The sequence below is a fragment of the Eutrema salsugineum genome, unplaced genomic scaffold (genome assembly GCF_000478725.1).
Source record: "Eutrema salsugineum unplaced genomic scaffold, Eutsalg1_0 scaffold_8, whole genome shotgun sequence".
Classification (NCBI taxonomy): Eukaryota; Viridiplantae; Streptophyta; class Magnoliopsida; order Brassicales; family Brassicaceae; genus Eutrema; species Eutrema salsugineum.
Genome location: NW_006256414.1, coordinates 7,155,979 through 7,228,067, shown reverse-complemented (window position 1 = coordinate 7,228,067; position 72,089 = coordinate 7,155,979). Strand labels below are relative to the sequence as shown.

Genomic DNA, 72,089 nt, shown 5'->3' with positions numbered 1-72,089 from the left:
ACGCCCTGGTGTGAGTTCATATAATGCTGGTCTACCAAATAAAGAAGTTGGAGAGGTTTGTATCAAGTATAAGAAGGAAGAAGCGGACTACGAGCAATTCGCATCCTGAGCCGCGGGTCCGACCGTTCCGACCGCGACCAAGGCTCCTTTTCCCGCGGTCGCGAAGCCTCTGACCGCGGGGATTGGTCGTTCAGATTCACCTCTGGGATTTGAAAGGAAAATAATACATCTTCTGTCCCAACTCCAACCTCCAGCACCTAAAAAAGCAACTCAATAAGAAGAAAACCAAGTTTCAGATGAAGAAACGGATTGGCAGGAATCATTACCTTGTATGATGGCAAAGGAATGTGTTGAAAATTCAGCTGGCTCTTCAATCCAAGAAGACCCGATATGCAGCAAGATAAAGATGCCATACATCGATTCAATCATTAAATACGACGCTGCAGCCTTCTTTTGTGAGTCCTATTCTGCGTTTGAAACACCAGCCAACACCTACAGAGAAAGGCAAGTTCGAATTCTCCATAAGGTCAAGACTACAGGTCAGTTTCTCATCTCTTGTTCTATTAGAGGAGAAATGCTTAAAAACATGCTTTGTGATTCTGGAATTTGTCTTAACATGATGTCCAAGGCAATTGCTTTGAGACTTGGTATTAAATACTTATGCAGAACTAGAGCAACGATTAGTCTAGCTGATGATTCCAATACAACACCTCAAGGAATAGCTCATGAAATTCCTTTGAGAATAGGAGATTGCATTGTGCCTGTCAACTTCTACATTGTCGAAACGAGAGACGCAACACATCCAGTGATTCTCGGATGGTCTTTTCTAGCAACTTCCGGAACTATAATGGACTGGCCAAACCGGAGGATTTCGTTTGCTAATATCGACAAAGATGTCTTCACAGAAGCTGTCCCATACAACAGCAAAGCAGGAAAACGTTATGCAACAGAAGAGTTTGAAGAAGAACTTTGGAGTGACGGAGGACCTGCTAGGCAAAGCAAAGAGATGTCGAAAAAGACTTGTCTCAGGACAAGGTCTTCTTCATTGGACTAAGCCACGTCCAAAACCAAAAGTCGAGCTAAACGACTTAAAACAGAATCGCTTAATGAGAGGCAACCCATTTAGGTATTGTTTTCTTTAGGATTTTTCTTTCTTTTTCTTTTGATCATTTTCTTTTTCTTAGTTTCAGGTGTTTCTTATAAAACAAAAAAGCTAAAAAAATAAAAAAACCGAAAAGACCAAAAAGAAAGGATGTTCCCTGACTGCTCGGCCCAGCAGGAACCAAGGGAGAAGCAGGAAACATACCGCGATATAAGCCCCCGCGGTCGCAGGTGTTCTGACAGCGGGAAACACATATTCGACCGCGGCCGCGTCTTTCTAACCGCGGCCGAGCACCGATTTGCCGCGGTCGCGTGACCTCTGACCGCGACAGATGGTCATTAAGACGAAACCCGACCTCAAACCACCCACTTCACCTCATTCCACCTCACCAATCCCCATTCCACCTCATTCATAACTTCCCACCACCTTCATCACAACCTATCACCTTTCTAAACCTCTACGAATGAATCCGGTCCATCATCACCAGCATCCCGAATCCAGGTAAGTTCTCTTTGACCTTACCAATTCGATTATCTATGCATTTTTCTCATCCAATCTCGACTTGTTTCACACTGCGGAGAGTGTGATTTAAGTCTGGGGGAGGATTTCATCCCTTTCTAACCACTTTTCTTTCATGAGTCTGCATTATCTACACTTTTTTTCATTTTCCTTAAAGTTTTTCAAAATTGGTTTTCAAAACAAAATACGTTTTAAAGGGAATGGTGAACATGAATCAATGATAGTTGACTGTGTGCTTTTAGACTGTTCCTAGTGACATGCTCATTCATGATTTAGGACTAGACTAGGCGGTAGTTAAGCACATTTGAAACGAAGTACCCCAAAGGAATTTGAATGATTTCGATTTAGATGAAGGAATACACTAGCTCTGTTTTATTTGGACTTAACTTGGACTTAATTTTCTCATTGAAGCATTAGACCAGGGAAACGAATCATACATTCAGGACTCCTTTACCCTTTTTACCACTCTCTGTTGATCCTAAATGGCTAGTTCATCTTTAGCTAGTTCCCCACCTTAACCAATCCTCTTTCAAACCACATGCACTCTTGTTTTCTATTGTCTTATATGCAGATAAGTGTAAAAACGTTGAAGAGAAAGAGGAACGACGCTGTTTTCAGTCACCAAAGACAGATGATATATTCATAAATTGCATCATTTAATGTACATATTCTAGTCCAAATCATGTCTCATTTGCATGCATTTTAGGTGTTTAAGCATTGTTTTAGGACTTAGGAGATTGCATTAGGTCCAAGAGAGTTTTGCATGTTTTGGAGTGTTAAACAGGTGCTTTTGGAGTTTATTTGGAGTGGAGGATGTGATTCAGATGAAGAAATGGAGTTGAAATGATCAAAAATGGTGAAAAGGAGCAATTTTGGGTTTCTCGGCAAAATGATATACTGATGGCCGAAGATTCTCGGCCAAAATCCTTCCCGCGGGTAGCTTTCTCGGCCAAAAACACGTACCGCGGTCAAGTCTCTCGGCCAAAATCTCCGGGTGCAGACACGTTTCCGAAATCGCCCGTCCGGGGAACCTTCCGGTCAGATTCAGCTATCGGAGTCTTCATAAAGGTTGGAGATAATTGAGTCAAGAGTTCATAACAGTTGGAATCAAGGCATTTGGACCACGGAACTGAAAGATATGGTAATCGGAAGACGAACAGGTCTCGCACTCATTCCGGAGCAATCCGATACCCCTGAATGATCTCCTGTCCGGGGAGCCTTCCGGTCCGATTCAGACGGCGGGTGCTTCATAGAAGTTGGAGAGCATTGCATCACGGTCTCTTAGCAAGTGGAATCGTGGAATTCGGACGCGTGAGCAGAGAGATAAGCTTGTCGGAAGGAACCCCAGTCTCGCAGGTATTCCGGACCGAGCAGATCAGTTCTAAAGGATGCGAAGGACGGTGCACTTCCAGGCCGATTTAGTTTCCGGGTCCTTCATGAGAACCATAGCCATTTGAGTCTTCTTTCCAGAACGTCCAAGAGCATTCAATTCGGATCTATGAGCAGAAAGATACAGTCTCCGGAATGGACACATGTCTAGACGCCTCTCTCTGGTCGTGTACATGCACTGCAAAGATGTGCCCTCCAGGAAGCCTTACACTTCCCAAGCACCGAAGCTTTCTTCACCAAAGTTGGAGATAAATGAGTCCTCTGTCTTCTGCAACCGAAATCATTCAATTCGGACAAGTCTCATAGGAGTTACACTCTCCGGAATGCGAAGTGGTCTAAGCTGCTCTGGATGCTGCGAGATGGTCTTGCGACTTGGTTAACCCGCACGATCACTCGCAAATCACTCCGACTTGAGCCTGCGACCTAGGTGCAATAGAGACCAACCCGCACAGTTTGTACATGCCCCAGAAACCGCCTTAGCCCTGCGAGTTGGAGAGGAAGGAGACCAAGCCGCAGCAACACTCGCAAAACACTCCTACTTAGGCGTGCGGCTTCACAAGACAAGTCTTCATCTACTGCGACTTAGGTGTGCGACCTGGGACATACTGGACTGACCCGCAGGATTTCCACTTGACCCAACTGAGCCGGGTCAGTACCCAGTTTGTCCTGGGCTGACCCGGTCCATTAGCACTTAGTATATATAGTTTTTTGGGAGAAAAACCCTAGGATCATCTTCTCTCTTAGTTTCTCTCTAGTTTTCTTTCCTTTTTAGTGTAAAAAAAACGTTTTTGATTAAGAGATATCTGAAGGGATTTGATCATTCCAAGTCTGTTTCTTATCATCTCATCATCTCATTTCTGCTTCTAATCATGATTAACATCATCTCTTGCAAAAGATTAGATGTGTTCTTCATGATTAGTGAGTAGTCATCTTTTAAACTTCTAGGTGTGTAGATTAGGGTGCTTAGATGTTTGATTGGTGATGTTTAGGGTTTAGATTCTCATTTCATTTCCTTAGTTAGCTGCTCCTAATGCCAGATTTCCTTGGGAAAGTGAAATCTGGGTTCATAGGCATTTCATGCACCAAAAGTGTTTGATGAAATGCCTGAAAGAGCTAACTTAAGGGTTTATGCCTTTTTCATCATGGGAATGATTTGTTAAATGCATGAATGACATATTAGAACTGTTTCTTAATGCTCATTGATTCATATTTCACAAATGATGATTTGGTTTGAAAGTGGATTAGTGTAGAGATTAATGCCTTCATGAGAGGATTAGTCTAGATTAGAGTTCTAAGTTGAAATGTTTGAGATCATGTGATTGCTTGTTATGTCTTTCTGTATAAGATTCAGTCTTCTTGGTTGAGAGATTGTTTGGTCACTTATTAGGCTTGATGCATTATGCTTGCTGATTGCTTGATTATATCTAATGGTTGTTAGACTTGATTAAGTGATTTGCAAAGGGATTATTGTCATGGGAATGAATTAATCTGAATAAGAAGCCTGGACTAAAGAGTAGCAAGTGTTGCATTATGTTCTTAGCATCATGATTCAATATCTAAAGCACCCTAATCAATGATCACATCTAGAGGTTTAGCTTTTATCATTTGCTTAATCACCATCATCTTGTTTTGTTTGCTTGCTTAGTTCATTAATCATAGCTTGTTTGTTTCTTGTTTTAAGCTTTCTTGTTGCTGGTTTCACAAAACTCATCTTTGATTACTTGACTTAAGAACCTATCACATAAACTAGTGCCTAACTACCACACATATGGATTGATACCCCTTATACTACTTTGACAAGGGGATTGATAACCCCCATCTAAGAGCCTCAAAACTCTTAGTTATCAACAGAGACCTGCGATTTGCCGAAAAAGTTCTCGGAAGGACTCAACACAAGAGGAAGCTCAGTTTACCTTAGAAAAAATCTCAAGTTCTGGTACAACTCGTCCTCTAACCTCTCTCTCTTTAAAAGGCATTTCCTTTTCGTTTAAAAAAAAAAATCCGAAAATAAGATAAGAAAGGAAATAAAAGCCTTAGAGAGTCTAGAAGTCGAATTTTAAGGCTCAAGGCAACTGGAGTTCGATTTTATGGAGTTTTGGAGACCATTTTCTGATTTCCGGAAAGAATCTAAGTCTAGGAGAATAACTGTTTACAACAAAGGAGGAATGATTATGCAACAACATTGGGCAAGAAGAAGTGACTGAAAATTGTGGTCCTCAACATGTCCTTATCTCTCTTGCGGTTTTGCATATTATCTTGCATCCTCCAGATTCATCAGGTAACCCGAAACACTTTAACTCCACCACTTAAACAGCCCTTTAATGCCAAACACCGTCTACCCTGGATGATGTCTTTAATGAGAACTCATTATTGAACTTAATGAATGTAGAGAGCTAGTTGACTGGAATCAAAATTTAGATTGTTTAAGTTTTAGATGACGGAAAAAGTGGACTAGTATCTTTTGTGTATTGGTGAGAATTTTCTAGACTAAGTTGTGGATTGATGCACGATCCTTGGTCCTAGTTTAGGAGTTCATGTCTCTGAGGTTTGTGCATTTCCTATTTTCGTTTTCACTTAACCAGTTTAGACTTTTGCTTTGTTTGAGGACAAACAAAAGTTTAAGTCTGGGGGAGTTGATAACACCGTATTTTGATCACTTTTATGGATCGTTTTGAAATACTTTTTCTATTTTTTTAATTGCTTTTAAGTACTTTTATTACGTTTTTCTAGTATTTGTAATTCCAAGACTCTTTTCAGGTAACTTAGGGAAAAGCTTAACAAAATGGATAGAAGACCAGATTTCAGCTTAGAGTCAAACCGTCAGAAGTTTACCCCCGATTGAAGGCCTTCTCACCGTATGATCCAGCTCAAATTTGGAGATCTTAAAGATGGAAGTATCAGCTTTCCAGCACACTTTACAGCTTGGCAATCCAACGGTTCAATCAAAAGATACGCAAAGAGCAAGATGTCCCGTAAACCAGTCGGCAAGTGTTTCCACCTGCGGCCAACAGGCCATTCTCCGCGGTCACAACCATCCCGACCGCGGCCAGCCACCCATTCCCCGCGGCCACGCACTTCCTGACCGCGTCCAGCTAACCTCGACTCTGAAGGCCCATTTCTGAAGCCTATATCATTTTCCCATCCTTGATTCCGGAACCCTAGACCCCAGAGATGTCTTGAGCACTATAAATACGTGTTTTAGGAACCCTAATTCGTATCACCTCATATGCTCTTATTATTTTAGAATACTTTTTAAGTTTTAGGTCTTAAGAAAAGAGAGATCTATCTCTTGAACCTTTGTTTTTTTTTTTCAATTTCGGTTTCTGTACTACCTTTGAATACTATGTTTTTGATTTCGTTTATCATGTCTGAGTAGTTTTATTGTAGGGTCTAAGCGATTTTCGATGGGGATATATATGTTCGGTGAGGATTTCATTGGCCATTGAGCTGAATCTTAGAACTTTTTCTTCTGAATTCGTTTTTACTGCATGAGAGTAGCATCATGAACTACAATATGATCCAGATGCTTGGTGACACGAAAGTATTTTTCATCGAATCTCATTTTTTAAAATTCAAAACTAATCAAAACGACATCGTTTCATTTGATGTTTTTTTTTCTAATCTTAACTAGTATAATAAAACTTAAACGGTGCGATTTTAAAATAATGATTGTATATGTCCCAGCGGTTAAGTGGTTTGAAACTTTAGAAGGGGATAAGGGTCGAATCTTTGCATTTGCAATTTTTTTTATTTTGGATCAATACAAAACATCGTCATATAACAATTTTGTTCCAACGGGACATCTACTGTGGCAGCTGTATCATCTCTGTTAATTAATTGACGGAGTTGACTAACAGAGATACAGTCAATGCACGTTTTGGCCTAAAAAAAAATAGTTTGGGTATGTATATCTAAATTTTAAAGAGTTTAGGTATTTTTGAGCACATCTTGATTGTTCAGGCACTAATTGGTACCATTTCATGCTGTTGAGGTATGAATAGGCCGCTTTTCCTGAGATCAAGGGTGAGTAAGATCCACAAGCCCAAGTTTAGCAAAGATATGATTGGGAAAAAGGTCGATTAGTACCTCAACACCATCATCTGGTACCAATAAATACCCAAACAATTTTGATAGGTTAATCAGTACCTGAACATATTAAAATCGGTAGATACATACCTAAATAATGTTTTTTGGCCAATTAGTACATTGACTTTCTCTCTGTTAGTCAAACCCATTAATTTGCAAACGGAATCCAACTCAGATGCCTCAGTGGATACTGTGTTCGAATGAAACCAATACGACGTCATTTAAAGTTAAAAATCAGGGGAAAAAGGCAAAAACGACATCGTTTTAAATTTATTATACATTAAAAAAATCAAAATTGAAATTTTCGATTTGATTTTCCGAAAGTGTTTGAATCAAAATCAAAACCAAAATTGCAAACCTAAACCTACATGAATCTCCGAAGAAGCGTTAGCATTCGACGATGAAGTCATTCCAATTTGATTTTGAACACCACCCAAATCCTATCTATCGTTGTTTTTCTCCCACGAAAGAAGATATAGATGGTTATTTTTTTTAATGGATAATAGATTTAAAATGACGTCGTTTTTGTTTTTTTTCCAGATTTTTAACCTTAAACGGCATCGTATTGGTTTCATTCGAATAGAGCATCCACGGTGGTATCCAAGTCGGATTCTGTTTGCAAGTTAACAGGTTTGACTAACAGACAGAAAGTCAATGTACTTATTGGCCACAAAAATATTGTTGCGGTATGTATTTACCGATTTTAATAAGTTCAGGTACTGATTAACCTATCAAAATTGTTTGGGTATTTATTGGTACCAGATGATGGTGTTGAGGTACTAATCGGCCTTCCCAGATATGATTACAAAAGACTTGCGGATTTAGTGAAGATTTCTGCAAGCTGATCTTTACTTCTTGTATAGCATGGAAGAATCACTCCTTCAGTCTTTTCTCTGACTTTATGACAGTCAATCTCAATAGATTTGGTCTTCTCGTGAAACACCGAGTTTGTTGCAATGTATATAATTATCACAATACATAGTGATGGGACTCGGTTTCTCAATACCAAAGTGTTTGAGAAGTGCCTTGAGCCAAGTCAGTTCACTAGTAAGCTTCATCATTACTCTATATTCTGCTTCAGCTGTTGAGCATGAGACCACCTTTTGCGTCTTTGTTTTCCAAGTTACTAAATTCCCTTCAATGAAGGTGTAATAACCGGTTGTAGACTTGCGATCAACTCTATCTCCAGTCCAGTCTGAGTCACAGTATCCCAAAATCTCTGTATTATTATTTTTTCCCATCCAAATACCTTGGCCTGGGCTCCCTTTGAGATACCTGAGGATTCACTCCACCGTACTCCAATGATAAACTGTTGGAGCTTGCATATGTTGACTCACTTGATTCACGGCAAAGCAGAGATCTGGTCTTGTAAGAGTGAGATAGATCAATTTACCAACCAGCCCTCTATACCGAAACACATCTTTGAAGGTTTTATCTGTCTTCTCCCCCTTTCAATTGACCTTGTAGCCATCTTCAAGTGGTGTTTTAGCCGGTTTTGCTCCAAGTTTGACAGTTTCCTTGAGAAGATCAACTGTATACTTCCTTTGAGACAAGAAAAAACCCTCTGGAGCTCTACATACTTCTATGCCAAGGAAGTACTTGAGCTCGCCTAGGTCCTTGATGTCAAATACCGAGTTAAGGAAAGCCTTTGTGGACTGAATTCCATCTTTGTTGTCACCTGAAATGATGAGATCATCGACATTGACTAGCACAACAACAAGACCCTGAGAACTTCATAGAGTGAATAAGGTATGGTCTGAGTGTGATTTCTTGAATCCTCGAGCCATAAGAGTAGTGCTTAATTTGTTATACCAGGTCCTTGGTGATTGTTTCAAACCATAGATAGTTTTCCTTAATCTCAACAGTTTCCCTGGTGCAACAATGTTCTCTAGACCTGGTGGAGGAGTCATGTACACCTCTTATTGAAGTTCTCCTTGAATAAATGAAAATTTTCACATCCATTTGCCATAGATCCCAAGAGAGATTTGTTGCCAAGGATAGTAAAACTCTCACAGTGTGAAGCTTGGCCACTGGAACAAAATTATCTTTGTAATCTTCTCCAAAGGTTTGAGTGAAGCCTCTCGCGACCAACCTAGCCTTGAATCTCTCTATTTCACCATCACTCTTGTACTTGATAGTAAAAACCCACTTGGAGCTCACAGCTCTTTTCCCTGGTGGAAGCTCAGCTTCATCCCAAGTATGATTACGCTCCATAGCTCATTTCTCATCACTGATCACTTTAACCCACTCCCTTTTATCTTTAGCTTCTTCATAGCTCTGAGGAATCTCATGCTGCTCAATCTTCCCAAGAAATGCTTGATGATCGGATGGCAAAAAGACAAGAGAACACACGGTCTGAATAGGGTGAGCCACAACCTCATTGTTATAATAGACTCTTGTATAGATACAGTTAGATGGATCTTTTCTTATGCGAGAGCTTCTCATTAGTGGCTGAGAAACCTTTTCTATAACCGGTTCTTCTACTTCTTAAGTAACCAAACCCTCTGCTTCAACATTCAAGTCTTTTTGGTGTTGATCTTGAGATGATTCTTCCTCTAGAGAGGTCACCAAGTCTTGCTCAGGAGCTGCTTCTTCTTGAACCGTTGTAGGAGCTTGAGCCGGTTTTGGAGTTTCTTGGTTCCCGAGGTGATCAAGGAGGAATCTTAAACTGGTGGCAAGATCAGATGGAGAGTTAGACAGATATTTTAAGCTATCCCAGTCCTTCTTGTCATAGTAGCCTTGACCCTCGATGAACTTCACATCTCTTGACACATAGATGCGGCTGTTGATGGGATTATAGCACTTGTATCCCTCCTGAGTTGTTGAATAACCAATAAACATGCACCTAATGCTCTTTGTCTCTAGTTTATTTCTCTGTTCGCCTGGTATAAACACAAAATACACATACCCAAACACACATAAGTGATCAAGTGAAGGTTTGGTTTTGTTGAGTACCTCAAATGGTGATGACTCTTGTAAGACTTTTTTTGGGATCTGATTGATGAGATACCACACAGCAAGCACAGCATCTCCCCAAAATATTTTTGGAACATTTGTATGAAACATCATTGACCTGGCCACCTCCATTAGATGCCGGTTCTTCCTCTCAGCAACTCCATTTTGCTGTGGAGTGTAGGGGCAGCTAGTTTGATGTAGGATCCCATGTTTTGCTAAGTGCTCTTTGAATCTTTGGCTTGTGTATTCCCCACCATTATCTGATCTAAACACTTTGATTTTGGCATTAAATTGGTTAGTGACATAGTTTTGAAAGTTTGTGAAAGCTTCAAATACACAATCTTTTGATGGCATTAAAGTGATCCAAGTGTATTTTGATTTTTCATCAATAGATGTTTCAAAGTACTTGTTACTATCTCTACACATGCAAGGTGAAGTCCAAACATCAGAATGCATAAGATCAAAGCAATGTTCATAAAGAGTAAATGACTTAGGGAAAACAATTCGACAATGTTTACCGAGAATACAAGATTCACAACTAGTGTGATCAAATGAAACATCAGGCAACATTAACTCAAGAGCACGAGAATGAGGGTGTCCTAATCTAGCATGCCAAATAGCATTCAAACTAGCCGAATAACAATACTTAAAAGAGAAAACATCTGATTTTCTTGGTGAAGTATCTTCGAGAACATAAAGCTCATCTTTAGTTCCAACTTTTCCAAGTAACTTTTCATTATCAATATCCTAAAAATGAACATCATTAGGACCGAATATTGCATAGCAGTTAAGATTTTTAGTTGCTCACTTAACCGATACTAGATTGGAAGTAAACTTGGGAACAAAAAATGCATCATTATCCTTGTTAAACAATTTGAATTTTCTGGTTCCTTCTATAGGAATTCCATCACCATTAACAATTACTATATTACCTAGAGCCAGTTCTATGTTGTTTAGAAGCTTACGGTTACTAATCATGTATAATGTGATGAGAAGCACCAGAATCAACAACAAGAGTACTACTAGGTTTATGAGAAAAAAATACCAGACTGCTTTGAGGCAAAAGCTTTGATGAGAGCCTCTAGATCACTCTGACTCACATATTCAACTGATGCATTCAAGGCCACTTCTCCTCCTGATGTAGATATGCCGGCATCTTCATGAGAGAGATTGGCTCTTGGATCCTTAAACTTGTTCGGCTTGAGGTGAGGATGAAGAATCCAGGACTTGTCCTTGATGTGGCCCTTCTTCTTGTAATGGTCACACTCCCAAGGCTTATTCTCATCGGGTTTGAACACTCTTTTGTTGGCTGAGATGAGTTCTTACTTCTTGAAGAGACCAATCGACCTTTGTTCCTTTTGAATCCTTGCACACACCTCCTCAAGACTTGGAAGTTTGTCTTCTCTCAAGATGTGCTTGATGAGGTCATCGAAGATCAGATTCAAGTTGAGAAGGAGGCCAAACACCTTGTCTTGCTCGCCTTTCATTCATCACCTTTGGATCAAGAATACTCGGCCTCACTATTTCAAACTCAGCCCAAAGAGATCTGAACTTCCCAAAATGATTTGTGAACTCCAAATCTTCTTGGCTCAGGTCGTTGATGGCTTTCTTGATCTCAAAGACTCGGCTTAGATTTGAGTCATTTCCGAAGACATTCTTGAGTGTTTCCCATAGAGATTTGGCGGTCTCACAGTATAAATATGCTTCAAGAATACTCGGCTCCAAGGAGTTTTGGATCAGACCAAAAACGGTCTGATCTTCTTGAAACCATTTAGCTTCAGCACCTTTGGTCTCCACATCCTTCTCCTTCTCTTTGGTGTCGTCTTCTGCTGGTGTTTTGTCTTCCAAGCACTACAAGAAAACAAGCGTTTTCCAACGGTCCATTACGACGGTTTAAAAGTTGTCGCAAACTTACAACGATTTTACGACGAATTTACGTCAAAAAAAAACCGTCGTAAACTCGTCGTATAAAAACATCGTCGTAACTTCGACGTATAATTTACGACGAATATACATCGATAACGAGAGATTTGATATTGAATGCAAAATCGTCATGAATTCGATGTACAATTACGACGAATATACGACGACTGTATTTCGATGTAAAAGATACGACAATTTTACATCGACACATAAGTTAGGTGAGGAACATTTAAAACAAGTTTACCTAACTAATGTACAAGAAATATTTTATCACATAGTCGTCGTAAAAGCATCGTAATATTATTGTTGAATGTAAAATCGTCGTAAAACCGTCGTAAAGTCCGAAATTTTCCTATAAATAGATCTTCATTCCTTCTTTCAATCACAACACATCATCATTCAAACATAAGAGCATCATCATCCTGGAGACCCATTGTAGGTCTCTTAAATTTTAGTATAGTGTTGTAAATTCTTATATATTGGGTTGTCCATTGCTGGAAACCCGAATTAGGAGTTATTTATTTTGAAAAAAAGAAGTAATAATATTAAAAGGTTAATTTACTCCATTCACGTGGCTAGACGTGACACAAGAGACCAGCTCTCCTTTATTGTCGAATCAATAAAAAGAGAAAGTATTTTGACTTTATTTCAAGATATGTATATATACGAGCTAAGAAGCTGGATTTATATGTGTAAAAATTCAGAAGGGGCGTTGACAGAAGAGTTTAAGAACGGGTTAGAAATATTTATGTATCAGGCTACAAATATGGAGAGAATGAAAGATAGCGGAAAGATGTTTTGTCCTTGTTTGAAATGCAAGAATACGAGGTATACACTAACCAAAACCGTGTGGACGCATTTATTAAATAGAGGGTTCATGCCGCAATATTTTGTTTGGTATCTACATGGAGAAGGATATGGCAGTAATACTCATGGGAATGCTGGTAGTAGTAGTAATTATCAAAGTCATATTGATTTTGATGAATCGAATTATGGTCATCAGCCTAATCAGTATCAATCTGATCAAAGTGTAGATCATGATAGGATGCATGAGATGGTGACTGATGCATTTCATGAAACGCATACTGGTAATGCTGTTGAGGAACCTAATGTAGATGCCAAACGATTTTATGATTTGTTAGACAATGCTAATCAGCCAATCTACGAAGGATGTAGAGAAGGCCTGTCTAAATTATCGTTGGCAGCTAGGATGATGTCAATTAAAACAGATCATAACCTGGCTGAGGTTTGCATGGATGATTGGGCTGATCTTCTGAAATAGTATCTACTGGAGGATAACTTGGCAGCGGGAACATACTATGAAATACAAAAGTTGATTTTTAGTCTTGGTCTACCTTCTGAGATGATAGATGTATATGTTGACAATTGTATGATTTTTTGGAAAGATGATGAACAGCTGGAGGAATGTCGATTTTTCCAAAAACCAAGATACAGGCCGCAAACTGGTGGGTGTAAAAGGATACCGTACCAACGTATGTGGTATCTCCCTATAACTGATAGGTTAAAACGGCTTTATCAATCTGAAAGGACAGCTGCATCAATGAGATGGCATGCGGAACATACACAAGTAGATGGAGAAGTTGTTCATCCATCAGATGCAAAGGCATGGAAACACTTCAATATGGTATACCCAGATTTTGCTAAGTTCAAACGGAATGTCTATCTTGGTCTGTGCACTGATGGTTTTAGTCCATTTGGTATGTCTGGTAAACAATATTCATTATGGCCAGTAATCCTAACTCCTTATAACCTTCCTCCAGATTTGTGCATGCAAAGAGAATTTATTTTCCTAAGTATTTTGGTTCCAGGTCCAAATCATCCGATGACGAATGTCTTCACCGAGACGCATAAGAAGCGGAACGGCGAATTCACGGATCCTCGGACGGAGGATATCTACAACGCCGCCTGTGCGGCGATCGAGGAGCGGCAGACGCAACTGAATCAGCAGGCGCGTCCAACGTCTCCTGGAGGTAGCTCGGTCCACTCGACCCCGGCGCTGACAGTGGCGGAGATGGACCAGATTTTGAAGAGGTAATTAATTTCAATTAATACATTTAATTAATGTAATTTTAATTTTAAATTCAATTTTTAACCATAATGTATTTAAATACTTTCAGGTTGCCCCTAAGAAAAAAGGGCGGGTATTGGGGATGGGATCCATCTGTGATACCCCGGCAGCTACGGCGACAGCTCATGTCCGGGTCCCGGATCCGGTTATCCGCCAGTAGATCGACCAGGTGCGTACCCACTACGAGACGAAGATTGACCAACTGTACGGTCTCTTCGAGATCATGGGAGCCGACAACCCGGTGCTCATGGCGCAGTTGGACAGGCTGCGGGCTGATGGGGTTGTCAGATCGTCTGCCGGGTCATCTTCTAGGAGGCAACCACCGGTGCAGACGGACGAGGAGATGTTCCGGTCTCTCGAGCTTGATCCTCCTAGAACCGGAGATCAGGCGCCGGAAGCCTCTAACCAAAGATCCGGGGATCAGGCGGCGGAAACCACTACCCGAAGACCCGGCAAAGAACACGTCGAGGACGATGGGGAGCAGGCCGGTGACGGGATCGACGACATTGATGTAGATTTAGATTTAGAGCTCTAGGTTTTTTTGTAAATACTAAAATTAATTTTAGTTTGAAATTTAATTAAATTTTAAATTGTAAATTAATTTTTTAAAATTTAAATTTTAATTTGAATTAATTTTTTTTTTCAATTATATAAAACGTCGTATAATCGTCGTAATATAATTATTATTATTTTATAAAACCGTCGTATATTCGTCGTAAATAGTACGACGAAGTTACGACCAAAATCTACGATCACAAATACGACGATTATACGTCCGTGTTTTACGACGATTTTACGATGGAATGATCAAATAATTTACGATTATACGTCCGTGATGTACGATGATCTTACGTCGATTTTTAACGACGACTTAACGACGGTCCAGGCGAAGACCAGATTGACACAATTCGATGTAAAATCGTCGTAAACTGTACGACGCATCTACGACGATCTTTTTCCTTGGATGTTACGACGAAACAAAACCGTCGTATATTAAACGATGATTTTACGACGATTTTGAAATCGTCGGTAGTCCGTCGTAATAGCCCTATTACGACGAAATAAAGACCATTTTGGCCGTTGTAAAATGGTGTTTTTCTTGTAGTGAAGACATGATTCCAAAGTCCCCGATCACACAAAACAGTTCTTGTGGTCCTTGACCACATCAAATAGTTTCCTCCTTTGACGATAACCGGACTGACAACATCCTTTGTTGAACTCTCAGTCATGATATCGCTAGAGCTCATTTTGCTTAGAAACAAGAAAAGAAATCAAGAAGTGATGTAGAAGATAAATGCAATATGAACAAGAGAGATATGGAAGAGAATTTGAAGATTTAGAGAATATAAATTGTTGTGGAATAGAGAATAGAGAATCAAAACTCAGGAAATCAAAACCTAAAGCTCTGATACCATGTTAGAATTTCTAAGTATATTTGCGAAATTTAGAGAAGAGAGTTTGAGAAAAAATATTCTCCAAAAGAGTGTATATTATTAATCTCGGTAAAATACTATATAGAGAGACAAATAAGAGACCAGGGTTACAAATATCAAGAGTAAGACAAAGGGTGTTGGGGTCAGTTTCATCCCAACCGGTTTAAACCGCTTCAAGAATAAACTAACCATCGTGAAAGCCGGTTTGGCAAGGGCCGAACCCCCACACAGCACAAGTGGGCCGAGCTGCACCCAACGTTGCAGATGGGCCGAGCCGTGAGGAAGCAAGGAGAAAACCAAGCCGTGAAGAATGACCTCAGATGGGCAGAGCCGCGCACGAGAGAGAATGGGCCGAGCCGTACGCAAGCGGAGATGGGCCGAGCTGTGCAAAAAGATGAATGAACCGAGCTGCTACCTTTCGCAATTGGGCTGAGCCGACACTTCCCAGGTGGGCCGAACTGAAGTCTCGAAGGACGTAAGCCCATAAAAATCCTAGGCGAGGCATTATGGCGGTGGCCGCATGAAGCGATAAGAAAATATTCCGAAAATCTCGCCCGAGATTCTCGGCTAGGCGGTTTAAGGAGTTAGTATAAATAGGAGATCAACGCAATTCATTATGTAAATTTGGCAACCCTAAGCAATAAAGACTAAACACTTTCACAGCAATAAAAACCTTCTTTCGATCTTACTGTTCTTGCGATTACCCTAGAAATTTCGGATCCCTTAAGTTTTCTTTACAAATTTTTGGTTGTGCGAGTTTTGGCTCACACAATTTGACGCCGACTATGGGGACTCGAAACTTTCTTACTCTGCATCGACAAGACTTTAAGATCCGAAGAACATGGCGAGCAACACCCTCGACGATAACAACAACAACAACAACAACAACGACAACGGCGCGGATAAGGACGCTCCAGCAACGGGCACAACGACGGTGACAGCTGAAACTCAAGAGGAGATGCGAAACATGATGGCCGCGTTGATGAAGAAGATCGACGAGCAGGACAAAAGAAACAAGGCAGTTATGGAAAGGCTCAACGCAATGACGGCCGAGCGACGACACCTGACTTGGAGAGCCGGAATCTCCGACCCGATGGATGGAATCCTGAGACGCTTCGATTTCTCAACGCCTGCAGAAGCAACGGGAAGCGGCGCAAGAAACACCTTGGCTCCACCAATGTTTCACCCCCTCGGCGAACAGACTCCCGCGGCGACCCGAGTCAACATGACCGAGCCGCCTCCACTCCGTCGAAACTCAAGGCGACAAGCCGACGAAGAGGAGAATGACGCGATCGACGTGGACGCCCAACAAAACAACGAAACCATAAACTCGCAACAAAACGGCTCGGCTCGGCGAGTAAGCTAAGAAGAGCTCACCTCGGCACTGAATGGCATCCGGACTGATGAAGTCACGAGGGTCGGGGTGACGACCCAATTGAAGAAGAGGAAAACCTCCAATGGATCGAGCAGGCAGAGCGCGAAGACGAGCCGAGGAGAGAAGAGCGGGAGCGACTTCGCCAATCAAAGGGAATGACTCACGCACAAACGCTCGAAATCAAAGAGCGCGAAGACGAGCCGAGATACGCGCCATGAAGTCTCAAGTGCATAACGCGACGAGTGCCGCGCCCGAGATCGATTGAATGCTTGAAGAAACCCAGAGAACACCATTCACGGCGAGTATCACGGAGGCTAGGATCCCCGAGCCCAGGAAGGTGAGAATCTCATTCTACGCAGGAACGACCGATCCGAAGGCACACATCACAGCATTTCGGATAGCAATGGGACGAGCTTTCACAAAGAACGCTGCCAAGGGAGCCGCGCTCAAATGGTTTTCGAGACTGGAACGCAATTATATCGGCAGTTTCCAACAGCTCTCCGCTTTGTTCCTTAAGCAATACTCGATGTTCATGGATAGAGGAACTTCTGATGCCGACCTGTGGACGCTATCCCAAGGAACGAATGAACCGCTTCAGGATTACATGGCGAGGTTCAAGGCGGTCGTATTAAAAGTAGAAGGAATAAGCAATAAGGCTGCACTCGAAGCTCTGAAGCGGTCTTTGTGGTACAAATCCGAATTCCTACGGGAAATGGCACTCAACACGCCACAAAAAATTCAAGATGTCTTGCATCGGTCGTCAGACTTCGTCATAAATGAAGAAGAAATTAAGAATCTAGACGAACAGTACGAAGCAACGAAAGCAGCGATCCGGAGCTCAATTTTGACGCGCCCCTCGAAGAAAGGCAATCCATTAAACGCAGAGCTCGGACGAACCAAGAAGCGGAGGTGCCCACAACTACCATGTAGGCGCTGGACGCGGAAGAGGAGAGCCGCGCAGCAACACTTGGGTAAGAAGACCCACTTACTACGACGAAAAGACGTTCTGCGAGTATCACCAGACCTATGGGCACTCAACGACACAATGCCGAACTCTAGGAGCTAAACTCACGGCTAAGATGGTGGCGGGAGAGCTCCAGAATGCAGTGAATCTCAAAGACCTCGTCCCTAATGAGCCAAAAGAGGGAACCGAGCCGAGCGGCGCGGCAGAACCCGCAAATCCTCCCCGACGGGGCGATAACACCAAGCGCGACAGGAAAGGCGAACCCGAAGAGCGACCCGAGCCGAGACAAAGGATCAACATGATCATAGGTGGTTCTCAATATTACCAAGACACGGTGTCTTCCATCAAGGCTTATCAGCGCCGAGCCGAGCCGAATACAGTGATCTGAATACAGTGATCTCCTTCGCCGAAGAGGAAACGGCTAGGATAGATAGACCGCACAACGATCCACTAGTGATTGAATTGACGATCAGAGACCACGATGTAGCGAGAGTACTCATCGATACTGGGAGCTCGGTGAATGTCATTTTCAGGGAGCCACTCAGAAGGATGGGAATCGATCTCTCCGAGGTGACGGCGATCCCCAAACCTCTAACCGGATTTTCAGGAGAAACAACAATGACTATGGGCACAATTAGGGTCCCTGTGGTAGCCGGAGGAGTCACTAGGATCATCGAATTATGCGTCACCGATCACCCGGCAATCTACAATGTGATCATGGGAACTCCATGGATCAACGCGATGAGGGCGATCCCTTCCACCTATCACCTCTGCCTCAAATTCCCAACTCCAGCAGGCATCAAAACGATTTGGAGAAGCCAGAAGGAGTCGCGAATGTGTTGCTTGGCAGAGCACAAGTTCAGAAACCCCGTCACCGATGCACGAGCAGACGTAGATCGCAAGAAGCTAAAGACCGACCGAGAGCCTGCGAACGAACTCTCGAATTTCTTATAGCAATTATAGATCGCGGAGAGCCGCGAAACACGTGCCGAGCCGGTATGTGACGTGGTGGACTCGGTGTGCATAGACGAGGAGCGTCCAGAACGACGCGTTGAAATCAGAACTAAGCTAGAGGAGCCTCTGAGAAGCGAGCTTCTTTCCCTCTTCAAGGAGAACATCGACACTTTTGCCTGGACAACGGAGGATATGCCAGGTATAAGCATCGACGTGACCTGTCACGAGCTGAACGTGGACCCCACCTTCAAACCAATCAAGCAAAAAAGGAGGAAGCTCGGGCCCGAACGAGCTAAAATAGTTAATGACGAAGTGGAAAGATTGCTCAAAGTAGGATCAATCGCCGAGGCCAAATACCCGGACTGGCTCGCGAATCCGGTGGTTGTGAAGAAGAAGAACGGCAAGTGGCGGGTCTGTGTAGATTTCACTGAACTCAACAAGGAGTGCCCAAAAGACAGTTTCCCACTACGACACATCGACCGGCTCGTCGAGGCCACCGCGGGAAACAAGTTATTAACATTTATTCACGCGTTTTCTGGTTACAACCAAATCCTGATGGATCCCGACGACCGAGAAAAGACGGCGTTCATAACTGATCGCGGGATATACTGCTACAAATTCATGACGTTCGGACTCAAGAACACAAGGGCAACATATGAGCGGCTCGTCAATAAAATGTTCGCAGATCAGCTCGAAAAAACCATGGAGGTATACATCGATGATATGTTGGTCAAATCACTCGAGGAAAAAGACCATGTCGCGCATCTACGAGAATGCTTCGAGCAGTTGAACAAACACAACATGAAATTAAACCCGGCGAAGTGCAGATTTGCGGTTACCTCGGGAGAATTCCTTGGCTACCTGGTGACCCACCGAGGCATTTAAGCGAATCCCAAGCAGATCAAGGCATTAATCGAGATGCCCTCTCCAAGGACGATGCGAGAAGTTCAAAAGCTCACAGGAAGGGTCGCTGCGCTAAACAGGTTCATTTCCCGTTCTACCGATAAGTACCTGCCTTTCTACGACACCTTTCGAGGAAATAAGAAGTTCGAGTGGGACGAGCGATGCAAAACAGCTTTCCAAGAATTAAAGAGTTATCTGGCGAGCCCGCCGATCCTGGCGAAACCAGTTGAAGGAGAGCACCTCTTCCTCTACATCGCTGTATCTGCTACGGCTGTGAGTGGGGTGCTGATAAGAGAAGAGCGATCCAACCCATCTCTTACGTCAGCCAGACACTGACCGACGCCGAGATTCGTTACCCCTAGATCGAGAAGGTCGCCCTAGCCGTTGTAGTATCGGTTCGCAAGCTGCGCCCATAACATTCGATTGTTGTGCTTGCCATCCTCCCGCTATGCTCGATACTGCACAGCCCGAGCCAATCTGGGTGGCTCACCAAATGGGCCATAGAATTGAGCGAGTACGACATCGAGTACCGGAACAGGTCATCTGCGAAATCACAAGTACTCGCAGATTTCCTCATCGAACTTCCGATCGAGGCGACGACCGAGCCGACCCCAGACGAAGTATGGATGCTCCACGTCGACGGCTCGTCGTCTAAACACGGCTCGGGGATAGGAATCCGTCTCACCTCTCCCACCGGGGAAATATTGGAACAGTCTTTCCGCCTCAACTTCCACGCCTCGAACAACAAAGCAGAATACGAAGCACTGATCGCTGACATACGACTAGCGCAGGGATTCGGAGTTCGAAAGATAAGAGCTTTTTGCGATTCACAGCTCGTAGCATGCCAATTCAACGGAGAGTACGAGGCGAAGGATAGACAAATGGGAGCTTACCTTAGAGTGGTCCAAGATTTGGTGCAAAAATTCGACAAGTTCGAGCTCACACGAATACCCCGAGGTGAAAACACCTCGGCAGACGCCTTAGCAGCACTTGCTTCAACTTCGGACCCGGATCTCCGACGAACAATTCCAGTCGAATTCATCGAACGCCCAAGCATCGAAGAGGTAGAAGGAGTTCGGCTTATAAATCCTCCCGAGGAGGAACCAGAGAACGGCGAAGCAATCGCTATGGACGAAGACGCCTCACTAGCCGAGCTGGAGTATGGCTGCGATAAAGAATGGTTCAGAGCAATCCGAGTATATATCGCCGATGGAAAAGCACCATCCGACAAGTGGGAAGCCCGCAAGATAAGAGCTCAGGCTTCGCGATATGTCCTCGTTGTCTTTTCACTCGCTTTTGTTTCCCTTGCCCAAACGAAGAAGCACCTCGGGATGCCATGAGACGTTCTAATTCAAGCCTCGCCTCAAACAGATCAAAGGGAAACGCTTCCTCCTCAGCTTTCACTGCCGCATAATTAGCATCTTCGTTATAAGCAGGACCTTGAGGACGGCTTGTCGAAACCGACGGCTCGTTATCTGGAGAGCGAGCACTTGATGGACTTGAGCGATTCGACGCCTCGTCGCCTTCGGATGAACGATTGGAAGGGATCGGTGAGACAGACGCCTCGGAAGATCCTGTTATACCTCTCACCTCGGCGTCTACATGGCTTGGCTCGTAGTTAAAGAGCGAGTCCAACGAATCGTCGGAATGGTTCGACATGATTTACAGCTTGTACGGGAATTACAATAATACGCGGCCAACTTTCGTCGGAAAATGATCGGGGCGGCGGAGACCTCGGAACTCTAGTCGGAAAATAAATAAACTAGAGAGAAAAATAAGAGAGAAGGGAGAGCTACCTTTTAGTGAAAACGAATGGATCTGAAGATTATGAGAAGGAACGAAGGAGTTCACCTATTTATAGAACAACCAAAGTGTATGAAATCCGCGTGGACCTCGGGATAACGTAAACGTATTCAATGAAGACGCGTGAAGTCTGCGTCGAATGCGTAACCTCCTGGCGTGTCCGTCATACACGCCAACACATAAAGAACTAACAGCTGCTAAACGTTTCCCGTATGGAGCTGTCCAGGTAAACCGAGCCCACAACACAGCTATGGTTATCTGAGGATATCTCATCAAGCTGTGTGGACCGAACCATGCTTTGTTGATACGGCTCGACAATTTCATAAGAATGCCTCGTCGTTATCGTTAAACACGAAACGGCTCGGCAACTTTCTTAGAAAAACGCCTTGTCGTCGTCGTTAAACACGAAACAGCTCGGCAACTTTCTTAGAAAAACGCCTCGTTGTTATCGTTAAACACGAAACGGCTCGGCAACTTTCTTAGAAAAATGCCTCGTCGTTATCGTTAAACACGAAACGGCTCGGCAACTTTCTTAGAAAAACGCCTCGTCATTGTCATTAAACACGAAACGGCTCGGCAATTTTCTAAGAAAAACGCCTCGTCGTCGTCGTTAAACACGAAACGGCTCGGCAACTTTCTTAGAAAAATGCCTCGTCGTCGTCGTTAAACACGAAACGGCTCGGAACTTTCTTAGGAAAATGCCTCGTCGTTATCTTGAAACACGGCTCGGCGTTATAAACATAAACTCCTCGTCATATCTTGAAATACGGCTCGGCATTACTAACAAAAACGCCTCGCCGACGCCTTCGAACATGGCTCGGCGTTACCTACGCCAGAACGCCTCGGCATAACCTATGCCAAAACAGCTCAGTATTGTCCCTCATGTCAGTCACCTCGCCTCCATAACGGCTCAGCAATCTTGTTCCTGATGCGTATCGCCTGTTCTACTCGATGGTTAATTCCACGACTAGGAATGATTAACCTCGTCACTCTCACCTCCAAAACTGACGAGCTGGGGGCTAACTATTGGGGTCGGTTTCATCCCAACGAGTTTAAACCGCTTCAAGAATAAACTAACCATCGGGAAAGCCGGTTTGGCAAGGGTCGAACCCCCACACAGGAGAAGTGGGCCGAGCTGCACCCAACGTTGCAGATGGGCCAAGCCGTGAGGAAGCAAGGAGCAAACCAAGCCGTGAAGAATGACCTCATATGGGCCGAGCCGCACACGAGAGAAAATGGGCTGAGCCGTACGTAAGCGGAGATGGGCTGAGTTGTGCAAAAAGATGAATGGACCGAGCTGCTACCTTTCGCAATTGGGCTGAGCCGACTCTTCCCAGGTGGGCCGAACTAAAGTCTCGAAGGACGAAAGCCCATAAAAACCCTAGGCGAGGCATTATGGCGGTGGCCGCATGAAGCGATAAGGAAATATTCCGAAAATCTCGCCCGAGATTCTCGGCTAGGCGGTTTAAGGAGTTAGTATAAATAGGAGATCAACACAATGAATTATGTAACTTTGGCAACCCTAAGCAATAAAGACTAAACACTTTCACAGCAATAAAAACCTTCTTTCGATCTTACTGTTCTTGCGATTACCCTAGAAATTTCGGATCCCTTAAGTTTTCTTTACAAATTTTTGGTTGTGCGAGTTTTGGCTCACACAAAGGGCATAAAATAAACATGTGAAGAGAGAAGCCTTGTCTCGGCCAGACTGAAAGTGACTTGTCAAAACGGTCATATTGACCACGCGCCAAAGGGGGACCATTGTACAGACATCGGATATTTTATCCAAGACTTAAATTCCTTCGTGGGCTTTGCTTCATGATCCAGGCCTTTACTCATATTAAACCCTAAAATGCTTGCTCAATACGAAGGACGCGAAGCTTGAGTCACCTGCTGTGGGCAAAATGACCTGGAGCCGTGGGCTCGTAACATGAAAGACATAGGGCCTGGCTGTCATTCAGGTCCAAAGGGGGTGCTGCCATGCCAGCCCAGCAAGACTTCGTGGCCGATCTCGTAGAGATATCCGGTTCTCTAAAGGAGATTCGGCCACCATGAAGCACACTGAAACTAGCAGACCGATCCACAAAGGGAACCAGTCCTAGGCTGCATGAAATTCTGACGAGGTTCCTAGTGGACAGTTATACTGTCCGCAGAACGGCATGCCCCCTTATGATCCGGTTAAGGAGTTCCATTCCGGGGACACGACATCAATGGGCAGGATAACCCTCCATTGTGCTGGCCTCATCTGGGTAAACTCCCCGAATGTCGTTACCTATTATTTTCAGGAGAGCCAAAGAGGCGTATGGAAAGGAGAGACAGTCAAGAGGGAGAACTTCTTCTTCTTATATTCTTTTGGTTAATTCGTCTCCTTCGGTTTTCCTTCTTATTTTTCTCCTTTGCCAGGGAGCCTTGTCGTCCTTTTCTCAGCATCTGGTTTGTCTCTCCCATCTCCTCGCCAGGACTTCACTCTGTTGTCTCTTCATCTTTGCCTCTCTGGGAATTTTCTCTTATCCTTGGTGCGGTCATCTCTCCTTGGGGTTCGGCTTCTTTCAAAGATTTTCTTTTTTAGAAAAATCTTTTTTCTTCTCTTCTTTCACCTCATACGGCCTTTGGGGTGTTTCTTTCTGTGATTCCTCTTTTTACCCTTGTTTTTGCCGTGTATCTCACGCGCGTGCAAGGGTGTGTAGCCCTTTTTACTTTGTTTCTCAGCGGTGACGTCTTTCAATCGTCTTTTCTCTGGGCCGATTTGCCACCCTCCTTCCTCTGTGTCTCTGACGCTTCATCTTTCTTGACCAGGTGACATCATCCTCTTTTCCGCTTACTATAAGTGGCAGGGTCTTCGCCACATGGCTACTTGACTCTGCGAACTGCCGCATGTCTTCGCGAATGACCCAGTCTGACTTCTTCCGCATCTTTCTCGCCTTTTGCGGTTTCGAGTTTTGTGCGAGCCTGGGTTCGAGATCCGCACTCTGCTCCGCCTTTTGAATTATGTCTTAGAGTATGACATAATTATTATCATTTTGTGACAAAATTAAAATCATAAGTTTATTTAAAAATAAATAACAAAATAGCTTTAGTTCAGATAAACATCCAAAAATCCAGTTGAATGAATTACTTATTCTATATTATTTTTATTTTTCTCTAAAACTTATATCTGACGAAATGTTGCTGAAAAAATTAAACAATTTGTATATGCTGATTTTGGGAAGTCGAAGATGCTGTTGTAACAAATGTCAAATAACTATTGAGTGAGTTAAATATTTTTAATGCTATTAAAAATAAAAATATGCTAACTTTTTATTGACTAATAATATTGTTTTATACTGAGAACACATAATAGCACTACAGGAAAAATGGGTATTCTTAACGAACGAAAAACGCTATCTAGTTATATGATAGCGGTTTAGAAAGCGCTCTGTCATCCACCGCGATAATAGGTCCGTCACATTACATAGCGGTTTTTTGTATGCTATGGTTACGTCATATACGATAGCGTTATTTTCGCGCTATTTTATATTTAACAATAGCATTTAATTTATGTTATTTTTATGACATTTAATAGCGTTTTAAAATAATTCTTATAGCATTTTTATTATGTTATATATAGGTGCCAATTTTAAAGATTTTATTGGTTTTATTCGATTATTTAAATTTGAATATAAAATTATAAATTGTTAAAAATAAAACATATAATGCAAATACAAATTTTATTAATAATCGAAAGTAGACAACTTCAGATTCACTTCAAAGAAAAACATAATGATACCACATCTCAAAGTTCAACATTATTTCCCAAGTTCACACAAACATAAGCTTTTCACGAGTTCACACAAACATAAGCTTGTCATTAGGCCATGCAACAGTTGTACTTAAAGCATCAGAAATTACTTCTATTTCTGAATTTGGTCTCCACACTTTTGCATCTCCAATCTTTGCTACTTCTACCCATACCTTGCTAGCGTTCGGACCTAATGGGACAAAGTGGATTTTGTCTTCTGGATTGGTTGAACAAACTCTCCCTTCCGCAACGATTTGTCCAGAATTATTGCAATCTAACAACATACACTTCTTCTTCCCACCTGATTTGTTGGTGTCGATGCTGCAACTTACACTCTACAATTCAAACAAATGATACACTCTACTCAGAAATAGTCATCACCAAAAGCATAAAAAAATATATATACTTTTAGAGAATAGTTTTACCCCAGGTGATGATGCTACTGGCGATGGTCTTGTTGGAGGTATACAACTGAGCACTACCTTCTTAATAGGCCATGCGATAAACTCACCAAGTGCATCACCCATCATGAACATTTCAGTTGTAGGTCTCCACAAATAACCGTCTGGTTTGACAACCTTCTCAACCTTCACGATAGCAGCGTTTGGTCCGAGAGGAATATTGTTAGCCCATTAATGATAAAACCCTTATATGTATCAGCTGTATTTCTCGGCCCATAAGCTAACCATCTCAGTTTGCTCGAATGCTCCTCTGAGTTAGCAGGGATCTAAAGAAACAAATTTTTAAATAAATATGAGTTGTATATATGGTCAGTTAGTGAACAGATTTGTAAAATGACAGTGATAATTGTTACAAAGACCTTTTGTTTTACCCATTGTCCGAATCTCTCTGCATGAAATTTCCATAACAGAGTTTCACTTCTGGCACATCTACCATCCATTTCTTGCAATTCTTCCAAATGCATACTTAGACAATAAAAAAACAAGTTAGTTGTATACAGAATTAGTATTTATAGTTATGAATGTTAAGCGAAATTGGAAACTTACTCAACATATGGTGTCATCACTGCCATGTTCATCAATACATAACGGTGGGCAATGTCTCGTTCCTTATCAGTAAGTACCACTTGGGCTGCCTTATGCAGTGGACGGCCTTCAAGTATGCTTTCAGAGGACACCAAATCTTCATTACGCTTTGTGGTTTCAGGAACAGTTAAAGAACTCTGAAGGAACTCCATACAGAATTCAATACATTCGCCAGCCAAATAACCTTCAGCCATACATGCTTCGGGCCTTGCATAGTTCTTTACATATGACTTCAACGTTTTCATGTACCTATATATATAAGCATATAATCTGTTAGTTACATAAACACGCTTCAGAAGAAATTGAAATCAAAGGCAAAGTAAAAGTGGTGAGTACCTTTCAAATGGATACATCCATCTAAAGTGGACAGGTCCACCCAACCGTGCTTCTCTTGCTAGATGTACGGGAAGGTGGAACATTATATCAAACAGAGATGGAGGAAAATACCTCTCCAGTTCGCACATTGATTCAACACACTCAGTCTCCAATGTTATTAGCTTCTCAGGATCAATAACTCGCTGACATAATCTGTTAAAGAAGCTGCACAGTCGAGTCACTGCAATCCTAGGTCCATTTGGTAGCAACCCTCGCAAAGCAACTGGTAGGAGGTTTTGGAGCAGCACGTGATGATCGTGAGACTTCAAGCCACTAATTATGGGAGGATCCACTGAAACACAATTGGCAATATTTGCACAATATCCATCAGGTCCTCGGAATGAACTTAACCTCTTACAAAATCTCCTTTTCTCCTCTTTCGACAGCCAATAAGAAGCTGGAGGTAAGTATGTTCTCTTCCCTCGGTTCTGAATGTGTAAGTTTCCTCGAATCCCCATATCTTCCAAGTCTTTCCGTGCTTTCAAACCATCTTTTGACTTAGGACTTTGCATCAGAATCGACAATATAGCATCACACACGTTCTTCTCCACATGCATAACATCTATGTTGTGACGAACAGGCATGTCCTAAAATAGAAGAGAAATACTTAGATAAAATTATAAAACAAACATTATTATGAAATTTTATTAAAGAATTAGTTCACCATTTACCTTCCAATAAGGTAAATCGAATAGAATGGACCGTTTCTTCCATCTCCAATTGTCATTCTCTTCACCATTTTCATCTTCTGAAATCACATCATCTTCACAGACTCCTTTCCTTTTTCTTTTGCTTTTTTTCTCAAAAGGTTTTCCGAAATCATTTCTCACATCCTTAAGTAACTCAAAAATGTTGACTCCACTTTCAATCCTACTCGCATTCCCTTCTTCCACTGTGTTTTCAAACCATTTCTTTTTTCTTCTGTAAGGATGCCCAGGTCTAAGCCTTCTTCGGTTGCCCAAATAAACATGCTTTCTACTAAATTTCAACCACCTAAAGGGTGTATCCTTTCCACACACGATACACGCTTGTTTCCCTTTCACTTTACAACCAGCTAAGCTTCCTAATGCAGGATAATCGGTGATACTCCACAATAACATTGCTTTAAGTTGAAAATTCTCCTTCATAAATGAATCGTAAACCACAATACCTTCATTCCACAAGTCCTTCAGATCATCTATCAGTGGAGCTAGGTAGACGTCAATGTTGTTGGAAGGTGATGTTGGTCCTGGGATCAAAAGACTCAGTATTACATTATCTGCCTTCATACACAACGTTGGATGCATGTTGTAGTTGACTAATAAAACCGGCCATGTGGTGTACTTGCTGTTCTGAATGGAGAATGGATTCATCCCATCCGTAGATATACCCAAGCGTAGGTTTCTGGGTTCAGCTGCAAATTGTGGCCATTTTTCATTTACAGTTGCCCAAGTAATTGAGTCTGCCGGATGTCTCATTGTACCATCTGAACTTCTGTTGTTGAAATGCCAACGAACGTCTTCAGCCTTCCTTTTGGATCTAAAGAGTCGTCTCAATCTGTCTTTGATAGGAAAATATCTGAGTACCTTGGCTGGAATCCCTTTCTTTTCCTCGCCAGTACGCTTATCCCGAGCCCATCTTGATACACTACACCTTGGACAGCTTTGCATATCCTCGTATTGCTTCCGGTATAGAACACAATCGTTCTTGCATGCATGAATCATATCATATCCGAAACCAAATATTTTTAGGAACTTCTTTACCTCATCTGTTGATCTCGGTAGAACATTATCTGTAGGAAGCATATCATGAATCATCGTCAGAAGCTGATCAAAAAATTTTTCTGACATTCCACTCTTCACTTTGATGCGATAAAGCCCCATAATTGCAGACACCTTAGTGTAGTTGAGACAGCTAGAGTATAGTGGAGTTTCAGCATCTTCTAGCTTCTTCATAAAGTCAACCTCTTCTTGACTATCAACATCATCTGTCTCATCTTCAATGTGGCTCGTCGGATGTGAATCAGCATCAAAGAAAGCTGTCCTAATCAAGTGATAAGTTTCTAACTCAGAGTTCGGAGCGTCAGTTGGCTTATCAGTCCTAATATCCCCATGGTTACTCCAACATGAATTCCTCTTGTATTTCTGATCCATACCCCTAATCACTAGATGCTCTAACACTTTATCTATCTCCTGATGGCACAAATTTCGGCAATCTATACAAGGACATAACATCTCAGTAGGATTCCCTAATCTATTTGCTGAATCAAACACAAACGAAGTTGCCCCCGACACAAACTCATTGCTAGCCCTTCAAGTGAAAAAAATAAATCAAATGGTTAATCACATTTTGAAATACTTGTCTTTTGAATTATATACTTAGAATTTGAAAAATAAACAATTTCATACCTTGGAAGCCAAACCCAAGATTTTTCCATCTGAAAAAGCCTAAACTTGTGCACAGCTCCACGACCAAGTACAACATAATAAAAACAAACTTAAAATCAAACTGATGTTCATAAACTGATGTTCATAAGCAATGAAATACACAAACGCAATGGAAACTCCAAAATAAAGAATACAAACAATTCCTCACCAGACAAATTAGGCTCGGGTCCTTTGATTAACTCTGCCCAAATCGAAAAATTATACGCAAATTAGAAAACTAAACCCAGGAGAAAAGTAGATCGAAAACTAAACCCTGAAGAAAAGTAGATCGAAAACCATGCATGTATACCTGAAGTTGAAGAGATTGCTGGAATCGAGAAGAATCTCTGCGAGAAGAACAGCAACAAAAACGAATTGATTAAAGGAAATTGTAAAACGATTTCAACAGCAACAAAGACGACACTAGGACTATCAATTACCTTAGGTAATGAGAAATCGAGAAGAATCTCTGTGTGACCCAGAAGAACCGTGAAATTGGAGAAATCGACAAGAATCTATTCGTGAAATTGGAGAGTGAGAATTGAAAGTGAGGTGTGCGGGAATGAGTCGAGAGAGAGTGAAGAGGAAAGTTAGAAAAAATTTAGTTAGGTTTTTCTAATATTTCATTTTTTAAATCTACGCGGGACTTAAAAAAATTTCCCGGCTCACCTAGTTTAATAGCGTTTTATTGAATCTTATGCTATCAATTATTGACCGCGAAAACATAAAAAATTTCCCTCTAACTTTTTTTTGTATCCCCGACTAATTTATAGCGTTTCTAAGTAACCAACCGCTATCTTTATTTTAGCATATGCTCTACCATAGCATAAACATAAAAAACGCTATCTTCATCTGCTATAAATAAGCCATATTCTTGTAGTGTAGAATAGAAAAAATGATTACAAAATACAAAAGAAATAGAAAAAGTTAATGAGTGGGGTTTAGGGTATAAAGGTATAGGGTTTGAACTATATTTTCATATTTTTATTACAATAGAAATTATTAACTTCTTGGATTCAAGAGTGTTTGTTTTAGAGTTCAGAGATTTACACTTGTAAGATATTTTTGTTATTTCTCAGGTTATAAAAAAACTATACCACAAATTATTGTTTCATAATAAGAGCATAAAATGGAATAGAAAAAACTAGTCCAATATATAATAAGAAGAAAAATTTAGTTAATTTTTTATTTATAGTTTATGGTATATAATTTGGGATTTAAGGTTTAATGGTATAAAGTATAGGGTATAGGGTATAGGGTATATATATAAATTGGAAATAGTTGAAGAAAAAATTCATTTCATCTTCTCCTTAACCCTTTCCTCTTCTCCGTAATCCATAATTTGAATCATTGATCTATATTTTTTTTCTTCTTCTTCCTCGATTCATCTTCTCGAAATCTGAGAAGCAGAGATTGCATCAATAGTGGCCCTCTGCTTCAGCAATTCTCTATGAGAAAAAACCCCTTTTTCTCTTCCACACCCATCCTTGATTTCCTTAGATAGGTTTCGTTGAATCGCCAACGGAACAGAAGTAAGCCATATTGCTTTGATTTTTTTTTGCTTGTTTCTGGGTAATTTCTCTTGTATTCAATTTGGGTTTCTTAAATCTTTATTCTGGGATTTGAATTTTAAGGAGTGGATGGGTCGATTTGTGTGTGCGTTACTTTTTTTCTTCTATGGATTAGCTGATTATTGGGTTTAATTTTGTGTCCTGGAGTTCACGGGCTTTGAAGACGATACTTTTATTATTTGCTCACTAATTATTTTTCCACGTAACGGTTGAAAGATTTCACGAAGATCCGTGTTTCAGGAGTGTCGTAAAACCATGTTTATTGCAGATTTCTTAAGTGGATTTCTTAGCAATAATTGAATCTAAAATAAATAAAAATATGAACGATCCTTATTTAAGAAACATAAAGATCGGTTCTTATGGTAATGTGGCACGCATTGGTTGGTTAGGGGAGAAATTCTCTCTCCTCTTCTCCTTTACTCGTCCATGTATCTCTGATTCATCTCTTTAGAAAAAGCTTATTTCTCTCTCTTCTCCTTCTTTAATAATAAAAAATGCTTAAGAAACCATATGAGTTTCAGCGATAAATATGCTTTAAAAGCCCAGCCAAATATGTTCTCTGCTGTTGGGGAGCCTGATCTCTGAAACCCCTTTCCCCAATTTTCCCTTCCTCACACCTTTACTTTGACTACATCGACGATGAAGACGACTGTCTTCTCACACTTCTGTTAGCTTTGGTCTGATTTTGAATTAGATAGTAAAGTTTGTATATATATGCGACGAAAAGAGTAAAGAGTGTGTTTTTGACTTGTTAAACACAGCTAGCTTTGGATCCTAGAATCGTAGAAGAAGATTGCAGTCAAGCGTTTCACAAGAATGGGTGGCTTGATGCACGACAATTCCAGGTACCACTTATATCTTTTGAATTTCTACTTTGTTTCATCCTCTTGTATATATATTCTTAATTTTGGGAATGTGTTCTTCCTCGTGCAGGAGGAAGCTAAGTCGGTTAGCCAACTGCAGAATGAGGGAATGGCCTAGTTCCAGTTCTTCACCTTTCGATTTTGCTTAGTATCAACCTGAGTAGATGATTCTTGGTGAAAACAGAAAAACAAACTGGTTTGATTACATGTGAACCTTTGACAGGTTCAGAAGTTTGAGCCAAACAACCCTAAGGACAAAGAAGATAATGCTTCAAATTCTCCACTAAATGTAGTAGTTCTTTTCGATTTGAAAGATATTGTTTCAGTCTCTTAATTTTGATAGAATTATACAACTGTTTAAAGCCAGGAATGTACTCACCACAAGATCTATATCAATGGCTAACGAGATTACAGAGGAAGATGACCAACTGGGTGACCAGATTCGTGAGCTAAATGTCTCCTTTTTTGTTACATATCGGTGATATGTTGGCGGGTAAGTCACATTTAAATCCCATTCTAGATTTTGGTTTCTATGCCTACGTTATAGTTATTTTTTGGCTATTGATGTGAGAAACATTTTCAATTAAAGTTCGTAGCTTTATTGATTTGATCCTTTATAGGTAAATACAAGATCTTGAAAAAAAAGTGGAACCAGAAGACGATATATGCCGGAACAACTGGGGAAGCTCTTCCTCTTATTCTTCAAAGTTGTGTGATAAGATTTCTTTAGACGAAATCAGACCTTGCAAGTTTCACATCACAGCAGAAGTGGGAAGATGCTGCAATCTTGGATTACGAAATGTGTATTGAGCCAAATTTGCAAGTTTTAGACCAGATGAAAGCTTCTTCGAGAAAAGACAACAACAAGTTTGAGATTTCCTGCAAGGGATAAAGGTCAAGCTTGAGATCCGAGGACGATGCTGAGCAACCCATCCTTTATTTACAAGTTTATATACAAAACCTTACAAAAGCTATGTAAACTTATTTTTTAATTATGTATGTTTACTTTGTAATACTGATCTTTTGTATCATGGCTTCATTTATGAAAATATAGTTTTTTTTTAATATGCTAGTTTATCATTAGTTAAGTAGTAGTTAATTAGGACGAAAAATAGTTGCAAATTAAGATCGATAGTCAATGTTCTTTATGTCATTACTTGTGACGATTTGCAAATAAAGTATTGTCGAAATAAATGACGTAATTGATATTATGTAAGTATAACGAATAAGCAACGATTCCGTAGTCATTATTTGTGACGATTTAGAACTAAAATTTCGTCATGAGTGATAGATTTGGGACATTATAACAGTAATAAAATATGATGGTTTGAAACGTTTTTTTTATTCTTTAATTGATACAGTTTTGTTATTTTAATTTCTCGTCACCGTTGATGACGAAGTAGTTACTAGATATATTAGTCACAACAAATGTGACATTTTTATTATAGAAAAAAAATTTGACGATTGTATTATGACTGTCCAAAAAACGTCATAACTCCGTCACAATAATTTTATTATTACGAAAGTGTGCTTATTGTAACGAATTTATTGTTATAATATAGTTATTTTCTTGTAGTGCAGCTACTCTGTTTCCTCCTCTGTTGATCCATTCGAATCGCATGTCTTCGAAACGTCGTTGCCAAAATCGAACTTCACAATCCAGTTTTAAAGGCCAAAGATTAATTTTCTTCCTCTGACGAGTTCCATGACTGTATGATTATCACCTTCAAAGATTAATTTCATGAATCCTCTACTCCAACAATGTTGCATTGCTATAATTGAAGCCTGAAATTCACTTTCTATTGCTCTGTTGACCTTGTTTCCTTGAGCTTGTCCTGAACCTCGATATATCCCATTTGCATCTCTCAGGATCCAACCTGCTTTTGAAAATGAATTGTTATTCAGTAAATAACCATCATAGTTGCATTTGACATAACCAGGCGATGATTTTTTCCAATGCTGTAGTCCTTGTTCCTGATGTCTTCTTCCACTCTGAGGGCTCATCTGCATGGTATTTTGACACTCAACATTACTCCATTCAACTGAATCCTGCTTAGCAAGTCTCAGTGTTTGTCGCCAAGGAATGTTTTGTTGTTGGAACAACAATGTGTTTCTGCTCTTCCATATTCTCCAAAGAGTCCAGAGAGGCAGGTGTTTGTGGAGAGAAAGTGTGGAATCGGTATTGTAGGAAATGCAAATGTCATCAAAGCTTAAAGCAGGATCAGCAAGTAGTCCATCTGATATTCGTGAACCTCTCCATATGATTGTTGATAACTTTATTTTTAAATTTATGTATTAGATATTTTCACAGGTGATCTCATTTCGTTTGCTATTTTTTTTTATAGATAATAAAATATTTTATTATATAAAGGAGAATATATAATAATCAAGCAAGGCCCATGTTAGGTTAATGTATAAAATGATTATTATTACATTAATATTTATGTAGAATAGTCTTTTTTTATTAGAGTCCCATTACTTTGTGTTTAAACACATTGTAATTGTTGATAATTTTATTTTTAAATTTATGTATCATATTTTCATGGGTGATCTTATTTTATTATTTTATTTATTTATTTTTTGTTTTTTCTTTTACATATTATGAAAATTAAATGATAAACCTGCATATATCTGGGTACTTATCTAGACCAGAAATATTATATTAATTCATAAAGTGGTTATTGTTATATTAGTATAATTATGTTAATATAGTTATACTTTAATTATTGTATTTAATTATTTTGTGTGTAAATAGTTTATAATTTTTAATAATTTTTTTTTAAAACCTATGTATTACAGCGATGTTATATATTTTTTTTTCTTTTTACTTTTCACGGGTGATAAAATATGAAATTATAAACTCTCATATATGCAGGTATTTATCTAATTAAACTATAAACCTATATATATATATATAAATACTTATCTAGTATATATATCTATCTATAGTAATTATTGTTGTGTTGATAAAAAAATATAAATTAAAATATAATATTCAAAAGATCATTTTACAAATAAAAAAATTTAACTCCAAAATGGTGTAGAATGTGGGTTTACTCCAACATATATAGAAAAAAATCATTTTTATTCCATTCTAAAGTGAAAAATGGAATAGGATTAGAAAAAAATTATTACAAAATAGCAGTTAAAGTGAAATATAGAGTAGAGTTGGAGATACCGTAAAATGGCTTTAACACTACAACAATCTTTATTTTGTATGAAAATGATATTTGATTCAGTAGAAGAAATAAACTAATGCTAAACATTAACTTTAATTAAAAAAATTACATTTTAAAATAAACATGAATTTTTATGTTATTTAACAAAATAAATTAATCTAATAAAATTTCTTTTATAGGTTAATGATCTTCAATATATATATATAAGCAGTAAAATTAAAAATAATTTTTGTTAACAAATACTCTCTGAAAATGATTTTTAACAAAAGCTAATCAGATAATAAAAACCTTAATGATCTTCTAAAGATCTCTACCAATCAAGCTAGAGTGGCTGATTGATTGTGATAGTACACAATACCAGGTTATGAAGAAAACAACGGAAGACACTTTCATATCATGGCATAAATGATTACACTTTTTATGTGGAATAATCGATTAATTTGCCCATACCAAGTTGGTATGTAGTCTACACAACACATCACGTACTACTGTAAAAGGGCAACAATAGCAAAATTTTCCATGTACAAGTATTTATAATTGCAAATATTTTCTTACAAAAAACTAACAAAACTTTAAATTATTGACTGTTTGTGCAAAGTTCCCTTGACTTTTTTTTATCATGTTACACAATCTTAGCCAAAAACCTTTTCTCCTTTTATATACTAAATGAATACTTGCATATATAGACAAATTTTTTAATTATATAAACTTAATACCATGCAAAAATCTATTGATTATCCCTATTATACATAATTAAAAATAGAGAATTATCAAACAATTGCGATCTTGTGCTTCACCTCTCTCAACTCCTATGAAAACTTCCTAGCTCTCTCTTAATCACAATCATATAGTGTTCATTATTCACATATTTAGAAATCATCGTTGCAACATTAGGATATTCAATAATTTCTAAATTCACTTTGTAAACTCTTTTGCTATTTTGGATTTGTATTTTTCTCAAAAATCTAATTAGACAATAACAATTGCCAATGAAATCACCATAACACAACTCTAATTCATTCTCTCTAACACAACACAACATACACACACAATACACACTCAAATAGACTCTTTAAAAGATAACGTTTTACAAAACTCAACTCTTCCTCTGTTCCACTTAATTATCTTCCTATATGCTTAGTGCCAAGATTTAAAAATCTTTATTTTTCGAACATTATATTAGCAGGTCATAAGCATTTAGATGGAAAATGAGCAATACAAAAACAAACCAATACAAAATCAGGTGATCATTTGTAAAAAAGTCATGAAAAGCATATAGACTCTCATTGGCGGTCTCCGTGAGGGCAATTGTATAGTGGCTCTTTAGCCTTCGCATGGATCAATTTTTCATGTCCACTGAAATAAGGAAGTCGAGAGCTTTTATAGGTCGTCTCTAATTCTCTATTGAACTAGTAATTGACATTGTATTTTGTAGTCACTTTAATCTGCTCCGACCTGCTTTGCTTCATATTTTCCTTACTTCCACAATCAGTACGATTCTCAACTCTTCTTCTTTGTGGTGGTGATGGTCCATTCCTTCTCCGCTACGTCTTGGCCTCCGATTCTGATTTCCTGACATTTGTTCTCTTTTTTCTTGTTTATGTGCTTCTTCTTCTTCTTCCTCTCTCTCTCTCTCTCTCTCTCTCTCTCTCTCTCTCTCTCTCTCTCTCTCTCTCTCTCTCTCTCTCTCTCTCTCTCTCTCTCTCTCTCTCTCTCTCTCTCTAATTTCTCGCAATGTATAACATCAAAAAATTATGTGTTGATCTCTTGAATTTTTGCAAATATATTGAATGATGTTTTTGGATATTTTCGTGGATAATCTGTTATATAAAGAAAGCTATAAACGATAAACTGTTTTACGCGGTAAATAGTATTTTTTTTTCTGTGCTGTGGCAAATGAATCTGTGATTTGGTATTTTTTTGCTCTTTTTGGGTGCTCAAATTTGGGTGAAGAATGTTATTTCTTAAGTGTAATGCAAGAATTCTCTCTCTCTCTCTCTCTCTCTCTCTCTCTCTCTCTCTCTCTCTCTCTCTCTCTCTCTCTCTCTCTCTCTCTCCTTCCTCCCCACGGCTTCTCATCTCTTCTCTCTTCTTCTCACGACTCCTTCTCTTCTTTTTTTTCTTTCTCTCCCTCTCTCTTGGCCTCTTACAAACGGCTGCTCCTTTTATTTTCTCTTCTTTTTTTTTTTTTTGGTTTAGTAATCTAACTTAGATAACTTGTATATAAGGAAATACATGTGTTGTAAATATTTTCTGTATTTATAAGGATTAATGAACAAAAAACTCTGAGTTGTAAGATGCCAGAAGTGATGTAACTTTATAATAAAACCAAAGACAATATAATTTCTAATACTCATTACTTGCAATATGGCAATAGGAAAGTTTGTTTGATTTAGAGTCCTTAAAAATCAATTAATAGGTTAAACATTAGTAACAAGCATTTGGCTCAACTGGCAGTAGAAATGTCAATAATCTGAAAAAATTAAGCTAAGCTTCAGCTAGAGAATAATGTTTATGCTGATGTAAAGCTCTTTAAGATATTTCACGAAACAACCAAAAACCTTAAAAAAAACTAAATAAATAGATTTCTGATACCGAAAATATACCCAAAAACTTATAATTTATTTGATATTTTTATATATAATTGTTAATCGGTTAATTCAGGTATCCGATCAGATTCCAAGTATCATCTGATAACTGAAACCAAACTGAACTGGTTATTTGGATTGTTTCCAGTGTGAGTTTTTGGTTTTCTGTTTATATGTCCACGACTACTATTACTTTTTCCGAGCGTGAGAATTTGAGAATATTTTGGCAAAAAATCTAGAAAACATATAGACTATCAAATTCATGACTATAATTTTTTTTTCTGATTAGTCTTAATTTCAACAGTTTTTTTTTTGTTATCTTGCCTAAATTCTCTATTTTGTATGACACAAGACGTTTAATAAACCTGTCACCCGTGGATAATCCTCGTCCTTCCTCTCTAACTTGTAAGTCGTTGGGTCAAAACTAGTACATTTAGTATCATGGATAAAATAAGCCATTTCATTCTACACAACTATGTGGTAGTTCTAGTCTATGATGGATTAAAAATACTCATGTGGTTAGGTCGAACACCTTTAGGTAGTCAGCATAATCTTCTCTTGTGATGCCTCAAAACACATAAATTTTGTTTTTGATGACTAATATATATGGATTTTCTGTTTATTTTCGCATAATCATTAGGTCTCATGGAAGGATCCAAAAATCAACAAATCCGTGGGAGATTGAAGTGGTTGTAAGCACTATTCCTCCGCAGGAAAGAAGGTTTATCTCATTGTTTAACAACTTTCTTCACCAGAATATACCAGTGCGTTTCGTGGATATTTTGATCTGTCCTTACTCCTAAGCCTGAAGATTCCACTTGCATTGATTTAGTCACAAAGATTCTTAGAGCATGATTATCAGAGAAACCCTCATGAGTTTCTATTTGAGTAGTTTATTATTAAAGTTGAGAGTAGAAACTCAACAAAAAACTTTAGTTTTTTTTTATGTGCATTGGAGAAACTCAACAACAAGCACCACACAATATCTAAACCACATCAATGCATTTTCAATACAACTAGAACATATATGATTTGCAAAACCATCGAACCATATCAAACTCATTTCAAACTGATATCAATGAAGCTCAAGCAATAATCAAGCTCACATCAAACCATCAAACCATCAAACCATCGAAGACATACGCTCAAACAATAATAAAGCTCAAATGTAAACACAACCATCGAACCAAATCAAAACATCTCAAGCAATAATCAAGCAATAATAATCAAATACATATCATTTACACAACCATCGACCCATATCAAACTCAAATCACAACACCTAAAACCAAATCATCTCAAGGAATCATCCATTACAAACATCTATATCCAATTCATATGCAAGCAAGAATAAAATCCAACCACATCAAAAAACCCAAATCAAAACATTACTAACCTATACCCAAATCGATTTACAGGTGAGAAACATCACTACTAAAACAAAATCATTTAGATTAGTTTCTACTTAACTTTTTTTGCTCGATCCATTGCAGCTTTTGATCGAGTGGTAATGCGATTTCAGGAGACCTTGTGGAAGAAAAGACGCCGGCGATGACGCAATTTCAGGCGGAGATTGGAAGATAAGACGCCTGCGGTCACTCGATTTCTCTGCCGGATGACGATCGTCGGCGCTGATACATGTTCTCGGAGAAGAAAATTGCCTCCAGAGAACTCGAGGCTTTTTTTCCACCGAAAAGAAGAAATGACCGAACAAAAAAAAATTTCCAACTCAGTTTTTTTTCTTTCAATTCCCACCCAATTAAATCGTGACACATAACCAAAAAAATCGATCCTTCCAATCCCTAAATTAGGATCGATCCTACTCCTCAAACCAACTTTTTGGATTAAAAAAGCCAAAAAAATGCTAGAAATCCACCTAGAAACTATTGATAAACATGTTCTTAAACATTTAATTTGCAATGACGTGGCTTAAAAGAAGAACCTAACCACACATATTTTGACAACGTCAACATTCGTTTTTCTTGCATCGTTGATATTAAAAAACTGTTTTGCATATTCCTTAGAAAAGAAATGAATCGATGAATAGAGTATGCTGGTAACTAATTTCATTTATATGATTTCGCGTTTTTAGGGATAATTCAATAAACATAATCAATTATAAGGTTCAGTTTACATCCAAAAATAGATAAGTTGAAATAAAATATGTAACTTTTTTTAATCAAAAAGCAATATATTTTTTGAATTATCTCATTATCTTATTCTTTCTTTGAACTTATATTTTATTGCAGATATTTCATATAATATTTTCGAATGATCTATTTTGAATGGTAACTCAAAACAATAAATATCTTGAGAATGAAATAACTAAACGTTTTTTTTTCTTTTTCAGAATTAATTTTATTTTTATCAGTATATATAAATTCTTCTTATCAAACTCCAATTCCCTCCTAGGATACTTTTCTCCATCGTCCCTTTTTTTGCCATGTTTGACTCTTTAATATGTCACAATTAAATTATGCTTTTCCAGTTAAAAACAGAGACAAACAAGGAAAAAGACAAACGCCGCCAGGGTGGAGCCACGTAAACAAATTAAAAGAAAAAAAATATATCCGAAACCCGGACAACTCACAAAAAAACAAACCCGAGCCCGGATCCAGATTTTCTCGGTTATCACAGCTGGATACAGCCTGTCACCAACGGAGAGTCTCTCTTCCTTCTTCTCTCTCTATCTTTTTTTTCTCCTTCCCTATCTCTCCTTTCCTTCTTCTTCCTCCTTCTCTGTGTTTATGCCTCATTCCTTCGTCTCTCTCTCCGATTCTTAGGGTTTTCTCCGATCTCCTTTCTCCCGCCGCCGCTCAGATCTTCCCCGTTCAAAACTCTTTGGATCCAGATTCTCCTCCTTGTAAGCTCTCTCTATTTTCGCTTTTACGAATTTTTTTGGTTTGATGAAATTATGGATTCGTTTCGCGTTTTTTGAATTGCTCTCGTTATTTCGTTGTTTTCTCTGCCTCGGATCTGGTACTATTTGATATTTCCGTGTTTGCATTATCCGCGTATAATTGAATTATTTTTTTTTTGCCCGATTCGTTTATCGTATTGACTTTGATGATTCTGTGTAAATAGAGAATGTCTTTTTTGGGACGAGAAGATTTATGGAAACCTTGTTGACTTGGCTTTATATTTTCAGTTTTTGTGATCGATTTGTCAATACGTTACTGGAATCGTCTTTATTTCTACAAACTTGGTTGTCTTTTTGTCGAGATTCAAGGTTTCATAGTTTTCAGATTGTTTCATGAATGTTTATCTGCGAATTATCAACAAGCAGAGATTGTATTGTAAAGGAATTCATGTGATGTATTGTCTTGTTTTCAGATCTTGGATACATGTTTTGGCAACTTCTGATTCATTCATTCATTCTTTTTGTTCAGTTTATGTAGGTAACACGCATATCAAGTGCTAGAGTCAAGATCACAAAAGTTGCATCGGGTGATCTGAGCTGCTCTTAAGTTAGTTGTGTTTGCTGAGATTCAAGTGGTTGTGTTCTTCCTTAGCGTTGTATGGTTTTGAGTTGAAAAGGTCAAATCTTCTCTTTGTTTCCATCGATGAGTAGTCACTAATCTTGAAAAATTGTTTTGGAGAGAAGGCACGTTAACTGTTGGCTACTGCTAGAGAACTTTCTGCATCCATGCTGGTAGAGAGCATGCGTGGATACTGTGTTTTGGGTGATGCCCCTGACAAAATTAGTTCCCGATGCATTCGGCGTGGTGACGATATGTCTAGTCGCTCTGCTTATTGTTCTAGGTTTCCTTTGCATCGCTTACTCCTTCTATTTCCAGTCTCACGTTCGTAAGCAAGGTTATATCCAGCTCGGTTACTTTAGCGGTCCCTGGATTATCCGAATCACGTTCATTCTCTTTGCTATCTGGTGGTCTGTTGGTGAGATTTTTCGATTGAGTTTGTTGAGGCGTCACAGGAGGATATTGAGCGGGTTGGATCTGCGATGGCAAGAAAACGTCTGCAAGTGGTACATCGTCTCCAATCTAGGATTCGCAGAGCCTTGCCTGTTTCTGACACTGATGTTTCTCTTGCGTGCTCCTTTGAAGATGGAGTCAGGTGCTCTGAGCGGAAAATGGAACAGGAACACGGCGGGTTATATTATTCTTTATTGTCTCCCCATGCTTGCTCTTCAACTTGCGGTCGTCTTATCCGAGTCACGCCTAAACGGTGGTAGTGGCTCGTTTGTAAAGCTGCCACACGACTTCACAAGAACCTATTCCCGAGTTATTATTGATCAGGACCAGGTCGCCTTGTGCACATACCCTCTACTGAGTACCATCTTTCTCGGTGTGTTTGCAGCGGTTTTAACAGCTTACTTGTTCTGGCTTGGAAGGCAGATACTGAAACTGGTGATTAATAAGCGTCTGCAGAAGAGAGTATACACTTTGATATTCTCGGTCTCGAGTTTCCTTCCATTGAGGATTGTTATGCTCTGTTTATCGGTACTCACAAAGGCAGAGAAGATTATATTCGAAGCCATTTCTTTCCTCGCCTTCTTGTCCCTCTTCTGCTTCTCCGTGGTTTCCATTTGCTTGCTTGTCTACTTCCCGGTTTCAGATTCCATGGCCCTGAGAGGTCTAAGGGACATGGAAGAAGAAGATGATAGGACTGTGACCGAAGAACGCAGCGGTGCTCTGTTGCTTGCACCACAGAACGAGGATAGTTTGAGCTTAAGAGGTCGGAGAGACTCGAGATCTTCTTCACAGGAGAGGTATGTGGAACTCAGCCTATTTCTTGAAGCTGAGAACTAAAATCGTGGCAAAGGCTGTTTCTTTGGCTTTTGTGGCAATGTATGTACAGATTCCTGGTGAAACAAGCAGAGAGAGAGAGAGAGAGAGAGAGAGAGAGAGAGAGAGAGAGAGAGAGGGATTTAAGACTAAAATATTTGAGAATATGTTGCGCAAAAAAAGGGGGGCATAATTCAGTTTTGTGGCAAAGACACTTTGACTGTAAAAGAGGGTTTTGGGGGATTTTACTCTTGTGAGGGTTTGTTGTTTGAAATGTTTTCTGCTTGATGGATCATATTTTTGTACCTTTATTATGTGATCAATTTTGATTTAGAAAAAAAAAAATCAAAACTAATCAGCCTTTACCCTCTCTTCAACTTATGAGCAATTTTTGCCATACAGATTCGACAGCACCTGTATATTTATTCATGCGAAAATTTTGATAAGCACTATTGTTTCAATCATTTGTGTCTTGTGATTTGCATAAGCATATAAATGAAAGGGTTGACTTCTATACACCCCCTCAACTCTACAATCTCTATTTTGTGGTAATAAACGTTGTATCCATACAACAAAATCTAATCGATGTCAAACACAAGAAAAACTCGTAATGTGAAATGGCAAACCAACTACAAAGCTTGACTGGGTTGTGTGAGGGAAATCAGATCCGGCCCTTGAGAAGAAGAACCAACCTGAAAAGCATGAGATGAAACAGAGACAAAAACAAAGTGAGACAAACTGAAATCAAAGATCAAAATAAAAGACCAAAATGAGATTAAATGAGACCTCCATTGTTTCGTGTGACTTCTTCATCTTCTTCTTCGGATGTATTTTACAGCCAGCTGCATTGTGTCCAGCTGCACCACATTTTGAGCAGTGGATGGTGTGTCCAGCCCTTCCAAGTACTTCTTTCTGCTTCTTTTTTGGTGATTCATGTTTGCCTTTAATCCTTGGGAACTTGGTTTGCTTCTTTTTCTTTCTCCCAGGCAGTATAGGTTATGGAGGTGAAGTTATTAATGAAAAATTACCTTTCATCCAGAAGCGGTGTCCTCTTACTGTATTGATGGATGCGTTGTAAGTCTTTTGCCACTTAAGAGTGAAGAAGCACTCGGATACGTAATCTTCTACATCTATACATGCATCTATCATCGCACCACAAGCATGTTGACATGGTATCCCAGTGATTTACCACTTCCCACATGAACAAGTCCTCTTTATAGTGTTCACATTGTAAGAATTCCCAAAAAGTTCAACATCAAACCATCCATAAGAAGCAGGAGTTGTTCTACACTTCTTAGCATCCTCTTTCTCTTCTGCAAACATCTCTACAACATATTTTGTAAACCTCTCCTGTCGCCTGCTGGATTTGTTCTTTCTCTATGAGGTTCTCAGCATTGCTTGTTTCGGAATTGTCTCCAACATTGGTATTATTGCCTTAGATCTTGCTTTGGTAATAGTTGAGTTAAAAAAGACCCGGTTGCATTGTTGTCTACTTATTCACAGAAACTTCCGAGCCTATAAAAAGCGAGAGACCAAGTCTTTGGTTCCTTCTTCATCACATCATCGTACAAGGCCATGCTATAGTCTTGCGACTTTTGCTTATTCTCCTCAAATTCTGTAGGGTTATAGCTCCAAGCTAAGTTCCAAACCATAGGCTTAAGAAAATTGTTATTTCTATGCTTCTTCTTCAAATTCTCAACAATATGTTTCACACACATTCTACGTTCTGCTTCTAGCAATTCAGCTTTCACTACTTCGATTAGTCCCTGAAAGTACCAAACAGTTAGATAAGAAATAAAGGTATAAGAAAATGGGATAACGATAATCAAATGCTTACTTTTGAACTATCAGAGATATACGAACAAAGCTGCTGCTATTTTGAAGCCCTAAATCAGCCTTGATCAGCTTGATAAACCATAACCAATTGTCAGAATTCTTAGCTTGTACGACAGCCCAAGCAATCGGTTAAATCTGATTGTTTGCAGTAAGCAGTATACCTTTTGTTGCAACCTTCAAGCAATTCCGAAAATCTTCTTTGTAATGGGCTCTAGCATCAGATGAGGCCCATCTTGTTCCTAAGAGGAATTGTTGGCTGAAGACGTACAAATCCCATGTTTTGATAGGATTAATAAACGTACATAATACACGTAAACCCTAATGGGATTAGGAAAATAATATTTTTCTATAAAAGATTTGAGACTGGTGGAGAAATTGAGAAAGAAACAAAAGAGGGTTTCTGCGTGAGAGTTCCCCTAACACCCTAAGATCACACAATGAATTAAAAAAAGAGTCGATAACGTTTATGATGCTTCCAAATGATTGGGTATTAAACTGCCTAGCCTGCGTTTCGAGATTGTATTACCCGACACTCTCCTTCATTTTCAAGAGATTCCGCTCTCTCCTTTTTTTTTCAATGGAGCTTTACCAAACCCGAATCCTCTTAAGTGGCACAGAGAGTTGTCTCTATGTGTGCTTAGAACTCGCTAAACCCTATTACAGCCCACAATGTTTGTTCACTCTCTGCCGGAGACCAAATAGCTCCAAGAAAGTTTTGGTCCCAACAACATCTCCAAATTCTCCTTCTACGTATCAGTCGGACTTTGCAAAAGTTGGTTCTAATATCTATGCCATTGGCAGATTCATAAAAGATGATCATGCATCTTCTAGTGTCATGGTCATGGACTGTCGTTCTCACACATGGCATGAAGCCCAAGCATGCAGGTCGCACGTGTGAATCCTTCTGCATACGTCCTAGATGGAAAAATATATGTAATAGGAGGCCGCAAAAATCTTGATGCAACTAACTAGATACGAACACTCAAACTTGGGAGTTTGAGTTGTCAAATGCTAACTACACTTTGTATAAACTGGCAATGGAAGTGCTCATCAGCTTATTGTGTGAACGTGTTATATAACTGTCATTGGAAATTTTTGAGGGTTTGGAAAATTATGATAGTTTTGCTAGTTCTGATGTTAAACTGACGGATTCTGGTGGAAAGTTGGCAATTTTATGAATTGATAAAGTATATGTTATTTGGCAGAGATGTCAATATGGGCCTTAACCCGCGGGCCAAGCCCAAGTAGATCCACGACAGGATGGGTTTGGACACAATTTTACATGTTCATGAATTCCCGGGTTTAGCGGGTTTGACCCGTTGCAGAGCGTGGGTTTAATGGGCCAACTCGGTGCGGTTTAGCGGGTTTGCAGGTAAACCGCAGAAGACAAACTTTGATTCCCGGGTTTAGCGGGTTCCTTCGATTGCCTTTGAATCACACACCAAATGGAAACTCTGGTAATAATCCGGGCACCATATTCATCGATATAGGGCAGATCCGTTCTGGGTCTCCACAAACCAGACATGGTTAACTCTTGAATCTGATTGATAATCTCCAAATTGTTATCATGTCTTTTTGGATTTTGGTTTGCATTTCTTATTGTGGCATTTTAAGATAGTTGATTAAAGCACTAATCAGCAAAAGATTTCGAGTCTAGATTACAGGTGACATCCCTCACTGTTCATCTGGAATTTTGCAATTTTGGTCTGTGGCAGTTTCGATTTCCATTGCTTTATATGTTTTCTGACTTCATAAGGAATTACATACTTGGATTCTCTGAATTTTCTAAATTCTCTTTATTCCATCGCAGCTTAAGATTCTTTTGCTATTCAGTCCAAATTATCTTTCTACATAACTCATTTTGCTACTTCTGGAATTTTTTTATCTTGCTTGAAACTGTTTTTTTTTAAATTGAATGAATGGCCATTAAGCCAAGTAAGATTATTTTTAGTTGTCGTTATTAACTACATGTTTGATTCATCTCATTGCATTTTTCTTAGGGTCACAAGAAATGGATTATTGGTATCTCGTTGGAATCAGTCCACCTTAGTTCTCCATGCCGTCGATTTTCTAGCATAGAAAATTTTGTCTTCTTTTGTTGTTTGACGATAACTTCTCCTTTTGCTTTGTCTTCTTTTATTGTTTCTCCTGTTGTACTTTTTCAATGGGTATTTTAAGAATGTTTTTATTGGAGGTTTCGTAACTCTTTGCTTCTCCTCTAAAGTTCTGGTTTATAAAAAAAACGTTCCAAGATTTAGAGCAAGCATTCATGTACATGATTAGTAAAAAGACTTTGATTCTACTGAGTTGAAAGTCCTTTACAAACTTAATGAATGCTGTCCCTATCAATTGTTAATTTGCAGAGATGACAGCAGTGGATACTACATGCTGTTTTCTATCTGACGGGAAAGTTCAGATGATGGTCAAGCACATATTTACAGAAGCAGCTCATCAAGATCTCCTAGTCCAGCGGCGGAGGGAGCATGTTAGGAGGGGGTGCAATTGACTCAGGTGAAATTCAAATTTTTTTTATAAATATTTATAATTTTTATGTAAAAATTAGATATAATATTAATAATTTAGCTAAATGACCCCCGTAAAATTTGTTTAGAATACATTATAAACTAAAATTGACCCCTGTAAATTTTTTTTCTCGCTCCGCCACTGTCCTAGTCTAAGACTTTGTCTAACACTCTTAGGGTCGATTATTATTTGCAGATCTAGTCAAATCAGGGTTGGTTCCCATAAAGTTCTTCAAAAACGATAGAAACATAAACAGATTTTGGGTTACAAAACAATTGAAACATGTTTTGGTTACAACCTGCGGGCTGACCCGCTAACCCGTTAAAATATGCAGGGCGGGTCTGGACACAGATTTTCAAACCGCATGCGATGGGCCGACCCGCGCGGTCCGGAGAGAAAATAAACCGCAACAGGTTGGGCCAGTTGGACACGGGCTGAACATCTGACATCTCTATTAATTGGTGCCATCACGAGACAAAAATTTGGTGTGGAGAAATTGCCGAAAAACAAACGCCAAGGGAAGATTTGGGGACGGTTTGACATTCTGTTTATAACCAGTGGGCCAAGAGCATGTCCTTGCAGCTGCACTTTGATAAGCCATGATCATGTGAACATTGAATCATTCACGGAATCAATTTAAAAATAAATAAATTCTTGTACTTTTTCCATTCCGTAGTCACAAGCGACATTTCGTTAACATATCATAATTCTTTCAACAACTGCAGCAGAGCCCTTTTAATTATTTTTCCGTATGATATCATGCATTGATTCAAAAACCTTGTGGAGTACTACAGCAATGATCAATTTCGATTAAGCAAACAACAAAACAAAACTAATCAGCTCTCTTCAACGCATGAACAATGAAGTACGTACATTCACAAGAGGCGGCCCACTAATATACCTTGTAAGATCAACTTTGATCTCCTTATTAATTAAATCCTTAATGGGTTTCCGCATATGCATAGCACCCTTCATCCCCTTGTGCTATCTGTTTCAATCATTTGTGATTTGCATAAACATATACATATATGTAATTCTTGGAGCTTTTGAATGTACACCGTAGTTTGTTTGTTATGAATCATCAAACGTCGGTTCTTGTTTGTTTGAAAGGATATTACTTTTATATTTTGGTAGTGAAAATAAATTTGTCTTTCGTTTATCCTTGTTTCGTTTCTGTATCTTCCGTAGCTCTTTCTGTTTTGGTTGTAGCAACAGAAAGAGGTATAGGGTTCAGACTCTTCGGTAGTTGCTTGAAACAAAACAGAACCATCCCTTTTGTATTTACCATTAGATTCATAAGATTTTGTAAACAGAATACACATCATGTCTTTCTACTGGGACTTTTAGGCTTATTTTGTCTATCACCAAAACGTTAAAAAACTATCACGGCAATTTGCTATTTTAACTAATCAATTATCTGATTTATCCTCGGAGTGAGGGAGGGAGAGAGAGAGGAGCGTCTAGGGTGAGAGAGCGAGAACGTGGTCACGGTGGAGAGAGAAATTTAAAATGCAATTGGTTCTCAATTGCATTTTTATTGCAATTTATATTCAACTGTTTTTAAATGCAATTGGTTCTCAATTAGATTTTAATTGCTTGAACTGAGTATTAGTTGTTTTTGGGAAACGTTCTTTTGTCAGATGTTAGGCTAAATATGATGCCATGATCTTCTACTACAAATTCTACTAGGCTAAATATGATGCCATGATCTTCTACTACAAATTCTACAACTGGAAGTGTACTCCAAGCTTCTGACAAGTGACCACTTTATTGATATTTCCGATGGAAGTCGTTGTGGAGTATAGAGTCTGGCAGAAGTCTAAGCTTGTGACAAGTCTTTCCCGATTTACAAAATTATATAAGATTTCAAATTTGATATCCTGTAACCTTCGTTTTCTGGTTCTTGACATGGCTAAAATGTGTTGCAATTTCAAATTTCCTTTTCGAATTGTTTATAAACATCCTATGTGACTGTGTCAATACAGATGTGTATGACACTGGTAAAGCTGGATTTACCCTCCCCATGTGTCAATGACTTTTTGATAGATCAAAATTGAACACATGAGTACAAATTTCTGTAAACGAAAAATCGCTTAGGATCATAAGATGATTCCTCTTGATGTTATTAGCAAAACAAGAACATTGCTTTCTTTTCGAACAAAACTAAAGATTTGCATTAAGGCTATCTACATGATATGCATGAGGAAATGAGTATAATAAAAAGAGGCTTAACCATTTAAACAATGATACAACTCAAAAGAACACTTCTAAGTAAGGAAAACTCAGCTTAAGTTTTTTCATGTTAATGTTGAAAATCGTTCTGTTATTTTTTTTAAAAAACGATTTTCATCTCTACGCCTCATCTTAATGTAAAAATGGACAAAATTTGTACAACAACGTCACTATTATGATTTGGGAAATAATCTCGCAAATTAGGAAATTTCATTTTATGTCACAGAAACAACGCTATCATGTAGTATATATCATTTTAACAAACCTGTATATCCGCAAAACAAAATAAAAATTAGCAAAAGTTAAGCCATATAGTTGCTTTTAAGTATATACCAAATATCATCTTCCTTCTTTCCTTTCTTGCTCACACTTTTTTTTTTTTTCTTCGTAATCTCTTTCATGGTTTAATTCTTCTTCCACAGAAAATGGATAACAATCAAGGTCAGTCAATCAAAGGAGGAAAGATGCATGTTCTTATTTTTGAACTTGCCAAAGGTTTCGTGGCAAGATTCCCTCTCTCAAACCACGCGAAGGCAACGCAAGTCTCAAACTACATCAAGTCCGCAAAATTTTTGATGCAATTAATTGGATGGAGGTATTCGATACAAAAACTCAAATTATTGAGAGTTTGAGTCATCAAATCTTGACGAGAAAATATGCAGTAGTTATAGGTATCTAAGACCATCTACTGAGTCTCTAAAATAAGTCTCAATAAATTGATATTATTTTAATAAAATTTAGTTGTGTTATTAAATTTTAATTTAAAAACAAAATTAAACCAACAATAAAAGAATATGCGACTTAAGAATCTCTTAGGAGTCTCCTCAAATACGCTGGTTTTTCCAAAGCCAAACAAGACATTTTTTAGCATGCTTATTCCCTTATTTCCGGTTTCAAAAGTAAATGTTTCTAGTTTAAGTGTACCTTGATATATTGTATCATCTGCAAGCCTTTGGATGTAATTGCATTGTCCCCTTGTCGTAGTCACATAGGGAGACTTGGATAATCCATCACGACTTACTGCTTAACAAAGATATATATGGAGAGCAGGAGACATATCTATAAACTAGCAATGGCTGTATTCATCATTTTATTAGAGAACGTGTTATATAGCTGTCATCTGGAAATTGTTTTTAGGTTTCCTAGTTTTGATGTTAAACTGATGGATTTTTGTGGAAAGTTGTGGTTTTGTGGACAGATAAAGTATCTGTTAATTGGTGCCATCACGAGACAACAATTTGGTGTGCAAAAGGTGTGCTTAAAAAATGTCAATGGAAGATTTCACGGACACTTGAGTGATTTGACGTTGTGTATACAACCAGTGAGCCATATGATGTAGCTAGTGCATGCCCTTGCAGCTACACTTTGATGAGCCATGATCATGTGAACACTGAATTATTCACTATCATTTGTATTTTTTTTGAATAATTATATTCTTGTAGTGTTTTCGATTATGCTTTAGTTTGTTTTGTGTTAATTCATGAATCTTAAAGAAGACGAAGAAAAACAATGGATGATACCTTAAACTCAATACCGTAGCCACAAGCTGAATGAATCCTTAGACTTCTCAGTTTTGGTTTTGTATGAACTATGTACATAGTTCTTCTTTTTTTTTGTTACTATCAAATATAATGAAAAAAGACTTAAACAACCTTAATTTAAGCAAATATCTTGGATTTTTTATGATATTCATAATTTTTTCTGCTTTATCTGGATAAAAAAAAAAATTTCGCTTCGTATAAGACATTCAGCCAAATATCTGGTTTGATCTGTAATAATTTTAAAAAAAAGAGATTATAAAAGAATGAAAAAATGTATAGAAAATTTTAAATTTAACTCAAAAAATTGTGATATACTGGTCTTATAATTAATATTTATGTTTTCTTTTATTTTTAACGGATACTAAATTTTTGTATTTGATTTGCTCAGTAGAGTAATGGTTATCTGTATCGTTACGATCGAATCAAGGAATTATAGATTGCATCTAACACATATTTTACCCTTCACTGCCCGTCACAGCCAATTAGATACCTTTCCAATTTCTTATTGGGACCACCATATGACTGATCGTTTAGAACAAATTTCCAGTTTTACAATCCAATTTTTTTTTTTTTTTTGAAGAATGTAAAATTGTATTCAATCAAAAAAGTTTTTACATCGAGTGCAACTGAAACTGAATGTGCTTTGAACAAAAATCAAGCTATTCTAGAAAGTTGTAGACAGAGTGTTTTAAAAACATTCAAAAGTAATACTTTTAGCTTCGTGTCGAGAACCAGAGTTCTAAGCCATCGTCGTAGGTGTGATCACCCTGAGTTCGAATGGTACTCAGCCTGTTGCGAACCGTCTTGTCAATGAGCTTGATAAGTCGAGCCTGGTGGGAGGGGTTTCCTCCATGCCGTTGTCATTCCGTTCTCGCCAAATGCCATATATGGTAGCTTGGAGTGTATATTGGAGGATGAACAGAGAAATCCGATCCTGCGAGCTATCTTTCACAGGGCTGAGCACCTCATGCCAATTCGTGGTGTACCTATCTCGTAGGAGCCCTCGTATCAAAGTTTGCCAGATCTGATCTGAGAATGGACAGTTGAAAAAGAGGTGATCAACTGTTTTAAGAGGATGATTGCATAACACGCAACTGGGATTGGCGTTTGCATTCCATTTGATCATACGATCCCCTGTGGAGATACTGTTGTGCATTACCGTCCAGTGGAAGAAAGAATACTTAGGCGTAGCATATTTGAACCAGACCACTTCCTCCCAGCCCCATCGAATGTTGGTCTGTCGAATTTGCAGCCATGTATCTTTTGATCTAAACCTCTGTTTGAATTTTTCGTGACCACATTTCCAGAGTGCTACATCTTTCAGATCGTAGTTTGCACTGGCTCTGTATTTCTCTATTTCGTCCTCGACCTGGTTCAGAATCCCAACTCGATGTCGCCTGCGTCTATGATGTTTGAGGACCATCTCCACTGTTGTATTCTCTCGGATACCAAGATCTATACATCCCCTCTGACCCATAATATCAACGAGTCGTCCTGACCAATGATCAAACCAGAACGATGTAGCCGAGCCACTTCGAATATCCATGCGATGGAAAAGTTTTGCCACTGGTCTTAACTTTAAGAGTTTCCTCCAAATCCAAGAGCCAGCTTGTGTCTTTTCCTTGATTGACCAGAAAAAGTTTTTGCCAATCAGATTCTGGTGAGTCCACGTCACCCACAGCGAGTCGCGAGCAGATAGGATCCTCCATATAAGTTTTAAACTCGAGATCTTATTGGTTTCCTTGAGAGGACCAAGACCAAGTCCTCCCTCACTCAACGGTCGAGTAACCATATTCCAGGAGATTTTTGCTTTGTGCGAATGAAGAGATGGGCCAGACCAGATAAAGGCAGAGCACATCCTCTCGATTTCTTTAATACAAGCACCCGGCAATCTAAAGGCCGCGAGCCAGAAGTTTGCTATGCTTGAAAGAACAGAACGAACCAATTGTAATCGACCAGCGTAAGAAAGGAATCGAACTGTCCAACTTTTAATTGTAGTTCGAATCTTTTCTATCAACGGTGTGTAGTCTGCAGACGTCATCTGCTTCGTAAGTAAAGGCAGCCCCAAGTATCTTACTGGAGGTTAACCCAAGGCAAATGGAAAATCAGCAAGAATCGAATCTTGCTCGGCCTGTGCCAATCCTGCCATGAAAATGGTAGACTTCTCCACACTAATCTGCAGGCTTGAACAAAGAGCAAATTCATCAAACACCTGTATGACCCCTTCTATGGATCTCTTTCTACCATCCGTGAATACCTTATCATCCGCGAAGCACAAATGTGTTAAGGGGATATTTTTATATCTGGGATGGTAGCCAAACTTCCGATCAGCCGCCGCAATATCCAATTTTTTTGATAAAGCATTCATGCAAATGACAAACAGATATGGAGATAGTGAACATCCCTGCCTCAACCCCCTTTCGCTTCTAAAAAAAACCAGCTAATTCACCATTAACCTGGACTGAAAAAGATGCTGTCGTAATACATAAACGTATCCAATGAATGAACTGTACAATCCAAATTTTCTGTTTTCTACAATTTGTTCTTTTTCCTTTTTGCCTAAGAATTGGAAAAAGGTATCATCTCTTTAGACAGTCGGATCAATCAATCTAAACCTGGTCCAACGTTCAGGAAAACCCCTATCGAACATTTTCGAAACATAAGTCTTGAGCTTATATATACCTCAGCTGTGAAGCTCTTTCTTCTTCCCTAAAACTTACCTCTAATCTCTCTTTCTCTGCTCAAAGCTTTCGAATTTCTTCTCTGTTATCGCTAAAACTTGCTATCTCTGTTCGATTGATTGATAATGGCCGGTAAAGGAGAATGTCCAAAGATCGGAATCGATCTCGGTACTTACTCTTGCGTCGGAGTATCGCAACACGACTGTGTTGAGACCATTGCTGATGATCAAGGTAAACAACGACGCCGTCTTGCAAAGTCCTCCCCGACTCTGAGAGGTTGATTGGTGATGCCGCGAAGAACCAGGTCGCCGGGAACACTGTCATTGGTATGTAATCTCTCATCCAGTCTTTCTCTTGATATGTGGCTGCATGATTCTGATTTTCAGGGTTTATAAGATTGTTCTTACTTCGATTTTGATTTCATGCATATATCGGATCTTTTTTAGTTTTCCTTTGTTGATTTTATTGGAGATAACTTGGAATCTTGCTGGCCAAGTTATTTCCAATACGTGTCTAATTTGCTTCAAGTTAATTGCGACTAAACTCTGTTTTGTTTTTGTTAATTATGATTGATGCAAAGAGATTAATTTGATCTTCTCAGTTTGTTTTTCTCTGCTCTTGATATTAATCTGGCTGCATAATTCTGGTTTTTAGAGTTTATAGGCTGAACTTACTTCTATTTCGGTCTGCATATATAGGATCTTTTTTGGTCTCCCTTTGTTACTCTTGCTTTTCTAAGTTGCTTCGAGTGAATTGTGGCTAAACTCTGTTTTATTGTTTTTGGTAATTGTGATTTGTGACAGATACAAAGAGATTCAGTGACACATCCGTCCAAAGCGAGATAGAGCTTGGGCCATTCAAGTTCATCCCTGGAGCTGCCGACAAACCAATGGACGCGAGGATTTACTTTTTGTTGTGGTGTCGTGAAAACATGTAAAAGTGGAGAGTAGGATATGCTATCAAATTTCAGCAATCCTATACTCTTTTTTTTGTCTTTCACCAGTTGCATGGTTGTTATATTGTTTTCCTCTATCTTCATCTCTGTGGATATTCAACTTTTACATTTACAGTATAATATGAGATAGAAATCTGTGTTATTTTGTGGTAATGCAATATATAATCACTTATAAGTATGGGATTAGTTGGTAATTATTTTGACTTCTATCTAGAGGCACACTCTCTCTCTTCTCAAGTGTCCACATTATGCATCTTTGCTAGTTACTTAGATATGGGAATACATGTGCCACATTCTTAATGAGAAAAGAAAAATTGGTTACTCACCTAATTAAACCATGAGTTTTATCATTGTCATATTTATAGTTCCTTGACCTATTTCTAAATAAATATTTACAGAAAAGGACCAAATTAATAACATATATATAGTGAAACAAAAATAAATACAAGCTACTTTCATTATTCTCCTTGATCTAATATGGTGTACCGTGTACACCCTTCTAAAGCCTGTTTTTCTTACTCTTGTTGTATAGCTCTTCCACGTCTGTAGTTCGAATCATATATATCCTTCATAGAAATTCAACACACACTTATTTTAGCTATGCTAAGAAACAACAGTGAGAATATGTCAATTATAGAGATAATATATAAAAAAAAACGTTTGGTTTTAGTCATTGAGATGCTTTATTCTACAATTGAGATGCTTTTGCAGTCAAGATGACCTTCGAGGCAGGGGCGGACGCAGAGAAAAGGGTATGGGCTCACATGCCCCCTACTCTTTTTTTGTTTTTTTATTAAATAAGTCTTAAAAAAACTGATTTAATATGGTATTTAAATGAGTTTATAGAAAAGTACCCCCAATTATAAAAAAGAATATGCATTTTATTGAAAATGCCTCCAACAAAAAAATGTTCTAGATCTGCCACTGCTTAGTATCACTGAAGTGCTGATGGATTGCAAGATCATTAATTAGTCACTGAAAGGCAAGAACAAAACAAAGCTTAGTTAGACCTTGATTAAGGAGAAAAATCCAAAACTCCCAGCACAACTACCAACAAAGATAACTGTTCTTAGGTTTGCTAAAGAGTCATACCAACAACAATCTTTAATTAGAAATGAAGGTATCAGCATACAATTTCAGCTCAGTGTCTTTCACAGTGTTATTGAAAAGGAGTCGAGATCAGACCCCAAAAGAAGTAATATTAAGTTCACAAGGCAATGAGGGCAACAAACTTGAATGTAGTTATTCCTATGCAAAGTGGTTTCACAGTAACAAGTTGTATCAAAATCGGACCTGCACTCCATAAATCAACTTGAAACATCATTTAAACAACAATTAATAAGACAAAAAGAGAGATCAATTTTTTTTTTTTTTTTAAATTTCATATCGATAAAGTTTCGACCTTCGCATCACAGTTTTGGTTGCCGTGAATTTAGAAAGACATATACAATGATTAACTTCAAAATGTTTCCGCGATACTCTTTGATGGTAGAGACGTATCAAAATCCAAAATAACATACCAAGTGGTAACTCAGTAAGATGATATCACCAAACTAAAAAACTTACAAACAAAATAAAATAGTTTTCGAAAATATGAGATGTATATGTTTCATTAACAACCGGTGAATCTCATATCTTTAGGAGTGGAGTTACTTCCTTATAAAATAACAGTAAATTTTAAAAGTTGATGATTAGTTGTTGTATAAAAAACATCTAACTAAACATAAGATAATTAGAGACGCCGTTGTTGAACTATTTTTAACAACTAAAATGTCTTTAATTGTTTTATATTATAGTCAAGTGCTTGTCACAATTAATATCTGGTGAATGAATGATAAATGATATTTTTCAGTGATGTACTAATATCTATTTATGGGCATTGGGCCTGTTCTGTAAGTTGACGCTATGTCAGCGTAAATGGTGAAGAATTATAAAAGATCTCGCTGCGATCATTTTTACCAGTGTTGCAATGTAGCAAGTGTCGCTGAAAAAATCACCGTCCACTTTCAGTGATTGCAATGCTTACTGCATGATAATTATGAATGTATACTCTTCACAAACTTGGAGCGTAAGTAACTTATAATTTTGTGTTGATTTCTGCCGCAACGTTAACTTACCTAACAAGTCCTATATATATATATATATATATATATAAAATAGGATAGTACCCGTGCTGTGCACGGGATGAATGTTATCTTTTATACCGAAATCATAAACTATTATAATGTATGTATACAGGATGTTGAATGATCTTTGATTAATTGCGCATTTTGTTGTATTTGAAACAGAATTGATTTTAAGTGTTTATTTATGTTAGTACCATATTGATATATGATAAATGGACTTGATATATGTGACAACTATTTATTGATTTGTTTTGTACTATTTTTGTTTTTAATAGTTTCCCTTTTTGTAATATACAGAAATGAATGAATTTAACTGATTTCTAATTTCATTCATAAATATATATATTACGCTAATTATTATAAGAAAAATGACCAAATAAATTGAAGTGTATGATGAAAAGAAAGACAGAATTAATATATTCGGCGGGTAATATTAATATTATATTTTGGTATATTATTTATGTAATACAACCATTAGAAAGAGTAATATCCAAGTTAAAAAGGAAAAAAATAGAACAGTGAGGCATAGATGACATCGAAGATCTAGTGATGTGATAGAGAATAATGGTCTTCTCGAAGTTTTAGCTTTATCTTTCAACTGTGGGAATCATTGTTGCTGTTTGCAGAAGCTATCGATGTAACACTATATAATTTATTCATAGAATTTTGTTGTAGTTATTCTACTGTTGAAGTTGTATTAATTTAATTTGTAATTTATTTGGTTTGAGCATAGTTTTTAGTTGAATATGTTTAAACTTATTCGACATATGTTTTTCTTTTAGTATATTAAAGCTGTTTCAGATACTCTAGAGATAACTAATGTCTATTATAATTAAACATGAACGTTATTAGAAAGAGTAATCAGGTATATTTACAGAATATACTAAATAAATCGGAGATAAAAACTGAGGTTCTATTTTAGAATCTCATTTCCCTGGTTTTTAGCTAACCAAATTTTTTAAAAACATTTAGATAAATTTTATAATTTTATATTATCTAAACTACCACAAAGTTCTAAATAACAGAATAAACAGAAATTCGATAATTAAAATACGTCCTTAATAAATAGAAATTAAACAGCAAATATCCAAAAGGATCCATAGCAAAACATACGATAAGTTTAAAGTTTTAACAGAAATATAAAAGCTCAACATCACACCATAGACTTAGAAAATAATAATAGTTAAACGCAACAGATGATGATCCATCTCTAGTCGACTTTAGTTGCGCAAGTTCCTTGAGTTGAAGACGCAGCCATCATTTTTTTGGTAATCCTGCAAAATATGAATGACGACTTAATTATAGAAAGTTGGATTTTTAGTAAAGTAAAAGGAATTATATTTGAATGCTTACTTGTTCCTGAACTTATAAACTTGATCGATGGGTGGAGCAAGTAAGAAGCGAGAGAAGCCAATGTTTTCATGTTCATGGATAGTCAGTTCATCTAAAGAGATAACATAAATCATATAAGAAATTGCATGTATGTCCAAATTACTTAAAATTTGATAAAATGATCTAATAGAAATATATACATACCGATATTCTTCTTAACTGTCCAGTCAGTTAAAACACAAATAGCCAAGGGACCTGTGAATCCTTTACATCGTTCTTTGATGTCCACAGAAAAGTCACCATATGCAAAGCATTGGAAGGAATAATCCCTAAGTTGATTACAAACAAAGGGTGAAAAAAAAACAGTAACAAATTTTTTTAAAAAGATTAAAATATTATCATACTCTGCATCCTTAAGTGTGAACTCAAGAACTCGCTTTGTTTCTCCATCTGGAAAACACTGGGTGTAGACCTCGCCAATATTTTCAAGACTTCCCATCAAATCTAAATATATAATCAGATATTTCAGTTACTTCAAACAAAATCTTAAAGCATAATAGGTTTTGTATGTCTAACAAAACTCAATTAAGTAAACAGAACATGCAATGAAAAATATAGTTTGTAATCATAACATACCAACTGGATAGTACTGTGCAAATGGTTTTCGGTAGATAGCACTGAATTCAACCAAGTGGATGAATGGATCATCTGTCTGTGGCCTGAGAGATCCAGCCTTTGCCTCGTGTGTCAGGATAATTTGGTGACTGTGGTTTGTAGTCCTTCCCTTCATTTCCCATTCAGAATTGGCTATCCGAAAATTAGTTAGCCTCACTCATTTTCCTTCGGTACAGACATATTCAAAATAGGATAGTGCTCTGTTTGTAGCAAATCCATTGATCCTGTTACCCTGAAATAGTATACAGAAATATTAATAAAACTATGTAAACATATCAATCAAACAATGGATAAGTAATGACAAATATATAACTTACATTCTCGTCAACAAATATGAAGTTCATTGCCGGTAAGCCTGCGTCGTCTTTAACTGACCAGCGCTTGTAAACCTTGACCTTAATGATCCAATCATCCCTCCATGCATGAAGTTCGTTAACACCTGCGTACTCACCCATTAGATTCTTCTTTTTTCGGTAAAAGATGGAGTTTTTGGAAGACAGAAGAGAGTAGGGTTTTTTCTAGATGTATGAATGGAAAGATAAACGTTTAGTAAAGAAAATGTAGTATATATAGAAAACATATTGAACAGATGCGATGGTTGTTATTTTTTGGAAAGTTAAAACATTTTTGGAGAGTTGCAACGGTTGAGAAGATTTGGTATATAGATATGAGGAAGCAGTTATTAATATGAGAGTAACTGTTTCTGATTTTTTTAGATTTACAAAGACAATGTATGCATTGATAGCCGATATAATATAGGGAAGTAGGAAGTTGGTATATATCAAGTCAAAGTTATTTAGGGAATAGATTTACATGAATATAGATTCTCTAAATAATGAATATACTGACAATAACGTTGAAAATATTTTATTGAATCTTCAAAGATAAAATTATTTCCAATATTATCAATGTATATGGATGGAATGGTTTGTTCAGATTTGATAGTTGGATATAACATTGTTTTATGCAATTATGATATTTTAGTAAGAAGGTTATAAGGACATGTATCAGATCAAGTGCATCGCAAAAATAGAATTCAACAGTGCAATGATAATCATTGAATGAATAGTAACTTGTAATATTTGTATCATATAGTCATATTCTGTTTACTGATTAAAATAATGAGTATATACAATTAATTCACATATTTAAGAGACAATATGGAAAAAATATAAGGAAATAAGTTAAGAAAAATTATCTATGTTTATATTTTCATATGAAACAGTTTTTTGAGACAACTGAATATATATATTAGCTATCTCATAATGCAAATTTCAAACATATATATACATATCAATACTATGCGATGTATGTATTATGAGAGAAATTTTATAATACTAATAAGCAGACAATTTATATAGTTAAAGCAAAATATAATGTCCAAATATTTAAACTTAACAAAAGATAAGAACACAATGTATCTTATTTATCATCCCACAGGAAAGTTCAAAAAATAATCAATATTTCATTTCTTCTGCTTCTTCGATGATGATGTAGCCTCGGCATCATTCTTCATTGCTCCTTTTGACTTGTTTGATTTCTTCTCATTATTCCAAAACCTAGTTAGACAAATGACATATATAAAAATAGTTATGATTTATGTAAACAAATTAGTGAAAAAGTAAGATTGACAAAATAAAAATTATTACATTTTACAAAAGGATTCCGCTACTTCTAACTCATGGTGAAATTCAAATCTTGTTATTCCACCTCTGCTTTTGAGATATATATATTACCTGTAAATAAATACGTGTATTTTAAAAACATGTCACCATATTTATAAAAAAAAGATATAAAGGTTATACTGTAACACAAACCTCCATCATTTTTGATACTCCAATCAGTTAGAAGACACAAAGCAGGAATATTTCTAACATCCCATATTTTGTTATTGAAATCAACAGCTAATTGTCCTACGGCATTGCACTGAATCTGCATATCACTACACGAAAAATATGAAGTATATAATTACCCTTTTAGAAAAACTTAAACTATAAAAAACAACATAATGAGCAATGCTTACTTGTGATCCTTCATTGTGAAAGTGATAGAAGGAGTCATTTTGTTAGGCCTATTTGGGCAAGTTTGATCTTTTATAACCTTTAGTTCTTCAGTACTAATAACAAAATCCAAAAGATCTGTATACATATATATATATATATATAAGGACCTAATCAGTTCTTATCAACCTAAATATTATACACCTATCTCAATAAATATTGAATTTGAATATAAAGTTAGAATGTTTACCAACAGGGAATTCAGTATCGGCTTCGCCTTTAAGATTTTCTGAGAAAGAATAGAAGCCCTTTCCAGATTCCACTTCCCTTGGTTCAGTATCAGTTATAGTCGTATTTTCCAATAACTGTATAGCCCAACCGATTGGAGAATTTGGTTCTGGTAATGGATCTTCAAAGACCACAAAATCTTTGATAGTCTTCCAATCACCCTCGTTAATTTCTCTATCATATAACTTAATCAAACCGGCATGATACAGATATGCTTGAACCATATCACCCTGTATAGAAAAAGTTATGTTCCAAAATAACCAATATAAGAAATTAGGAATTATTATAGTTAACAAACCTCTTCGTCCATGAGCATCATCTGTAACGAATCACGATTAGGAGTTCCTTGATCGATCCATTTCTTCAGTATCTTAGCTCGGAGGCTCCAATTTGTTCTATCGAGATGAAAATCGTTGATGTGGTCATAAGAAGCCATTACCCTAGTGTGTAGATTTCTGTTTGAAAGAGAGAAAAACAATTTAATAAAATGGATGTTACAAAAGTTGGACGACAAGGATATCTTATTTGACAGGATATATAATAATTAAATTCTTAAAATAAAACCCTACACGTTAAAGGGATTGGAAACCGATTATGTAACCAATACGGTAATACAATTTATTTTATTGAAAGATTCATTCATTTTGGAAAAGGGTATATGCATCGGTCAATCAACTGAACTCTTTCTGCTAAGTATGCAGCTTTTCTGAAATTGAATATATTTAGGCAAACTCATATTAGTCAAACTAATTATTATGAGATGTATTGAATAGTGAAATATGTTTTTCATAGTGAATAAGGATATAAAATATATCTAAACATAAAATCATACATATATTCCCACAAAAATACATTTAAGTATTTAGGCGAGTAGATTCATACAAATATTTCCATAAAAAATATCTTCAGTTGATTCATACATATATTTAGGTAAATATTTGTTTACCATAATGTGTTTTTCATATATGATGTCTTTGGTAACTGTCGATTAAATTAAACTATTTATAGTATGGTGTTTAAATATGAAATCCTTGTAATTTATATATGTTTTGTCTTCTAATTCATTACTTTGTTAATTCAGAATCATCAACTTGGAAAATTTACATATTGTTTGTCTAAATAATTATTCACTTTAAAATTTCATCTATGATAAATTGTACTGAATTAAACCAAGTATTATTGAGGTAGACAAAATAAAGAATATCATAAAGGTCGATAGAACAAAAAATTAAAATATAACAAATAAAATAAAAGTCTAACAGAGAATCTAATTCGACATGTATCTGCTAGATTATTTTGAATTACTGTCTTATTCATGCCGCATCCATGTGCTCATCCTCTATACCTACATAGTTCAACAAACATATATTGTTAATATAAAAAAACATAAAATTCTTAATAGTATGTGCATTCATCAGTTCAAATATAAATGAAATGTCCACATAATCAGGATTACCTATTTAAATCAATAGTATAGGGTGCACCTCCTACCATTGAAACATGTCCTTCTGACTATACATTTTCGACATAAAGAACGATCATACAATTCAATAGTTTTTCATAATTAGATATAAAAATATGATGACATATGTAACATACGTACCCTCAAAATGATTAAATGGTTTAACCGTGGTAGAGATTATGAATTGAATCATTTTGTTGTATGATCGAATAGTGTTACACGATGGTATTTGGATAACAGCAAATTCATCGATTTCAAACCATGATCCCTCAGTCAGTAAACAATCATACTTCTCAATCAATTTCTTTGTAACTATGGCCTGGATCTTATTACCCTGTTAGAGAAAAAAAAACACCAATTATTAGTCATTAGTTTAACAAAATATATAAGTAGATTCTAATATAGATATCATATTTTTAACCTCGATATCTATCATATTCATATCAAGAGTAGTCCCTTTATGTCGACTGTAGTGCTTCCACTTCTTAATTAGTTTAAGACGCACAGTCCATTCTGTTGTAAACTGATCAAGATCCGAAACTTTGTCAATAAGAAGAGACATTTTGTTTTCTATTTAAGTCTGATTTAGAGAATGAGATTCTATATGTAAAAGATAAACATATATATATATGAATTAGAAAAGAGTTAACATGTTAGAGTTTTATTGATTAACTTAACTAATAAGAAATATATTAGGTAACAGAAAGATTATGAATCAACCAAATATTCGTAAATCTTGATTAAATTAAATACATGGTCATATATCTTATAGTCATGTACTAATCTCGGAAACTATAATAACAAAGATCATATATATGTATGGGTACTATATCAATCATTCAGTATCTATACAAACATTCATATAATTTTTTATTTAAAATCTCATACAACTTCTTTCATTCAGTATATATATAAAATCACTAAGTGCTGAATAATTTGATCATGTAATACATAAAAGGCCATTTCAATGATTTCGAACAAATATATAACAAAAAATATCATTGTATACGAATTACAATTGTTTTGCATAGCTAGAAAAACTTAAATGGTAAAAAATGTGGAATGATTATTCGCTCCAAGGAAGAGTTTTATATAAATTTTCCTGAAAATAAATTTTCCTTCCAATTAGTAACAATTCATCATATATAAATCAAATATATAAAGAATATAAAAAATAGTAACTTACCAAATAGTTCTACTTGATAAGCTTCTGGAATATTTCTTTGAAGACGACATTCATGGTCTGTTTCTGTGGATTGCCTTCTTTGTCAACAATGAGAACCTTTAGCCCTGCTTTTGACTTAACTCTGGATAGAGCAACATACAACTGACCATGTGAAAAAACAGGTCTAGGCAAATATAAACCAACACTTGAGAGTGTTTGTCCCTGACTTTTATTGATGGTCATAGCAAATGAGACCATCAATGGGAATTGTCTCCGTCTCATTCTGAAAGGGAATTTGCCTTCAGGAGGTGAAACAGACAATCTAGGTATATAGACTTTCTGACCGAGTGTATGTTCCATTTTATGAACTGCTTCTTCATACTAACATGCATAGTTTGATTCTGCATGGCAATAAATAATAAGCAAAACGTTAAATAATATATATGATCAAAATGGAACCGTATGAATATCGAACAAACAAAGTACAAAACAATACCAGTTCATCGACAACGACCATCTCCATCGTCTCGATCCCATTCAAATACTGTTTCCACAACTTCAGTATCTTGACACGGATCCTCCATTGAGTTTTGAATGGTTTTAGGGCAGTGAGGGATGTGAAGGTCGACATCGCAAACTTTGCAAGAGGGAGTATGTAAGCTAAATATTGCTTAGCTGGTGTGATGAATTCGATATCAACAGTGGTAACTATATATAGTGAAATGACGAATGTGGTGAGTCTAGGGTAAATCTTCGATACAATCTTTAGAAGAGGGAAAATATTGTAGGCGGGCAATTATGAATTTGAATTTGAAATGACATTGAAATATGTTAGATTTAGGCAATTTTGATATATTTTAAATTGCAATATTGCTCGTTTTCCATAAAGGGTCTATTTTGTTTAATTACTCCTACATATACGGAAATACGGAATATCTTGATTTAGGTAGGTACAGTGCATCTAAAATATATCAGAAATATAGGGATTGTTTAGACTATCCAAACAATGATTTGTAAGTTGGTTATATAATTTCAGAGTGATACGGTTACGATAATATAGGAAGGTAATATAATTATGAACTGATAAATTAGGAATATGCATACATTGATTCCATTTATGCTTAACCATATAATTGTGTCAAGAAATTCGGAGGAAAGTTTAAGGTGGAGTTATGATTTCTTCATTATTACGGTAATTAATTTTTTAAATTAAATGAACCAAGATTATGGGATCACGTATAACCGAGATTATGGGATCACGTATATTGACACATTAATATAAACAATATTGTAAATAAGATTTGAAATTTATGAAGCGCAAATATGGGCTCATGTATATTGGACTGAATATAATTATAATCATCATTTGTATAAATACATACCTCATTTGTATAATAGTAATTATGTAGAATAATAAAATTTGTACTTCTCAGAATATTGATTTATGATAGGAATGTGAATATAAATTTTGCATAAAAATAAGAAAATAAAGATAGTAATAATTTAAATTTAAATTTTGTTAATCAATCGATTGCTTTGACAATTTAAATTAGTATATAGTTGTTTTGTGTTGAAAATAAGGTAGATGAGATGAAAATTATGCATGTATAAATCAAAATTTTTAAAAGAAGTCAGTTGAGCTAAATAAGGAAAACGAATAAAAAAATTAGTAAATAATAAATTAAATTCTAATTGGCGGAGGAATATAAATAAGGAAATAATCATATGTGGAATATAATGAATTATTTAAATGAAAAATGCTGAGAAAAATTGTGGGAGCAACACCTCAGCAAAATGGCCTCCAAATTCTTCCTGTTTAATGTATAGAGGATATATCTTTAGTCGGTGAAATTTTTTCTCTCTCGGTCGATTTGATTGATTTCTTCTTTTTTTGTAGATCTATTTTTTTCATAGGTTTTCATTTTTTCCGAAGTTTCTTTGTTTAGCCAAACTCAATCATGAATTGTTCTATTGTTTTAGCAGGGTGCTAAGTGCTAACTCCACCTCCAACATTAATTACATATTGTTATAAGTATATTAGGTAGATAATTTTTTTTTATTGAAGAATTGAAGTACTTTAAACTTTTAAAACTACAGGTTATTATAATGAAAAAGAGACTTAAACGGCCTTAATTTTTTTAAGTAAGGGCATCTCCAACCCAAATAAAAATAGAGTTTAGAAAAAAATGTGTTTCAATCTATTTATATTTTCATTTTTAAAATAAGAATTGCTATTTTTTTCCAAATATAGAGAAATTTTATTTTTCCCTTTACAATGAAGGTGAATTTTTTTATTTGTAAAGTAATTCTTTAAATTTTAATATGTTTGTGTAATAACTATGAAAAATTAAGTAAATATAACTATGTTAACTTTGATTAAAGTTTGGAAAAAAAATTACAAAAAAATACTGTTATTAAATATGAAACCTTTTAAGTAAATATTTATGTTTATTTCATTCAAAAAAATATTTATGTTTATAATTAAAATTTTTGAATTTTGTTTTTTGTAAAATATAAAATAAGTAGAGTTAATTTATGAATTTTATAAATTAAAAGTGTGAAAAAATAACTAACAAAAAAACATATTCAAAATATTTTTTTTAAAAGAAAAAATAAAAATATTTTTTTTCTGTTAAAGGAAAAAAAAAAATATGCATTACAAACAAATATACCTCTATTTTAAAATTTTTATATTAAAAAAATAGATGTATGCATTGGACACGAAAAACTTTAGCAACAGAACTAGTTAAATAACGTTGTCATGCCAAATATGTAACCAGTAAGAAAACCCCTCATCGCAGAGGAAATAAAGAAAAAAACACCCTCACCGCACGTCACAGCCAATTAAACGCCTTTCAAGTTTCTTATTAGGACCCATTACTCTGCATATGCAAGCTACGTGACAATTAATAAGTCGACCACCATATGAACGTTAAAGCAAATTTCCAATTTTTACACACTCCAAATTTCTGTTTTCTACAATTTGTTATTTTTCAAGTTTTCCTATTTGCCTAAGAATTAGGAAAAGGTATCATCATTAGAACCGTCGGATCAATCTAAACATAATCCAACTGTCAGAAAAAACTACCGAACATTCTGGAAACATCAAGTCTTAAGGGCTTATATAAACCTCAACTTTGACGCTCTTTCTTCAACACTAAAACTTACCTCTAATCTCTCTTTCCCTGCTCAAAGCTTTCTAATTTCTTCTCTTTTCTCGGTAAAAATTGCTATCTCTGTTCGATTGATTGATAATGGCAACTAAAGGAGAAGGTCCAGCGATCGGAATCGATCTCGGTACTACTTACTCTTGTGTCGGAGTATGGCAACACGACCGCGTTGAGATCATTGCAAATGATCAAGGTAACCGAACGACGCCGTCTTACGTCGCCTTCACAGACTCCGAGAGGTTGATTGGTGATGCCGCTAAGAATCAGGTCGCCATGAACCCCGTTAACACTGTCTTCGGTATGTAATCCCATCTTTTCTTCTCTGCTCTTGATATGTGATGCTGGATAGTTCTGATTTTTAGGGTGTATATGAATGTTCTTACTTCGATTTCGATTTCATGCATATATCGAATGTGTTGCTTCGATTTTTTATTTCTCTGTTCTTGATATTAATTTGGCTGCATGATATATGATGATCTTAAACTCTTCTATTTCGATTTCAAGAAAATACTTTTACTTAATCTGAGAATTTTCAAAGTAAATTGTGTTATTTATGTCGGATCTTTTTGGTTTCAAGAAAAAAAAATCGAAAATTTTGGCTGCATAATTTTTGGGTTTGGGGTTTAGAGGAACATCTTAATTGCACAATTGTATCTCATGAACGGTCACCAATTAGCGCTTCGAATTTCATTACTGTTTATTTTGGTTTCCTTTGTTGATTTTGTTCTTCGATGTGTGACTAAACTCTGTTTTTCGTTTGTGTTGGTAGATGCAAAGAGATTGATTGGTCGTAGATTCAGTGACACATCTGTGCAAAGCGACATGAAGCTATGGCCATTCAAGATCATCCCTGGACCTGCAGACAAACCAATGATCGTCGTCAACTACAAAGGAGAAGAGAAACAGTTCGCCGCCGAGGAAATATCTTCAATGGTTCTCATTAAGATGCGTGAGATATGGCTCTTCGATCAAGAACGCTGTGGTCACTGTTCCTGCTTACTTCAACGACTCTCAGCGTCAAGCCACAAAGGATGCTGGTGTGATCGCTGGCTTGAATGTTATGCGTATCATCAACGAGCCGACCGCAGCAGCCATTGCTTATGGTCTTGACAAGAAGGCAACCAGTGTTGGAGAGAAGAACGTTTTGATCTTTGATCTTGGTGGTGGTACTTTTGATGTCTCTCTTCTCACCATTGAAGAAGGTATCTTTGAGGTGAAGTCTACTGCTGGAGACACTCATCTTGGTGGTGAAGATTTTGACAACAGGATGGTTAACCACTTTGTTCAAGAGTTTAAGAGGAAAAACAAGAAGGATATTAGCGGTAACCCGAGAGCTCTAAGGAGGTTAAGAACAGCCTGCGAGAGAGCAAAGAGGACTCTTTCTTCCACTGCGCAAACCACCATTGAGATTGACTCTTTGTTTGAAGGGATTGATTTCTATTCTCCAATCACCCGTGCTAGATTTGAAGAACTCAACATGGATCTTTTCAGGAAGTGTATGGAGCCTGTTGAGAAGTGTCTCCGCGATGCTAAAATGGACAAGAGCACAGTTCATGATGTTGTCCTTGTCGGTGGTTCTACACGTATCCCCAAAGTTCAACAGCTTCTCCAGGATTTCTTCAAAGGCAAAGAGCTCTGCAAGTCAATCAACCCCGACGAGGCCGTTGCATACGGTGCAGCTGTTCAGGCTGCTATTCTAAGCGGTGAAGGAAACGAAAAGGTCCAAGACCTTCTCTTGCTTGACGTCACACCTCTCTCCCTTGGTCTTGAAACCGCCGGTGGAGTCATGACCACTCTGATCCAGAGAAACACGACAATCCCGACCAAGAAGGAACAGGTCTTCTCCACTTACTCAGACAACCAGCCAGGTGTGTTGATCCAAGTCTACGAAGGTGAGAGAGCTAGAACCAAAGACAACAATCTCCTCGGCAAATTCGAGCTCTCTGGTATCCCTCCTGCTCCACGTGGTGTCCCTCAGATCACAATCTGTTTCGACATTGACGCAAACGGCATCCTCAACGTCTCGGCAGAGGACAAGACCACCGGGCAGAAGAACAAGATCACAATCACCAACGACAAGGGTCGTTTGTCTAAAGACGAGATTGAGAAGATGGTGCAAGAAGCTGAGAAGTACAAGTCTGAAGACGAAGAGCACAAGAAGAAGGTTGAAGCCAAGAACGCTCTCGAGAACTACGCTTACAACATGAGAAACACGATCCGTGATGAGAAGATCGGTGAGAAGCTTCCTGCTGCAGACAAGAAGAAGATTGAAGATTCGATTGAGGAGGTGATCCAATGGCTTGATGGTAACCAGTTGGCCGAGGCAGACGAGTTTGAAGACAAGATGAAGGAGTTGGAGAGTGTTTGCAATCCGATCATTGCTAAGATGTACCAAGGAGCTGGTGGTGAACCAGGTGGACCTGCCGCTGGAATGGATGACGATGAAGCCCCTCCTTCTTCGGGTGGTGCTGGCCCCAAGATCGAGGAAGTCGACTAAACTGGCTCTCTTGCTTTTTTCATTTTTTGTCTTGCTGTCTGGATTCTCTAAAGTTTCGTGTAGTTGGGTTTTATGTTTTTAAGACTGTTGCATTTATATACTTGAGGAGTAGAATTATTGAATGCAGGCCATTGTGGTTTCTCTCATACCTTGCGGCATCTGATCTTCTTCGTAATTGTCCTTATATGATACATCTTTGTGGAGGACTTTAATCAGGTCATGTCCATAGATTAATCTTTCTCACTATCCCCATCAGCATTATCTTTGCAAGGCATTTTAGAAATTTAGGAATGTTTCAGTGGCAGCAAGGTATTTTTGATATTTCTCTGGCAAGAGGGTGCCAAATTACTTGGACCAACAAATATCCTACCAATCCTGTGGTGAGAAAATTGGATAGAGCGCTTATTAATGAAGCTTGGCTAGATCAATTCCCGAATTCAAATGTTATTTTTGACGTTCCTCATCGAACTTATCATAGTCCATGTCTTTTATCTTTATCTGGTTCTACGGAGATTATGAAAACCCACTTCACCTTTTTCTTATTCTTCTCTACTCATCCAAATTTTGCATCTCTTGTGAGGATTGCTTGGGAGAGTCCAATCAAACCTACATGACCTTTATTCTCTTGCTACCAAAGGCTTAGAGCGGCTAAACTTTGTTGCCTCTTAATCGGAGTTCTTACAATAATATTAAGGCCAGAACAAAATAATCTCTTGATCATATGGAATTCTTTCAAAGGCATATTGCTTACATCGATGAGCCTTATTTGAGGAAGATAAATCAGCCAGGGACTCTTGTATTTCTTCTCTAGGCAGCAGAGGAAAAAAAATTTTCAGCAAAAGTCAAGGATAAGATGTTTGACTCATGGCGATAAGAACACTCCCTTCTTTTACTCGAATTTTAATCTACCATCTTTGGGATTCAGAGTATAGTCATTCATTATTATAAAGAGCTTCTTGTTTGTTTGAATCCAAGTTAAAAGCTTCTCGGCCTACTCAATTGCTCAAATTAAAAGCTGACACTCCTTTCGCTGTGATGGTCACTGATGGGTCCTATATTCTGGGCTAGCTGTAATTCTTTCAAACCCTGAAATCAGCGATACTCTGTTCTCCTTGCCTAGAAACAAACCTCCTGTCCTAATTGTTTTACAGTGAAGTTTTTCATAAGTTGCTGGGATTTTGTTGGAGGTGACCTCATATTCTTCTTTTGCTCTTAGGAATAAAGGTAAAAAGAAAAGCAGTGGGCTGGACAGTACTTTTCCTACGTTTGAAAACGAATCGCCGGTAAAGGAATTAAAGATTTCTTTGTATCATCTCATCTTCATAGGCAGGTCAATTCCACAATTCTTTCTCTAGTGCCGAAAGTTCTTGGAGCTGAAAGACTCCAAATTTAGACCTATTGCATGATGCAATACAGTTTACAAGGTAATCTCTCGAATCCTTGCAAATCGCCTCAAGCTCTTTACTCCTCTTAATAACAGGTTAGGTTTGAGGAGGTTGGAGCCGCTTAATCAGGTGCATGGCCTAAAGCTACTTTAGCTTTTGTTTGCTAGTGGAGGATCTCTTTGTGTTTCTTGGCGGAATAAACATGTTATCAAAGCAAGGCACAGATTTTAGTAGATCTGGCTACTGGATTTAGAAAAGATTGATGAATTTGCGGGTTCTGGCAAGGCCGTATCTGGAAGAAAATATTAATTAGTCACTCAGACTCTGTTCCCTATTACCTTTAGAAGGAGAGAAATTCATGATTGCAGAATGCTGTGATTGGGCCTGCGTGCTCACTCTTTGGCTAAAGACATCCAGTGGCTGTTACGTGCCAAACTGGCTAGTCTAGACTGGCAGAAATTATCAACTCTCGCTCCACTATTGCTGCTCCACCCTCTTCAGTCCTCATAATCATATCTCTCCCGTTTGTTTCGGTACATTCAGTTCGGAGGTCTTTAATCATTCTCAATATTCATGTTTCGGTTGTTTGGAAAGTGTTTCAGTATCTATGTATTTTAAGAATCAAAATTCTCATCTCTATGCTGTTATAACACTCAAAACGATGCCCTATTTGGGAAAAATGAATAGAAAATAGTTTAATATATATATATATATATATATATATATATATTGTGAATATACCTTCTCATATTGCAGTTCAGGGATATTAAAAAGTAGTTATGGTTTGTTGGTTAGATAACAAGCAGCCACAATCATTCTTTTAGCCACAAAAAAAGCAGTCACATTTTGGGATCCTGGATGTGAAAAAAGATAAGAGAGCTGGCAAGAAAATTTCACGTGGTGGAGGTGAGAAGTGGTAACAATACATCATTTTGGTATGATGTTTGTTGCAACTTGGGATGTTTATTTGACAGATTGGGTGGGAGAAGTTTCATGGACTTGGGTATACCTCAACAGGCCACAGTAGGGGAAGTGTTATACATGCCGAGAAGAAGAAAGGCACCGTCAAGCTGCCCTAAATGACATTGAATAACAGCTAGTAGAACTAAAGACAAAGGAGGCACCTGCATGAAGATCACGAGGTGAAATGGAAGTATAAGGTCAATACAAACAGAAGTTTGTTACTAGATACACATGGAAGCAAATTCGGATGGCTCGGCCAAAACTGAATTGGAGTAGAGGAGTATGATTCTCACAAGATACTCCGAAGCATACATCTATGGTTTGGCTAGCATTTCACATCCGGTTAGCGACTGGTGATCAGATCAAGAATTGGAGTGTGAATGCGATTACTAGCTGTGTCTTCTGTGCTGAACCGATGGAGTCAAGGGACCCATCTCTTCTTTGAGTGTCTTAATACAAGGAATGTTTGGAAAAGTTTGGTAAGAGGGTTTTTGAAGAATCATTTTGTTTATGAGTGGAGAGACCTGGTAATACAGCCTTCTGTTGCCAGCACTCCAGCATACCTTATAAGATATGCCTAATTCAAATCTCAATTCATACAATTTGGAAGGAAAGAAATGACCGGCAACATGGAGAGCAACCATCGACAACATACAGATTGGTGAAGATGATTGATAAGAACATAAGAAACAAACTATGTTCAATTCGGAGCAATGGAGACATGCGGTATGAAGATGTATTGAGAACATGGTTCTCCACAAGACAAGCTTAAGGATAGTAGTAATATGTTTTAAAATATCAAAAACTGTTTCATTAAAGTTGTAAAAAAACGTTATTTTTTTTCTTTTAGTATAATTTAACATTAGATTAAAAAAGCAGTCACATTTATTACTTACTTTAATATTTTCTTCTTATGTTTGGTCTTTTCGTCTAGTATATTTTAATATTTTTCGTTTTCATGTTCAGATTCAATGAAGCTTCTCGTGTTGTATCGTTTACTTCAATCCTTTTTGTAGTAGCAACATTTAAATGATGTGGCGAATGTTTTTGTATTCCAGTAGTATATATTATTTTTCATTTTCTATGTGTTGAGCAGACGTTTGATTTTTATATGAGAATTATTAAATTTAAATGATGTTGCAAATTTATTACAATACTGTATTTTATTCATTTTCTATGTGTTAAGCAAACGTTTGACTTTTATGAAACTATC

General features: G+C 37.5%; 4 protein-coding genes, 1 long non-coding RNA gene and 2 pseudogenes across 5 annotated transcripts; 5 read left to right on the top strand and 2 right to left on the bottom strand.

The window, feature by feature from the left end:
- Positions 1-17,950: 17,950 nt before the first annotated feature.
- Positions 17,951-19,674, top strand: LOC112088348. Its single transcript, XM_024158592.1, has 3 exons — positions 17,951-18,143; positions 18,185-18,726; positions 18,799-19,674. The coding sequence occupies exons 1-3, from the start codon at positions 17,951-17,953 to the stop codon at positions 19,672-19,674; spliced, it is 1,611 nt and encodes a 536-aa protein (XP_024014360.1).
- Positions 19,675-25,320: 5,646 nt separating this feature from the next.
- On the bottom strand, positions 25,321-29,110 carry LOC112088345. Its single transcript, XM_024158588.1, has 7 exons — positions 29,082-29,110; positions 27,366-28,983; positions 26,656-27,281; positions 26,281-26,568; positions 26,106-26,199; positions 25,699-25,860; positions 25,321-25,608 (listed from the first exon to the last, which is right to left on the bottom strand). Exons 1-7 carry the CDS (start codon positions 29,108-29,110, stop codon positions 25,321-25,323), a joined length of 3,105 nt encoding a protein of 1,034 aa, XP_024014356.1.
- Positions 29,111-31,092: 1,982 nt separating this feature from the next.
- Positions 31,093-32,563, top strand: LOC18010000. The gene is made up of 4 exons (XR_002896558.1): positions 31,093-31,347; positions 31,432-31,515; positions 31,604-32,026; positions 32,154-32,563. It is a non-coding gene; the product is annotated as an uncharacterized LOC18010000 (long non-coding RNA).
- Positions 32,564-39,974: 7,411 nt separating this feature from the next.
- Positions 39,975-42,352, top strand: LOC18009851. The gene is made up of 2 exons (XM_006392304.2): positions 39,975-40,163; positions 40,690-42,352. The coding sequence occupies exon 2, from the start codon at positions 40,987-40,989 to the stop codon at positions 42,067-42,069; it is 1,083 nt and encodes a 360-aa protein (XP_006392366.1). The 5' UTR covers positions 39,975-40,163; positions 40,690-40,986; the 3' UTR covers positions 42,070-42,352.
- An 8,609-nt stretch (positions 42,353-50,961) lies between these two features.
- Positions 50,962-51,969, bottom strand: LOC112088339. The gene has a single exon (XM_024158581.1). The coding sequence runs from the start codon at positions 51,967-51,969 to the stop codon at positions 50,962-50,964; it is 1,008 nt and encodes a 335-aa protein (XP_024014349.1).
- Positions 51,970-52,983: 1,014 nt separating this feature from the next.
- On the top strand, positions 52,984-53,795 carry LOC112088323 (annotated as a pseudogene).
- Positions 53,796-66,077: 12,282 nt separating this feature from the next.
- LOC18009932 lies at positions 66,078-68,666 on the top strand (annotated as a pseudogene).
- The last annotated feature ends 3,423 nt before the right edge of the window (positions 68,667-72,089 follow it).

What these genes read in the sequence shown, in the direction of transcription:
- LOC112088348 (XM_024158592.1), top strand. Translation starts at nt 17,951, where the DNA reads ATGGTGGCGGGAGAGCTCCAGAATGCAGTGAATCTCAAAGACCTCGTC. An exon ending in AAGGATCAACATGATCATAG is followed by an intron (nt 18,144 to 18,184) that starts GTGGTTCTCAAT and finishes TCTTCCATCAAG; the next exon opens with GCTTATCAGCGCCGAGCCGA. An exon ending in TCACCGATGCACGAGCAGAC is followed by an intron (nt 18,727 to 18,798) that starts GTAGATCGCAAG and finishes TAGCAATTATAG; the next exon opens with ATCGCGGAGAGCCGCGAAAC.
- LOC112088345 (XM_024158588.1), bottom strand. Translation starts at nt 29,110, where the DNA reads ATGGAAAAATCTTGGGTTTGGCTTCCAAG. An exon ending in GTGATGACACCATATGTTGA is followed by an intron (nt 26,200 to 26,280) that starts GTAAGTTTCCAA and finishes TTATTGTCTAAG; the next exon opens with TATGCATTTGGAAGAATTGC. An exon ending in CAGTAGCATCATCACCTGGG is followed by an intron (nt 25,609 to 25,698) that starts GTAAAACTATTC and finishes TTTGAATTGTAG; the next exon opens with AGTGTAAGTTGCAGCATCGA.
- LOC18009851 (XM_006392304.2), top strand. Translation starts at nt 40,987, where the DNA reads ATGCCCCTGACAAAATTAGTTCCCGATGCATTCGGCGTGGTGACGATA.
- LOC112088339 (XM_024158581.1), bottom strand. Translation starts at nt 51,969, where the DNA reads ATGGTTACTCGACCGTTGAGTGAGGGAGGACTTGGTCTTGGTCCTCTC.